The sequence below is a fragment of the Epargyreus clarus genome, unplaced genomic scaffold, assembly GCF_041222505.1.
Source record: "Epargyreus clarus isolate Ecla_fem2 unplaced genomic scaffold, WU_Ecla_fem_2.2 ptg000013l, whole genome shotgun sequence".
Classification (NCBI taxonomy): domain Eukaryota; kingdom Metazoa; phylum Arthropoda; class Insecta; order Lepidoptera; family Hesperiidae; genus Epargyreus; species Epargyreus clarus.
The window spans coordinates 2827955-2900043 of NW_027332221.1; the positions used below are offsets into that span (position 1 = coordinate 2827955).

Sequence of the window (72089 nt, forward strand, 5' to 3'; positions counted from 1 at the left end):
GCGCTCCGCACTCCACGCAGGGCATACCTCCAGCGTATGCTGGGCCGTCTCATCGAGGCAATTGTCGCAGTGATTACACCTGGCCGTCGGCTCCCGCCCGATCCGACACAGATAACTCCCGAAACAACCATGTCCCGAGAGTATCTGAGTCAGACGAAAGGACATGACGCCGAATCGCCTACGCAACCACTGTAGAAAAATCGGACGAATTGCCTCGATTGTCCGCAAGCCGGCACTAGGATCCGCCAGCCTGGACCTCCACGTCTCGATAGCCCGTTGACGCAACTCAGCTCTGTGCCCCTCCAGTTCCTGCTGTGCGGGCGGGCGGCCCCAGGATCGGTGCGCCTCCTCACGCCACTGACGTAGCGACGCGAGGGCTCTCGCTTCCAAATCCCAGGGCAGAGAACCCGCTAGCACGCAGGCTGCCTCACACGAGATCGTGCGATAGCCCCGTATAACCCTGATCGCCATCACTCGCTGTACTCGCATTAACAGAGCGACGTTTCGGCGATTCAGGGCATCGGCCCATATAGGGGCCCCGTACAGGGCCATCGATCTTACGATGCCCGTGTAGAGACGTCGACACGACATCTCTGGTCCACCGAGGTTCGGCAACAGTCTTCCCAAGGCTGCCGCCGTCCTCAGTAGCCGAGGCACCAGGCATTCGAAGTGGGGACCGAAGTTCCACCGGCTATCCAGGACAAGTCCTAGATACCTCATCGACGGCCTCACGTCGATACGAACTCCGGAGACGACGATATGTGTATCCCGGGGTGGCGCTTTCCGTGGGCCGTGAAACATCACAGCCTCGGATTTTTCGAGCGCCACCCGCAAACCCAATTGCCGTATGCGGCCCACAACGAATGCCGTGCCGGCGGTGGCGCGAAGAGAAGCGACCCTGTGGTTTTCGCCACAAGCAGTCACCAGGGTGTCGTCCGCGTAACAAATAACACCGACACCCGGTAGGGTAGCTCCTCGCAGCACCCAGTCGTAGCCGATGTTCCACAGGAGGGGACCCAGCACTGACCCCTGTGGAACTCCGCACGAAATTTCCCGCCGACACCACCGGTCTTGGCCGGGGTATTCCACCGCACGCCCAGACAAGTAGTCCCTGACGATCCGTTGCAGGTAAGGGGGCACACCATGGTAACGGAGTGCCTCCCTGATGCAACTCCAGGGGAGGGTATTAAATGCGTTGGCGATATCAAGAGACACCGCCAACACAACCTCACCCCGGGCAACTGCATCCTGCACAAGGGACTTCACTTGCTGCACCGCGTCTACGGTGGATCTCCCTCTACGAAACCCAAACTGATTGTCAGCCAGATCCGGACCGACCTCCTCGAGGTGCCCGACGATTCGGGACGCCACAATCCTCTCGAAAAGCTTGGCATCCTCGTCAAGCATCACGATAGGCCGGTACGCGGATGGGGATTCCGCTGGCCGCCCTGCTTTTCTGAGGAGGACAAGACGACCTGTCTTCCACCGCTGTGGTATCCTGGACTGTGCCAGACAGGCGTCGAAAAACCTCCTCAGACGAGGCGCAAGAGCTTCCATGGCCAAGACCAATACGCGGCCCGGTATGCCGTCAGGACCGGGGGCGGTGTTTTTGGTACGAAGCCGTGACACCGCAGCTCCCAACTCTCCCAAAGTCACTGGCGGTACATCATCCGGTCCGGGCGCCACGACAGTTGGAGACACCATGGGAGGACACGGGTGTTCCTCCGTCCGCGGAAACAAGGACGTCACGACTCTGTCCAGAAGTTGAGGCCGGAGACTTTGCGTTAGTGGGGGTGCCCAGGGGCGAAGTTTTGACATCGCCAACCTGTACGGCCTGCCCCATGGATCGCAATCTAACGTCCCCAACAACTCCTCCCAGGCCAGAGTCTTAGCCCTGCCGATCACTGCCACCAACTGCAACTTGGCCTCCTTAAAAGAAGCATGCAAGAGTGCAATCTGCCCCTCGTCCCTGATCCGCCGACGCCTGTAATTGGTGTACTGGCGTCTGGCCACAATACAGGCGCTGCGCAATTGCATGAGCTCTGCAGACCACCAGTACACTTGGCACTTGGGAGGACGACGCCTGGAACGGGGCATAGACACGTCACACACTTGTGTGAACGTTCCCCGAAACCATTCGGCTTCGTCCTCAACCGCCACAGGGTCAGCGGGTGACACCCAAGATTGCACGATTGCAGCCTCCTTCGCTAGGTCCCTGTCGAGGTGCCTCAACTGCCACCTCGGGCCGTTGTCAACCGGGGACCGGCGTGTGCTGATCGGAGCGTTCTGGGACGCGGAGAGATCAAACCGAATGTATCGGTGATCGCTAAGAGTCTCCGCATCGACCATGACTTCCCAGCCTCTTACACGGCGCGCGAGGGTGTAGCTTGCGAACGTTAAGTCCACAATAGACTCACCCTGAGGCCGCACGCACGTGCTCACCGATCCCCGATTGAGAAGGGCTAGTCCCTGTCCGAGAACCCATTCCTCCAGTACCTCACCCCGCGCACTCGTGACGCGCGATCCCCAAGCCGTATTCCAGGCATTGAGATCGCCCGCCAGAAGTACGGGGCGAGGGTGGCTCTGAACGATCAGGGCACCCACCTGTTCCAGAAAAACCTCGAACTCGGCGAGTGATCTGTTGGGAGAGAAGTAGGCGCCAATGACCACAACATCTCCCAACAGAGCAGCGATGCATCCCGGGCCCTTTGCTACCTTTTCAAAGGGCGGGGAAGCTATCGCGTCCTGTCGTATGATGGCCACTAAGCCGTCGCGGTCCCCTACCCAATTCGTATTATCGGGAGGAACGAAATACGGCTCAGCAACCACAGCCACGTGAATCGACCACTCCTTAAGGTGTTGGGTCAGGAGATTCTGTGCTCCTGCGCAGTGGCCGATATTAGCCTGGAGGAATCGGAGGTTGTGGTCCATAATTAGGATTCCATGGCCACAACTCCGTTCCCGGACCCTCTAGCTGAGCTGCCGCTAACCGACTGTGTTGAGGGTACAGTCGGCGGTTTTCGCCCTTTAAGCCGAGGAGCAGCACAAGACTTGCCCCCTAGCCTGTGGTCGGCCGGCTTCTTGGCTGCCGCACATACTGTGCAGTGTGCCGCGGCGGCAGTGCAGTCTCGGGCAATGTGGCCCGATTTCCCGCAGCGGTAGCAATCACCACTACGGTCTACCGTGCTACTGCACTGCTCCCGAACATGCCCAATCACCAGGCAGCGGTAGCAGCGCAGCGGTCTCGCTTCAAGCAGAGAGACCTTGGCCGACACCCATCCGACCAGCACTCGCCCGCCATCAGCCACCTTCCTGGCAGCACTCACCGGGCAGCTCAACCAGAGCGTGCCCAGACCCGAGTGGTCGCGGCGGATTTCGCCAGTCTTGACGGACGCTAAAGCACATCCGCCAATTCCGGCAATCGCCGCCGCGACTTCTGCTGCGGAGACGGCGTCATCTAAACCGGACACGCGTAACTCCGCACACTTTACCGGTCTGGACACTACCGCGTCCTCCCCCAGGGCTGCACGCAGCTTGTCTGCCAGTGTGTCCGCCTTGTCGGAGCTGGTAGCACCTGGAATCTCAAGGATTCTAGCCCCTGTGGCTGACACCTTAAATTTAACAGACTCAATTCCGAGGCCTTTAAGATCAATCTTTTCTTTGGCCTCGGATAGAGCTGCGGCGTAAGTAACGCCCTTCTTTAAAGCTTCTGGCTGCAGCTTGATAGCTACAGCAGAAGAGCGGGGGGGACGCAGCTTGCGCGTCTGCCTTTTTCCCTCCTTAGTCTGCGGTCGCTGAGAGCCTGGCACCGCAGACTGGGCCCCCTGTGGTTGCAGTTGGACGGCACTCGATTGTGCAGGCTTGGATCGTCGCCTTGCAACAACATTCCACCCCTCATCCATGGAAGCCGGAGCTGGTGGCAAAGGCCGAGACTCCTTTTGGGCCGGAGTCTGGTCAGTCTTCCCCTTCTTCCCCCTCTGGGACTTCGGGGCTGGACTGTTGGAGGGCACAGCCTGGGAGGTCGGCGCCGCTGTATTCTCTGGCTGTTGGGCATCTTTCGCCCTATCAGCAGCCAGCGGCGGGCGGACGCGCGGTTCCGGTGGCAGCCTCTGCTGCAGGGCCTCAAACCGTGCGTTGACCATCGTACCCACTCGGAGCATGATGGTCCTCTCAATCTCGGCCAATGAATCAGAGGCCGTTGCAGCTACAGTCGGCGGTGCCTTGTCGGCAACTGAGGTCAGATCCTCCACCACCCGGACGTTACTTCGCCGGATATCGACCCTCAGTTCGGCCATTTCCCGGCGGAGTTCTGCAAGCTCCGTTCGCAGCTGGTCATTGTCCGCTTTATATCTGTCATTGACCAGCCGCAAACGGGTGACCTCCTCCGTCTCAGTGCGACGTTGGAGCGCATCTATTGCCTCCGAGATGGCGGCAGCGGCGTCGCGCAAAGCCTTCACTGAGGTCCCCTTGAGGTTCCTCGATTTGCTAGCGACTTTGGAGATAACCTCCACCGAAGCGCGAACGCGGTCTTGGAGCTCTGTTGCCAGAGCCTTCTCTGCCGTGTCATTAGCGTCCGCTGGCGGGGTCTTCATCCCTCGCGCTATTCGCACCTTGCGTGCCGCTTCTTCAACCTCTTTTTCGGCCCGTAGCTGCATTTCCGCACGCTCTGCAGCCACCAGATCCGCCTTTGCCTTAGCTAAGCCAACGTACTGCCCAGTAGTAGGCGGTCGACCTCTGCCTCGGCGTGCAACCGAAACTTTCGGAGCCTTCGCCGGCTCTGAATTTACGCCACCGTCCTCATCAGACACTTCTCCTGCGGCGGCTCGGTTGCGTTTCCGCGACCAGAACCGCCCTTCCACCTCCGAGCCTTCAAAGCTCATAGCCGAACCGGAGCGTGACTCCACGGCTTCCGCTCTTTCTACGCCCTTCTCAGGCACTACGTCTGTTTCACCCATCTCGGGCACACCATCATTTATTTTTACAATTGGATCATTCATGTTGTTCCCACGAGAATGGGGGATATAAAGGTCCACCAAAGGAGAGCCCCCTGTCCTTTGGTAACTCTAATACTGTGCGGGGTCGAGAGGTCCCGCACAGATGGCCGCTAGCAGGCAGACTTGTCCCAGCCTACCACCTCTCATCTGTTGTGAGAGGCGGCCGTACGCCACGTACCTCAGCGTCCAGCCTTTGGGGTTTTTTATAGAGGTTATCTCCTCGCGGTCCGGGCGGTTAAGCCGAGACCCCCGCTTCACCAAAGCCGCGAGACATGACCACGACACTCTGGTGTGTTACGGTTTTGGTGACGGTGGCAGATGAATGCCTACGTGACGGCAGGGTAAGTGCACGCCACGCCCGTCACCCTTGACCCGGGAAAATACCCCGACGGTCAACAACATGCCACTGCCGCCCGATACGGGACAGACGCAGCGCATCACAACCACCACACGTGGTACTACTGCCGCCCGATACGGAACAGACGCAGAGTACCACAGCAACATTACGGGGTAACGCTGCCGCCCGATACGGGACAGACGCAGCGTACCGATGAGATGCAACTGCCGCCCGATACGGGACAGACGCAGTGCATCCCAACCGCCACTGGAGCGCTTTAGCTTCACCCGCTGCTGGATTGCAACGGGTTACTGAGCCCCCCCACCACGACAAGGCGCACTCCAACTTGAGGGGGATTTGTGTTGTAAATGTTCTAAGTTAATTTTACTTAATTATGTGAACAGTCAACTGTTGGGATTGGTGCTGGATTATGAAATTTGTTTTTATTTTTTTTTAATTATTTTTTTATTTTATTATTATAATTTTAAATTGCAGTTTTATTAGTATTTTATATTTTATTTATTTTAAATATATTGTTATTATATAAATTATGTCAGATGATGATTATTGCTCTTATAGCGACTCTTCAGACTCCTTTCGCTCTTGTTGTAGCTCTTCGGACAATAGTTTAAATTGTAATTTGATCAGGGTGTTCTCTTCCTCAAACAATTTTTTAAATATATGCCATATAAATGCTCAGAGTATCCCGAGTCACTATTCTGAAATGGAGGCTGCCTTTAATGTACACAGTTTGCATGCCATTCTAATATCAGAAACTTGGTTAAAGCCCTCACTTCATTCAGCTTTATTTCCTCTTCCTGGCTTTACGTTGATTCGAAATGACCGAACAGAGAAAGGAGGTGGTGGTGTTGCGATCTACCTAAGGAATTCTTTTAAATTCAAAATTATTGTGTCATCACCGTCACGATACACTACTTCCCCTGAGTATCTGTTCCTTGAGTTAGATATCATGGGCACTAGGGCCGTTCTGGGTGTAGTATACTGTCCTCCTTCCGTTGAATTTTCTGACGCTCTAGAGTCAGTTTTTGAGACATTGGGATCTGAATACACGCACTGCATAATAATGGGAGATTTCAATACAGATATGTTAAAATGTACTCCTCGTTCCTTAAAACTTAGATCCATAATTGAGTCGGTTAACTTTACACTTCTTGGTCTATCTGCTACACATCATAATATTACCACCGATGACTCTTGGATCGACCTTATCATTACATCCTCTTCTGAGTGCATTGAGACGTTTGGTCAACTCTCCGCGCCCGGTTTTTCACGACACGATCTTCTCTTCGCAAGCTACAAATTGAAGCCACCTAAACAAAAACCCTCTTTTTTATATATTCGAAATCTTGCAAGAATGAATGTGGCAAACCTTAAAAGAGATGCCTCGCTTGTTAACTTTAAACCTCTAACAGATGCGGCTACAGTGGATGATAAAATTATTTTTCTCAACAAGACTATTCTTTCACTGTATGACGCTCATGCCCCGATGCATAAAGTGAAGTTGAGGCGTCCACCTGCCCCCTGGTTCACAAGCGAAGTTCGCATTGCGATGGCCAGACGGGATCGGGCTTTTCGGAAGTATAAGAAGGAGCGGACTGAAGTCAATTGGGCTGCATTTAAGGCTGTTCGTAATCGATGCAATCAGATGGTACGAATAGCTAAACGCCGATATATCCATTCAAACATCTCCATCTCGTCAGCCGCTGATATGTGGAAATTCCTTAGATCTTTAGGTGTGGGTAAACCATCTGCGATGGATTGTTGTTCTTCTCACTCTCCAGATGACTTGAATCGTCATTTTAAATCCACGTTTTCTTTAAACAATACAATCCGGTCGCACACCATAGCTTCCATTGCTTCAATGCAATCTTCTCTAACTCCTACCTTCGAGCTCTCTCCCGTTAATCAGGATGAGGTAAACATTATTTTACACAGTATCCAATCTAAGGCGGTAGGATGTGATGAAGTGAGTAGAGTAATGCTAGTCAATGTCATTGACAGCTTTCTTCCCGCCATTACTCACATCATTAATTTTTCCCTTTCCTCCGGACAGTATCCCTCTATCTGGAAGAAAGCTTTTGTACGTCCACTTCCCAAAATATCCCATCCATTGCTTCCTAATCACTATCGTCCAATATCTATACTTCCATTCCTTTCTAAAATTCTGGAAGCCTGTGTGCATAAGCAACTCTCCGCTCATGTAACGAAACATAACCTGCTGAATGTTTATCAGTCTGGGTTCCGCTCCGGTCACAGTACCACCACCGCATTAATTAGAGTTTGTGATGATATCCGACACGGGATGGACGACAGACAGCTCACGGTGATGGTGCTTGTTGACTTTTCAAACGCTTTTAACACAGTCGACCACGATATTCTCCTTGCCATCCTTAACCAGTTACAGTTTTCTCGTACCGCCTTGGATTGGTTCTCTTCGTATCTTCGCGGGCGCCAGCAGTCCGTTCGGATTGGAACCACTTCCTCGGATTGGGCTGATTTAGATTCTGGCGTCCCGCAAGGCGGTATTCTCTCTCCATTGTTATTTTCTTTATTTATTGATTCCATCACACATGTTTTCAACTGTTCGTATCATCTGTATGCCGATGATTTACAGCTTTATGCTCAAGCTGACGTGAATGATCTACATAGCGCAATTGATAAGATAAATCATAATTTAAATGCTCTCCTTAACTGGTCTTTGCGCTATGGAGTATCAGTCAACCCCGCCAAATGTCAAGCCATAATTATTGGTAGTTCGAGACTGTTGGCCAAGCTAGATCGTGATTCAGTACCACTTATCGTTTATAATGGTACAAAAATTCCGTTTTCTGAATCCGTGAAGAACCTTGGCCTTCATATCGATAGCTCCTTAAGCTGGAATCCGCATATCACCGAAGTATCCCGGAAGGTCAACGTCACTATGCGATCTTTATACCGTCTCAAGCATTTCCTGCCTGTTAAGACCAAACTTATGCTGGTCAACTCCCTCATCCTTCCCATCATTGATTATGCAGACGTGTGCTACCCAGATCTAACCGAAGCACTTCTGAATAAACTAGAGCGCCTTCTCAACAATTCTATCAGATTCATATTTGGCCTTCGTAAATATGATCACATTTCTCAGTTTCGTAGCCGACTCAACTGGCTTACTATTCGTCAGAGGCGTAACTCTAGGATCCTTTTTCAGCTTTACTCTATCTTGAATGATACTAATACTCCTCCTTACCTCAAGGATTACTTCCAGTATAGGTTCTTAACCCATGACAAAATGCTTCGGTCGTCTCATAACTTAAGAGCAGATATTCCACTGCATACGAGCGGCTTTTTTCATTTCTCATTTACTATTCAGGCAGTACTGCTTTGGAACGCTCTGCCCGTGCATATCAGGAAGGCACCCAGTAAAGCAGTATTTAAAAAACTTGTCCGAGAGCATTTTCTTAACACCTCGTCAATATCTTAATCATCTGTATTGTTATTTTATATAATATGTATGTATTTGTTTATATATTTTGATATATAAATATTTATATATTTTGATATATAAATTTGATATTTTGATATATAAATTATTCCCTTACCTAAAAAGACAAGTCCTGTTTGTTGTTCCGATTTCCGTCCAATATCCATCCTTCCATTTCTATCCAAAGTTTTTGAGCGTCTTATATATAACCAGCTTAGTTCCTTTCTTTCCTCACACAATCTTCTAAATCCTTACCAGTCCGGCTTCAGACCTGGTCATAGTACGACGACTGCTTTACTGAAAGTTACGGACGACATCCGTTTGGGAATGGACCGGAGGGAGGTAACTGTGTTAACATTACTTGATTTTAGCAATGCATTTAATACAGTGGATTTCGACATCTTGCTTGCTACCTTACAGTCTCTTAACATATCTCCGGCTGTGATTGACTGGTTTCAGAGTTACTTGTATGGGCGCAGACAGCGAATAATGGTTAATGACAGCAGTTCAACTTGGTCAACCATTACTGCTGGCGTACCGCAAGGTGGCGTGTTGTCTCCTCTCCTCTTTTCTATTTATATCGATTCAATATCTCATAATTTATCTTCATTCTACCACCTTTATGCCGATGACTTACAGATTTATTATAAATCCCCGATTGATGACTTACCTAAAGCCATCGGTATTATAAATACTAATCTGACTCGTATCTCGAACTGGTGCCAGTTGCATGGATTAAAAGTAAATCCAGAAAAAACCCAAGCTATTGTAATTGGTAGCTCTAGATTATTGCATAAGGTCGATTTTGCTCATCTACCTTTAATTTTCTTTGACGGCATCCACGTACCTCTAAGAGAAAAAGTGAAAAACTTAGGTATCTACATGGATTGCTATCTTTCATGGGTTCCTCAGGTCAACGAGGTGAGCAGGAAAGTGTTTTCGGCCATGGGATCCCTCCGGAGGCTTCGCAATTTCCTACCAATTGCGACGAAAATCTCGCTTTCATTATGTCTACTGCATCCTATCCTTGACTATGCAGATGTTTTCTATCTAGATCTAACCGTGGAGCAATTAAATAAGCTTGAGCGTATCCAAAACTTATTTATCCGATTCATATTTGGAATTCGTAAATATGATCACGTCTCTGAGTATCGTAAAAAACTCAAGTGGCTCCCAATTCGCCTTCGTCGGAATACTCATATACTTTCTGCTTTATACTGCATCCTGTTTAACCCTAACACACCTAATTATTTAAAAGAGCGTTTCCATTACTTGCATCTGTCTCATGATACACATTTACTGCGCTCCAATAAAAACCTTTCCCTATTAACTCCTTCTTCTTCTTCATCATTCTTTAGTAAATCTTTTACTTCAGTGGCTGTGCGCCTATGGAATGCCTTACCAATTACTATCCGACGTGCGCAGTCACTGGATTCTTTTAAAAATCAGGTAAAAGAATTTTATCTATCATCATAATCTGCTTCCTAGTTACTCTGTTATTTTTATACTATTCTATTATTTCCTACTTTATGTATTCTCCTCTTTCTTTCCTTTTCTTCCATTCTTTACTACTCTAGCTGCTGATATATTTAAAATATGACTCTCGCTACATTATACTTATGTACACCCCTACCCTGGATCTCTTTTTATACAGTATTACTTTCTTCCTATTTGTAAACGGTTGCCTGGAAGAGATCGCTATTTAGCGATAAGGCCGCCAGTTGTACCTTTAATTAATTTTTATTGTGTATTTCTGTTTGTTACTATAAATCTGGTGTACAATAAAGAGTATTGTATTGTATTGTATTGTATATCTGAAGTATATGTATTTATTTATGTATTTATAATAAATTACATAATTAATTTCATGTATATATAATTAACACCTGCCTCCATTTTCTCCATTCACCAAGGGTTGACTGGCAGAGAATGCCATCAGGCATTAGGTTTTACCCTATTGTATCTGTTATTTTTATAGAGATGCAATAAATAAATAAAATAAATAACATGCACCCAATGTATTTTATTAGTAGATGAATTAACAAGATGCAGGGCATTGTTTTATTGTTTATCATTTTCTGTAACACTTAACACTGATCGAAGTACCGGCGATGTACTTCGATCTTGCTTTCTTGACCGCGCACAATATTCTAACTTTGCACTCTCACATACACTTTCACTTACACCATATGCACCCCTGCACTTTTGTTTTACACTTAACTTACACTTATCACTATTTACTCCATGTTGCGCTTCCAACGACAAAGACGAAACAGCTAGTTCCATTGGCTCCTGCGGCGCCGTGGCAGAGCCTGAATCCACGTTTGTGTCCGAGGCATGCCGCCTGACACAACGAACATTTCTGCACACATATATTATGGCAACAACTCCCATTATCACCACTGTAGTGTATTAGTAAGTACCCTCATAATTAGACACTAAACATAGATACGAGTACTAGTATGACGTGCGGTAGTGGTGCGCATCTGGCGACATCGAGTTAGCTGTCAGTTGGTCTGGTACGTCACTCTTAGTGTGGACGTCGTGCGAGTAGGACAGTAGTGAACCGATTGGTATTATACTTGTACTAACCGAACCAGTAGAAGTGGCGACCCTGCCAGTGACGAAAAAACAAGAAGGAATGTGCTGAGAGAATCATAAAAACTGATTTTAGGGGTAAGTCAGTAAACATCTTTTTGTTATTATTGCAGAACAGATGGAAAAACTGTTTAAAATACACGTCCATTTATAATGTCATATGATTCTAAAATTTCTGGGTGGAATGTTAACCGCCGAAAAGGTTAAACCTTAAGAAATAGTGCGCTACCTCCACCTTTTGAACACTTGGCACAATAATAAAAGGTCGATTATTATTTAAAATAATAAAAGGTTACATCATAACCTTTTATGTATAGATAGTGCGTATTATAATTACCATATTAACATTAATATGGATACCCAAGAAACTAAATATTTAAAAACGATCGTTTACGTACGTAATAAAATTATAATCCTCATTTGGTTGTCAACGTAGAAGTAAGTTCTATTATAAATTAGCTTGAGGTAATATATTACTAATTGATTTATTTAATAGAATGGTTGTTGGATAAATAAGGTTACTTATGATCTTATAAATCAAAATTAGGCTTATTGGTGCCATTAGACTCATTGGTCAGTCATATTGTGCAGACCCTTAATGAATGTTGTGTACTGTAATATATAAATAAAGGTATTGGGTTAAAGTGCCTGTAGGTGAACTAAGGAAAGCTTGGTTTACATAACATAAATAGTTACGTTACAGTGCTATCAATACACGTTCGTACATTGCTGTGATGGCCCAATTTAGTTGACTGCCTTATCTTTTATATAATCCTCTTGGTATAAAAGAAAAATTAAAAGAAATATGGAGAAACATTGCGTTGACAACAATTGAGTTTTATGATGCTTTTAGTTTAGTTCAGTATTTGTAAGCAAAAGACCTTTCTTACTTAGCCAACCATCGTAATAATGAAAAAATAAAAATAGTGATAGTGATGACGGAATATTGACTCTGTTCAGCGTTGTTGAGTCATCCTGACCACTGATTTATGTGTATGGGTTCGAATCCCAGGCATCAAAAATATTTGTACCCATAGATATGTGTGAGTGTATAGGCGTTTATTTATTTAGAAAGAAAGAAATAACTTTATTACGTAATGCATTTTACACACACATAACAATGGCAAATTATCTTAATTATTTACAAAATAGTGGGATATAGGTAAAACTTAAGATACTCAAAATAGCAACACAAACGTATAAAAAACATAATAGTTAAATAAATACGTTACAGTAGATCCCTATGCTTGTATGTATACATTACATACGGAAAAGGCACTCACTCAGCATTAATGCCAGGGAGTATAGCACCACGGCGCTGGATTTCAGTGAGTGAGGGCTCATGTGGCCCGAATGAGTGACGCACGGATATGCGTACAGCGAAGAGAAGTAAGGGGTAACACGTGAGCCGCTGAATTCCAAAAAAATGTTATGATGCGAGAAGACACATTTTGTTCATATTGCTCAATAATAAGATAAATAAATAATTAAAATAAAATAAATAAATAATATAAATAATAATAATAAGATAAATTATTATTAATAGCATATTAGGAGTGTATGCCTGTAACAATGTGGTGTTTTATGTAGTTATATGAAATTTCCAAGTTGTGAAGGATTTAGTACTTGGGTTACCTAAAAACTTAAGTGTAAGTTCTACAATAATTAGAACAGTACCGTTAAACTTAAAGTGGTATTTCTACAATAATAAGTACAGTATCTATAAAACTTAAGTGACAGTTCTACAATAATTATAACAGTAGATATAAAACTTAAAGTGGTAAGCTACAATAATAAGAATAGTATCTATAAAACTAAAAGTGGTAGTCTACAATATTTATAACAGTACCTGTAAAACGAAAAGTGGTAGTTCTACAATATTTAGAACAGTATCTGTAAAACAAAAAGTGGTAGGTCTACAATGATTAGAACGGTAGCGATAGAACTTAAAGTGGTAGCTCTATAATAATTAGAGCGGTACCAATAGAATTCTAAGTGGCAGTCCTACAATAATTAGGGCGGTGCCGATAAAACTTAAAGTGGTAGTTCTAAAATAATTAGAACGGTACCAATAGAATTCTAAGTGGCAGTCCTACAATAATTAGGGCGGTGCCGATAACACTTAAAGTGGTAGTTCTACAATAATTAGAACGGTACCAATACAATTCTAAGTGGCAGTCCTACAATAATTAGGGCGGTGCCGATAAAACTTAAAGTGGTAGTTCTAAAATAATTAGAACGGTACCAATAGAATTCTAAGTGGCAGTTATACAATAATTAGGGCGGTGCCGATAAAACTTAAAGTGGTAGTTCTAAAATAATTAGAACGGTACCAATAGAATTCTAAGTGGCAGTCCTACAATAATTAGGGCGGTGCCGATAAAACTTAAAGTGGTAGTTCTAAAATAATTAGAACGGTACCAATAGAATTCTAAGTGGCAGTCCTACAATAATAAGGGCGGTGCGATAAAACTTAAAGTGGTAGTTCTGAAATAATTAGAACGGTACCAATAGAATATTAAGTGGCAGTCCTGCAATAATTAGGGCGGTGCCAATAACACTTAAAGTGGTAGTTCTATAATAATTAGAACGGTACTAATAGAATCCTAAGTGGCAGTCCTACAATAATTAGGGGGGTGCCGATAAAACTTAAAGTGGTAGTTCTAAAATAATTAGAACGGTACCAATAGAATTCTAAGTGGCAGTCCTACAATAATTAGGGCGGTGCCGATAAAACTTAAAGTGGTAGTTCTAAAATAATTAGAACGGTACCAATAGAATTCTAAGTGGCAGTCCTACAATAATTAGGGTGTTGCCAATAAAACTTAAAGTGGTAGTTCTAAAATAATTAGAACGGTACCAATAGAATTCTAAGTGGCAGTCCTACAATAATTAGGGCGGTGCCGATAAAACTTAAAGTGGTAGTTCCAAAATAATTAGAACGGTACCAATAGAATATTAAGTGGCAGTCCTACAATAATTAGGGCGGTGCCAATAACACTTAAAGTGGTAGTTCTACAATAATTAGAACGGTACCAATAGAATTCCAAGTGGCAGTCCTACAATAATTAGGGCGGTGCCGATAAAACTTAAAGTGGTAGTTCTACAATAATTAGAACGGTACCAATAGAATCCAAAGTGGCAGTCCTAAAATAATTGGGGCGGTGCCAATGGAATCGAAAGTGAAAAGTCTACAACAATTAGAACAGTACTAATAAAATTGAAAGTGGTAGTTCTACGACAACTACGATACCATTACAATTTAAACAGCGCTATATAAATTTCTATAGAAATTAGAACGGCACCAACAGTCTTAAATGATGGTCCTCTTAACAGAGAACGGTACGAAGAACATTTCGTCATGAAATGAACAGTACTCACCGAAATTCCTATTGCAGGTAGTCATAGAATATGATATCACAAGTATCGAGAATATATTTATGGAAAGTGGAAGCGACGACTATAGCTGTATCTCAATAAAACTAAAGTCATCGCAGTAAAGGTAAAAAGACATCGGTTTTTCCATATGTAAGTATACCAACGGTATTCCAGGATTTCAACAAAGAATCTAATGCTTGTCAATAAGCGAAGGAGATATGTAAAAAGTTTTTATTAAACTTAGACGGAAGATTCTCGGGTTCACCAGCCCTTAAGGCGAAATGATAGCCCAACGTCCTTGAGAATCGAACACGACACTGTAGGCAGTAAGCGGCCAGCGATTACTGCCTCACGCGCACGCGCACTCCCCCGAAAGTCAAAGAGTATTTGAAACCGATGCGTTCGAAGCATTTTTGTCACCTATGGACTTCTATCATCATAAAACGATTGAATGTAAGCAGACTTCAAATATTTGCAGTGCTTATTTCCTGAATAGAATATTGTTTAGTAAGTACAGTTATTGTTGTAAAAGTGAAATTGGAGATTTTTTTTTAATTTTCATTAATTTTCATTACTAACCAACTATTTCTTTAAATAAATACTAAAATTTGGAAAATTTTAATTTATTTTGTCAAAAAAATTATACCGCTTGTCTGTGACGTGACCGGGAGCCGGTTGCACAGTGAGTGAAAGGAACCGGTTCCACAGATGTGCCATATGCGTTTTTTAAAAGGTACACTTTTTTATTGTGCTTATTCTAATAAAAAACTGAAATGTGGAAATAACATCTTTATTGAACGTTTCGTTTAGACCGTTTAAAAACAGTCTTGAAAGTACCATTCTATAGCTATCATTTATTTTAACATTTTTAATTAAAATGGCATTTTCTCCATTTTATAGGGATGATGACAAGGGTTCTAGCTATTCGATGAAACATCACGAAGCTAAAATAAAAATCTTAAATTCACTAAACGAACAGAAAGTCACTAAACGTTCTTGTCTTCATTATGAGTATCAAAAACAACGTGAAAATTACCCGATTTCACGGCTGCGCATAAAAATCACATCAAATCACTATGAATACGATAGTTTTTTTTTTTTGCGGAAACACTGCAGTTTCGTTAAATCAATCAAAACTCGGTAAATTTTAAATCTCTAACCAACGTAGATTCTAAATACATAGATTCATCTGCATTGCTTTGGTTTGAGTTTGACTTCCATAAATCTTTTTTTCTTCAACATTATGATAATAGTTTAATTTACAGGTACTTTTTTTTCCTTCTGTGTTTTTTTTACTGAAGCTTGACTTCCGTATATCTTCTTCGATCATCAGTCGTCTGAGACAGTCGCGGCGCCATCCGCGAAAGAATAATATGGTGTTATTGATTTAATAGCACTTAAGTAGTCATTTTGCAAAACTTTGAACTTAAATTTAATAAAGCAATAAATTGTCTATAATTATGTGAAAAAAACATTTAAATCGCTTCAGTCCTTTGGAAGCAGTAAGCAAATTCCTGCAAATATATAGACGATATAATAGATTTTTTTTCTTAAAAACCACCAAAAATAATGATAAAAATAAACTTAAAATTTAAAGTTTATTATAGTATGCATATTAGGTATATTTTATTTTTTAATTTGATCAATCCGTCTAGTAGTAGTAGGCCTTTAAAGAGAGGTCTATGTCGTAGTTTGGCCTATCCTTTCGCCTTAAGGAGTTTATTTATTAGAAATTTATTAGAAGAATAATGAAAAAAATAATTACTATTGGCGATGACTTCAATTGCTTGTACCTATTGTTGTATTCATGGTCTTCTGGGCTACGCCTTGGTATTTGGAGTGTTTCAATTTATTTTTAAACATGGAGCTACTTCTTGTAACGTCACAAACTATACAAGAAGTACTAAAGAAGGACAGGCGGGTTTTGAGTGGCTTTTATGTTGATGGCTAATGTCGTCATTGACAGTTCTTTCAGGTGATTGTTTCGACTTGATTGATAGTTACAAGTTTATTTCAGTTGCAGTTTTCTGTGAAAAGAAACACAAACAAACATGATTATGATGCAGATGGCTTCGGGTCCTGTGGAAGGCGCCGTGTTGAGTTTGGTCCAGATCCTTCCTTTAAAGAGATGGACACACCTATTTATGGTAACAGACTGGATTTGGTCATTGTCCTTTCAGTTTTGCTGTAGTGTGTTATTAAGTATGGTTCACCACAACACTAAGGTCCTACGGTGTGAGTTTTATTCGTAGTTGGCTCATAACAAATGGTTCGACAGATGTGACCCTGGAATAGGTTATTTTGCGACTATAGAATGACCTAAGAGACCGACGTGTGGTTGAAAACACAACACAAATTAGTTTTTACAGATAATTTATTATTGAAAGAAAAAATATTCTTTAACATTATTCATTAGCCTTGATTCCTTTAAAATTGGCTTAAAAAAAAAAGAAAAACATGTAATCTACATTATAATTTGTAAAATGAAGGCTATGAAAATCTTCCTATTTTGGGTTTCATAGAGGTGGAATGTAATCAAATATCTTTATTGTTTCAATGTGGTTTTTACGTGGTTTTACACTTAGAATATATAAAACCGTTACATTCTACCTAGCAAGGTATGCAAATGTTGGCAGTGTCAATTGAACAAACAATAAAGTATCTGTAAAATACCTTTACAATAACGTTACATGCCACTATTTGGTTTAATTGAAAACAAAAATTACGTATTTCTGAGTCGCTTCTTCATTGCTAAAGATCGTGTCTGCTTTGGTACGAGTACTATAATGTACAATGTGCTGCAAAGTTCGCCAAAGTAATCACATTATAATATAATTATTTCGGGTGTAATAATTTATTTTTTGTAACGAAAAATCCTCGATTGTATAAAAGGCTATCACAATTAAAGATTCCTTTGGTTTTAAAAAAAAAAAACAGTTGCCCAGTTAACGTTTTAATACATTCAGGTAATGAATTGTGGGTCACATACAAAATACAATTTTACGATACAGTCCTAAATTTAGTGGCGTATGTTGTAATGTTATATATTGGTATATATCTTTATTTACCAGCATAGCTATTTCCCGAAGAAATACGGGAAGTGTGCAAAGAATAATATTTGTGTATAATGGGTGTTAACAAATACCTAATTTTATTAAGAGTAATCAAAGCATAAACTCATTGTTTACGTTACTGTTTACGTTACTATATACAGTTGTATATATATATGTAAAAAAAAGAAGAAAGAAAGTTGAATGCAGTTGCATTAATTAAATCAATCTTCAATTGATCTTGCTAAAAATAAAATATAATAATTTATATTGAAATTGAAAACGATTTATGTTATATTTCGTAGAAATGAACTTGTGTTTGAAATTGTGGTCGAATTTTAACGGCAATTTCATCTGTACTGGTTCGGTTAGTACAAATATAATACCAATCGGTTCACTACTGTCCTACCCGCACGGCGTCCACACTAAGAGTGACGTACCAGATCAACTGACAGCTAACTCGATGTCACTAGATGCGTACCAATACCGCACGCCATACCAGTACTCGTCGTATCTATGTTTAGTGTCTAATTATGAGCGTACTTACTAATACACTACACCTGCCTTTTACAAAATAAAATAAAATATTATTTTTATTACAGAAATAATTGAACACAACCAGAATTATACACTGTTTACCATCAACAATGGGACTATAAGTAATATCATATATTAGAATACTTTTCCAAAATAAACTGTAATATTTATCTAACAGAACTCCAACAGAAAGCGTCTCCGTGCAGTGCAGAGCCAGTCCCTACGGACGATCGTGGGGGCGGGCCGCTATGTAAGGAACGACGTGCTGGAGCGCGACCTCAAGGTGCAAACCGTGGACAGGTTTGTGGCCATGTTGGCGCGTCGTATGTGCGCACGCCTAGCGCAGGTCACACAGAGGACCGAACGCTGCACCGCTGCCTCACGGCAGTTTACAACACCGGTGGGCAGTGTACCCACTGAGGAGATTGCCCGGGTAAGGAGGGATCCCTCGAGGCCCGCAAACCCTGCGCCATACGGCGAAGTCACGCCGCGGCATAGGACGACCGCTTTGATTGATGCATCCTTGACAGTGATACTTTGGAATGTTACTCTTTGTGATTCATCTGGAATACGTTTCTGTTACTTTTATGAATATGTTTTTCCATTTATTTATTCAACCTGTTATGTTTTGTTATGTTGTGGTAGTGGATGAAATTGTCGTTAAAATTCTACCACAATTTCAAACACAAGTTCATTTAGAACTCAAATTTATATTCTCCGAAATATAACATAAATCGTTTTCAATTTCAATATAAATTATTATATTTTATTTTTAGCAAGATCAATTGAAGATGGATTTAATCAATGCAACTGCATTCAACTTTCTTTTTCTTTCTTACACATATATACAACTGTATATAGTAACGTAAACAATGACTTTATGTGTCGATTACTCTTAATATAATTAGGTATTTGTTAACATCCAATATACACAAATATTATCTTTTGCACACTTCCCGTATTTCTTCGGGAAATAGCTATGCTGGTAAATAAAGAAATACACAAATATATAACATAACAACACACGCCACTAAATTTAGGACTGTATCGTAAAAGTGTATTTTGTATGTGACCCACAATTCATTACCTGAATGTATTAAAACGTTAACTGGGTAACTGTTTTCTAAAAAACCAAAGGAATCTTTAATTGCGAGAGCGTTTTATACAATCGAGGATTTTTTTTTTTTTTTTTATAATATGAGAGTAGCAGACGAGCATGCAGTCCACCTGATGGTAAGTGGCTACTGCCGCCCATGGACATCTGTAATCAACCCCAGATAGGATTAGATATTCCTACCTGAGGTCGGCCACAGATGCGCCGCTACCCCTGAGGACTAAGCTGGAACGCCTCGGAAAAGTCTATCTCCCTTACCACACCCTTCAAACCGGAACACAGCAGCGCCTAACACTGCTGTTATTAGGTAGAAATAGGTGTGGCGGTGGTGCCGCCGGAGTCGAACCACAAAGGGTTCTACCACCTTCAATTTTTACGAGGATTTTTTGTTACGAAAAATAAATTATTACACACGAAATAATTATATTATAATGTGATTACCTTGGCGAACTTTGCAGCACATTGTACATTATAGTACCAAAGCAGACACGATCTTTAGCAATGAAGAAGCGACTCAGAAATACGTAATTTTTGTTTTCAATAAAACCAAATAGTGGCATGTAACGTTATTGTAAAGGTATTTTAGGTAAGTTTATATTTACTTCAGAATATAATTAAACTTTTAATAGCAGATACTTTATTGTTTGTTCAATTGACACTGTCAACATTTGCATATCTTGCTAGGTAGAATGCAATGGTTTTATATATTCTAAGTGTAAAACCACGTAAAAACCACATTGAAACAATAAAGATATTTGATTACATTCCACCACTATGAAACCCAAAATAGAAAGATTTTCATAGCCTTCATTTTACAAATTATAATGTAGATTACATGTTTTTCTTTTTTTTAAGCCAATTTAAAAGGAATCAAGGCTAATGAATAATGTTAAAGAATATTTTTTCTTTCAATAATAAATTATTTGTAAAAACTAATTTGTGTTGGGAAATGATTGTGTGATTCATTTTCAATCACAAGTCGGCTCCTTAGGTCATTCTATAGTCGCAAAATAACCTATTCCAGGGTCACATCTGTCGAACCATTTGTTATGAGCCAACTACGAATAAAACTCACACCGTAGGACCTTAGTGTTGTGGTGAACCATACTTAATAACACACTACAGCAAAACTGAAAGGACCGTATGACCAAATCCAGTCTGTTACCATAAATACGTATGTCCATCTCTTTAAAGGAAGGATCTGGACAAAACTCAACACGGCGCCTTCCACAGGACCCGAAGCTATCTGCATCATAATCATGTTTGTTTGTGTTTCTTTTCACAGAAAACTGCAACTGAAATAAACGTGTAACTATCAATCAAGTCGAAAAAATCACCTGAAAGAACTGTCAATGACAACATTAGCCATCAATATAAAAGCCACTCAAAACCCGCCTGTCCTTCTTTAGTACTTCTTGTATAGATTGTGACGTTACAAGAAGTAGCTCCATGTTTTTAAAAATAAATTGAAACACTCCAAATACCAAGGCGTAGCCCAGAAGACCATGAATACAACAATAGGTACATGCAATTGAAGTCATCGCCAATAGTAATTATTTTTTTCATTATTCTTCTAATAAATTTCTAATAAATAAACTCCTTAAGGGCTGGTGAACCCGAGAATCTTCCGTCTAAGTTTAATAAAAACTTTTTACATATCTCCTTCGCTTATTGACAAGCATTAGATTCTTTGTTGAAATTTTTTTTTTTTTTTTTTTTTTTTTTTTTATAATATGAGAGTAGCAGACGAGCATGCAGTCCACCTGATGGTAAGTGGCTACTGCCGCCCATGGACATCTGTAATCAACCCCAGATAGGATTAGATATTCCTACCTGAGGTCGGCCACAGATGCGCCGCTACCCCTGAGGACTAAGCTGGAACGCCTCGGAAAAGTCTATCTCCCTTACCACACCCTTCAAACCGGAACACAGCAGCGCCTAACACTGCTGTTATTAGGTAGAAATAGGTGTGGCGGTGGTGCCGCCGGAGTCGAACCACAAAGGGTTCTACCACCTTCAGAAAATCCTGGAATACCGTTGGTACCATACTTACATATGTAAAAACCGATGTCTTTTTACCTTTACTGCGATGACTTTAGTTTTATTGAGATACAGCTATAGTCGTCGCTTCCACTTTCCATAAATATATTCTCGATACTTGTGATATCATATTCTATGACTACCTGCAATAGGAATTTCGGTGGGTACTGTTCATTTCATGACGAAATGTTCTTCGTACCGTTCTCTGTTAAGAGGACCATCATTTAAGACTGTTGGTGCCGTTCTAATTTCTATAGAAATTTATATAGCGCTGTTTAAATTGTGTTGGTATCGTAGTTCTCGTGGAACTACCACTTTCAATTTTATTAGTACTGTTCTAATTATTGTAGACTTTTCACTTTCGATTCCATTGGCACCGCCCCAATTATTTTAGGACTGCCACTTTGAATTCTATTGGTACCGTTCGAATTATTGTAGAACTACCACTTTAAGTTTTATCGGCACCGCCCTAATTATTGTAGGGCTGCCACATAGAATTCTATTAGTACCGTTCTAATTATTTTAGAACTACCACTTTAAGTTTTTTCGGCACCGCCCTAATTATTGTAGGACTGCCACTTAGAATTCTATTGGTACCGTTCTAATTATTTTAGAACTACCACTTTAAGTTTTATCGGCACCGCCCTAATTATTGTAGGACTGCCACTTAGAATTCTATTGGTACCGTTCTAATTATTTTAGAACTACCACTTTAAGTTTCATCGGCACCGCCCTAATTATTGTAGGACTGCCACTTAGAATTCTATTGGTACCATTCTAATTATTTTAGAACTACCACTTTAAGTTTTATCGGCACCGCCCTAATTATTGTAGGACTGCCACTTAGAATTATACTGGTACCATTCTAATTATTGTAGAACTACCTCTTTAAGTGTTATCGGCACCGCCCTAATTATTGTAGGACTGCCACTTAGAATTCTATTGGTACCGTTCTAATTATTGTAGAACTACCACTTTAAGTTTTATCGGCACCGCCCTAATTATTGTAGGACTGCCACTTAGAATTCTATTGGTACCGCTTTAATTATTATAGAGCTACCACTTTAATTTCTATCGCTACCGTTCTAATTATTGTAGACCTACCACTTTTTGTTTTACAGATACTGTTCTCAATATTATAGAACTACCACTTTTCGTTTTACAGGTACTGTTATAAATATTGTAGACTACCACTTTTAGTTTTATCGGTACCGTTCTAATTATTGTAGACTACCACTTTTAGTTTTACAGGTACTGTACTAAATATTGAAGAACTACCAGTTTTAGTTTTATCGATACTATTCTTATTATTGTAGCTTACCACTTTAAGTTTTATATCTACTGTTCTAATTATTGTAGAACTGTCACTTAAGTTTTTAGGTAACCCAACAGTACTAAATCCTTCACACATTGTTACAGGAATACACTCCTAATATGCTATTAATAATAATTTATCTTATTCTTATTATTATTATTATTTTATTATTTATATTATTTATTTATCTTATTATTGAGCAATATGAACAAAATGCGTCTACTCGCATCATAACAATTTTTTGGAACTTAGCGGCTCACGTGTTACCTTACTTCCCTTTGCTGTACGCATATCCGTGCGTCACTCATTCGGGCGACATGAGCACTCACTCACTGAAAACCAGCGCCATGGTGCTATACTCCCTGGCATTAATGCTGAGTGAGTGCCTTTTCCGTATGTAATGTATACATACAAGCATAGGGATCTACTGTAACGTGTTTATTTAACTATTATGTTTTTTATACGTTTGTGTTGCCATTTTGAGTATCTTAAGTTTTACCTATATCCCACTATTTTGTAAATAATTAAGATAATTTGCCATTGTTATGTGTGTGTACAATGCATTGCGTAATAAAGTTATTTCTTTCTTTCTAAATAAATAAACGCCAATACATTCACACATATCTATGGGTACAAATATTTTTGATGCCTGGGATTCGAACCCATACACATAAATCAGTGGTCAGGATGACTCAACAACGCTGAACAGAGTCAACATTCCGTCATCACTATCACTATTTTTATTTTTTCATTATTACGATGGTTGGCTAAGTAAGAAAGGTCTTTTGCTTACAAATGCTAAACTGAACTAAAAGCATCATAAAACTCAATTGTTGTCAACGCATATGTTTCGCCATATTTCTTTAAATTTTTCTTTTATACCAAAAGATAAGGCATTCAACTAAATTGGGCCATCACAGCAATGTACGAATGTATATTGATAGCACTGTAACGTAACTATTTATGTTATGTAAACCAAGCTTTCCTTAGTTCACCTACAGGCACTTTAACCCAATACCTTTATTTATATATTACAGTACACAACATTCATTAAGGGCCTGCACAATATGACTGACCAATGAGTCTAATGGCACCAATAAGCCTCATTTTGATTTATAAGATCATAAGTAACCTTATTTATCCAACAACCATTCTATTAAATAAATCAATTAGTAATATATTACCTCAAGCTAATTTATAATAGAACTTACTTCTACGTTGACAACCAAATGAGGATTATAATTTTATTACGTACGTAAACGATCATTTTTAAATATTTAGTTTCTTGGGTATCCATATTATATACATAACCTTTTATTATTTTAAATAATAATCGACCTTTTATTATTTTGCCAAGTGTTCAAAAGGTGGAGGTAGCGCACTATTTCTTAAGGTTTAACCTTTTCGGCGGTTAACATTCCACCCGGCAATTTTAGAATCATATGACATTATAAATGGACGTGTATTTTAAACAGTTTTTCATCTGTATTGTTTAACCCCGTCTACTGGCCGTGTACTCAATAACATTTTTGATGTAAAATATGTTATTAATTATGCCAAAGAATCTTAACGACATACGCGAGTACATAAGTACAAGCATACTTTTTAGAAATCCAGCAAAAGGGTAAACACATACAGTAAAACAATGTCAGACTTGAAAAGCTAGCAATAATAACAAGAAGATGTTTAATGACTTACCCCTAGAATCAGTTTTTATGATTCTCTCAGCACATTCCTTCTTGTTTTTCGTCACTGGCAGGGTCGCCACTTGTACTGGTTCGGTTAGTACAAATATAATACCAATCGGTTCACTACTGTCCTACCCGCACGGCGTCCACACTAAGAGTGACGCAGGGGGGGCACACTTCCATACAAAATAACTTTTTGTGTAGATACTAGCGCTACTTAACGGGTTGCCCCGGAAGCTTACTGAGTGACAGTTAACTGTCAAAATGATGTGTTAGTTGTCAAGTGTCCGCCATTTCGTTAAATCGTTTACAATTCGAAAATCTCTCTGCGAGTACGCATGTGTTATTTTCGTATTGTGCTTTTCGGGTGTGAATATATTTTCTAGTACGTTGAGTTGAGCCAAGTGCTCCTCCGTCTAGCTCTTACAATCCTCTCCGGAGTTCTTTTTGTGGTGTTTAGCGGTCTTATTGAGTGTAATTGATGAATGCTTGTGAGATTGCTTAGATATTTTCGAGTTTTTGAGTTTGTAAGTAAAAAACTTTTGCGAGCTGCACTGACATCTTTATTGCGTTTTTTGACAAGACATAGACAATAGTTATTATTTTAAATATTAAAATTGTTAAGGTTCACAGTAAGTACAGGAATGACAATAACCATAGACATGCCGCCCACCAAAGGACCGCAGTCCTTTACAAAATAGATATTAAACCTACATTTACAAAATAAGTTTAACAAGTTGTACTGAATTTTGACATTTGAGTACACCACATACTATAAGTTACCACAATTTGAATTACAATGGTTTGGTTACAAACTCTACATACTTTAACAAATATATCACACAATCTTTAAGAACTTTAACAAAGCTTCAACTACACATAAACAAATTTATGAAAACATCTCATAGATGGCAAAATTTAACATTTTTTAAAGTAATATCTTTCGTGGTACTACTAAAAGGTTCTACTAAAAGGAAAAACAACATTATAACATTCAGTGAATGCTGAGTGAAAATAACATAATAGAAAAAGTTACATTAACAATGTTAAGTTATAATTAAAGTAATACTGAAGTTATCAGTCAGATCGCAGTTAAAAATATACCATATTCTTACCGAACCCAAGTACCCCTCCATCGGTACCTAGTATGCACCTATAAAAGCAAGACCGAACTGAGTCTCGTTCTTGCCCGCTCTTACATGAGCCGCCTCAACGCCATGATTGGCAGACACAGCAAGTTGTCAGCCAGGAATAAGCGAACGCTGTATAAGGTTTGCATTCGACCGGTGTTAACATACGCCTCTCCAGTCTTCGCTCACGCGAATCCCACCATCCTAGACAAACTCCAGGTCATACAAAATCTCTTTTGTCGTCGGGCACTTAATGCCCCCTGGTATGTCAGAAACGCTGACCTCCACCGCGACCTGGAGCTCGCTCCAATACAACAAGTCCTCAGACAATTCTCTGAAGCGTTCTTCGACCGCTCAGAAAACCATTCCAACCCCTTAATCAAGGGTGCAGCGGACTATGCTGCCCCTCTTCCTACCCGTTACAATTGCCGTCGGCCAAGAAATATCTTGACCGACGCTCCTAACAAACTCTCCACCGATGTGGAGAATCTTCTGGCCGCCCACAGGGGCGTACAACTCTCCATAGAGAATCGTCTTCCCGACGATTCTAATCTTATTCATGATACGTTGACACCTTCAGTGTCATCTATCCAGCGGTAGCTCTCTAGGGAGCGCCGCTAGCGCCTCTCGCTCCGCAAACGAGAGGTCGCTATCCGATGTCGGCTGTACGGTCCCCTTGGACGAATGCCTTAAAGGAGTTTTTAGTGGGATGGTCCTCCCTTCAGGAGGACCTTTCAGTCAGCCCCACACGACGCAGGCACCGGCCGTCGCGGCCTGTAAGTGCTTGGACGCATTTTTTGCTCCTCCCTCTCCGTAGAGGGTCAGCCCTTTTTCCACCTACATCTGGGCGCCAAAAAAAAAAAAAAAAAAGAGTCTCGTTTTCATTCTGTGCGTGGCGTTCGAGTGTGACGGTTGTCTTAGGGACAGTTATTTCATTTAAGTGTTATATTTAATGATTAGTACAGGTTGATTGTAATTGCTTCAAATTAATTAGTTGTGTTTTATAAATATAAGTCGGGTAGGTTGTTTGTGAATTTTTTTTTTTTTAATAAAATCCTCTTTTGATCTATAAGATCAGAAGTGGGATAGTTCCACGTACCTATAACAAAAATGACGCGACGTCGGTCAAGAAACGATGAACGTGATCGTTCTCGTCAACGTTGTCGTCGTAACCGCTCAAATTCTCGATCTAGGAGTCGGTTGCGTGAATCATCGTCAGCGGTTAGGCACTGCGAACGGTCCTCAAGCGTGAGGGACAGAACACCACCGAGACGCGATAACTTTCGGCACGACTCCCGCGACCGTACTTTGGACACGATACTTGCGAGATTAACGGCCATAGAAGGCACTTTGCCAGGAACCTCTAGTAATGAAACACCGTCACAATCGGGCACCGAACGCCACGTACAGTCAAGCTTACTGCCGGCGGCACCACTTGCCGGGGCTAATGTAAGTGCACCTGAGATCGCCGGAAGTAGGTCGGGCGACCCAGTGGAGGAAGGTAGCAGTACTGTTTGGCAGGACAACGCGACGGACAAGATTGTTGGAGCTTTGCTGGCGCTATCTAAAGTAAGGTCTGAAAATTATTTCATCTCTCCCTTCGACCCAAGTGTGCATGATTTTGATGTATGGAGCGCGGAAGTTGATCACGCTAAAGAAATAAATGGCTGGGATGATCGGGAATGCCTCGGGCGGGTAGGCAGTAGCTTACGTGGGGATTCAAAGTCATGGCTCAATGAGTGGGTAACCAGCGACCGTTCATGGAGCAACTTCAAAATTGAATTTAGATCGTTATGCCCGCGTAATATTGATATGGCTTCCATTTTGTTTGACGTTATGAATACGAACTCTGACAAATTTGCAACATATGCGGAATATGCCCGTAAATCACTTTTACGCTTGAATATTGTCGCGGGATTGTCAGAAGATCTAAAAGTAGCAATAATCGCACGTGGCATTACCGATCCCCATATCAAGGCTGTAACTACCAATGCCAAACCAACATCAAAACAATTGGTCGAATTTCTCTCTGCTTTTGTTAAACCTAAGACCTACACCCACTCCAGCAATGTTGTTCGTCCTGTTAAAAACATCCGCGTGTCCCAGCCGCACAAACGTGAATTTTACAAGAAAAACATGAGTCATATTAAGTGTCGTATTTGTGGCAGTGCTGGTCACTTTAAGCATCAATGCAATTCCAAAACAACTGAGAAACCAGCACAGCCATCAGGCATACCATCAACTTCTGCCACACCTAAGTTGGTGCCCTCTACCTCGGGTGGTAACAGATCGACCATGTATTGTTCTTTCTGCAAGCGTACGGGGCATGTTGTTGACATGTGTTTCCAAAAACAGCGTTCGGACGCTTGCAATAGGGACAATGTTACCGAGGTGAATTTTTGCTCAGGCTCGGACCCGAACGTGCAAACGTGATACCGGCTGTAGTTCAGAAAGTGGCAGTGGACGTTTTAATAGATAGTGGTTCAGACATCTCTCTAATTTCTGAATCGGTTCTAAAACATTTTGACCTTAATAAAAAACCGTGTTATCGACTTATGCGAGGTATAGGTAGCCAGGAAGTTATATCTACCTCTTTTGTTACGACCGTGGTTGAGTTGCCTGAGATCTCATTGGTAGTTGATTTATATGTGGTTCCGGGTAAATGTATTAGTGCGCCTATTTTAATCGGTATTGATGTATTAAATCGCAAAGGACTAATTTACATTAGGACCGGTGAGGAGCAACGTTTGATGAGATCAAATGTGTCACATGTGGAACACGTATGTACTGTGGAAGTTGACCATGTTAAAACACCTTTGGTGGGTGAAGAGAAAAGACAACTTTTAGATCTCATAGCCGAATTTTCCGATTCTTTTATTAGCGGGACAGCAGCAACCACAGTGAATACGGGTTACATGGAAATTAAGTTAAAATCCGATGCACCTATAAATCAACGACCATATAGGCTTTCCATTGACGAAAAGAATAGGGTTCGTGTTATTATTAATGATTTGCTTGCGAAGGGTATCATACGCGAATCGCAATCAGAATACGCGAGTCCTATTATTTTAGTTAAAAAAAAGGATGGAAGTGACAGAATGTGTGTCGATTACCGCGCACTCAATGCTATAACTATAAAAGAAAGATTTCCTTTACCGCGAATTGACGACCACATAGACAAACTCGGCAAGTATACATTCTTCACTAGCCTTGACATGGCAACGGGATTCCATCAATTACCTTTAAAAGATGATGACTCCATTGCAAAGACAGCTTTTGTTACACCAGACGGCCATTTTGAGTACCTTAAGATGCCGTATGGTTTGGCAAACGCGCCAATTGTTTACCAAAGGGTAATATCGAGAACGCTGAAATCCCTTATAGATGCAGGCAAAGTAATGACGTACATCGATGACGTCCTGATCCCGTCCAATACGGTGGCCGAAGGACTTGACACGTTACGTGAAGTTTTACAGGTACTTACCTCCTCTGGTTTTTCAGTTAATTTAAAAAAGTGCACCTTTTTGGCTGTTGAAGTCGAGTACCTAGGCAGACTGATTGGACATGGTCAGGTGAGACCGAGCCCGGGTAAGATCGAGGCTCTTGTTAAATCTCCAAAACCAACGAACGTGAGAGAAGTTCGCCAGTTTTTGGCGGGATATTTTCGGCGATATATAGCCGGGTATTCCTCCAAAACTGCATGTATTGCTAATCTCCTTCGAAAAGGTGTACCGTTTGAATGGGGTACTGAACAAGATGCTTCTCGTGAATATATCTTGCATTGTTTAACTACTGAACCAGTTTTAGCGATTTTTGACCCAGAACTACCTACCGAACTGCATACTGATGCCAGTGCTGTGGGACTTGGTGCGATTCTACTGCAGGAGCACGCTGGTAGGAAAAAGCGGGTGGTTGGTTACTTTAGTAAATCCACTCAGGGCGCTGAGTCGAGGTACCATAGCTACGAATTGGAAACATTGGCGGTAGTTCGAGCACTACAACATTTTCGTCATTATTTAATTGGTATTAACTTCAAAATTGTTACTGACTGTAATTCGTTAAAGCTTACAGAAAGAAAGAAGGATTTGGTGCCTCGAGTCGCGCGATGGTGGGTTTACTTACAGGACTTTCAGTTTACACTTCAGTATAGGAAAGGTATTCTTATGCAACACGCAGATTTCTTGAGCCGCCATCCTCCTGCTATGGTGTCGCATATCCGTAACCCTAATAACTGGGCAAAGATCGCTCAAACTGCTGATGAGGAGACTCAGGATTTAATGAGTAAGTTAGGAGACGGTTTGTTGGATCCTTGTAGATACGAAGTCAAGAATGATTTGTTATACTACAGGTATTCACCAACCGGCGCCGACTCGCGGCTATTATGTTTTGTACCTAAGGGTCATAGACTCAGTTTATTAAGATTGTTTCATGACGAACATAGTCATATAGGCGTTGACAGCACCACTGATTTAATTTTGCGAAATTTCTGGTTTCCGGGCTTACGTCAATTTGTCCGAAAATATATCGGCCATTGTCTTGTTTGTCTGTCACATAAGAAGGTACCTTCTGGTCCTCCACAGCCGATTGAATCTTGGAGTAAGCCTGAGAATCCATTCACAGTTATTCATACTGATGTGCTTGGACCTTTGCCTGAAGCTAATGGTTACAAGTACATTCAAATTGTTGTGGATGCCTTTTCCAAATATTGTTTACTGTATCCGCTTTATAGACAAGACTCTGGTGAGTTAAAACGAGTGTTTTTAAATGTTGTGTCTCTCTTCGGTACTCCAGCCACTATTGTTTGCGATCGTGGTAGAATGTTCGAAAGTACCGCATTTAAAAATTGTGTTAGTGAACTAAGTTCTACCATACACTATATGTATAACACCAGGAATGCATCACGAAAACGGTCAAGTTGAACGCTACTGCAGAACCGTTCTTAACCTTTTGCGCGTTGAGGTCGGTAGCAAAGGCTCTCAATGGTCTGAGGTGCTATGGAAGGTGCAACTTACTCTAAACATCACGAAGCAAGCAACGACACAGACTTCACCGCTTCACCTACTTGTGGGCATAGAGGCTGCCACCCCAGTAATCAGAGCTCTGGTGCGCGATGTAGCACTAAATGATGCTAATCGTAATCGTGAGGCTTTGTTGACCCTCAACCGACAGAATGCGTCAGAGTTACTTGCAGCTAATCAACGACGACAAGACGAGCGTGTCAACGAACATCGGCGTCAGCCTGCAACTTTTGCTGTGGGTGACTTCGCGTTTGTCAACAAGACGGCGCAGTCGACTGGCAAACTTGACTCCGGGATGCGCGGCCCCTACAAGGTCTTGCGCGCGCTTCCACATCACCGCTACGAGCTAGAACTTCTCGCCGGCTCGTACGGCAAGAGGACTCAAGCGGCGGCCCAACACATGGTGCTGTGGCGCGGCGAGTGGACCCCGGACACGTGTAGTGCCTTCTTTGAGACGGGTACGTGTCGGTAGAGGTGGGCACTTCTTTGCTTTACTTCCCATTACAAAGGTTGAGGTGGGCACTTTGTGCTTTACTTCCCATTTCAAAGGTTGAGGTGGGCACTTTGTGCTTTACTTCCCATTACAAAGGTTGAGGTGGGCACTTTGTGCTTTACTTCCCGTTTCAATGGTAGAGGTGGGCATCTTTATGCTTTACTTCCCATTATTTGCGGTAAGGCTGAGGCGGATTCGGCCGGATTTTGCTTCTCTTACCGCATAGGCATTATGTGTTGTTAATGGTCATTGTATCGGTGAGCATTGAGAACACAGCGTGCTTCTATGTTAGAACGTTCTCTGAACGGGCTAGCCAATATAAAAGTGTTGTACTTGTGCCTTGAATTGCGCATTTTGAGGCATATGTGCGACATTCATTTTTTTGTTGTTTTACTGTTTCTCTGTTATTGTCCTGATCTTTGTTTTACCACTTTTTCCAAATTTCATATTGAAGTATTCATTGCTGATGCTTGAGTGCACGCTGGCATCAGTAATGAAAGTTCTCACTTGTAGTTTTAATTAAAAGGATCCGAGGACATTACACATATAATTAAGTATGAAACCTTAAATACGTTTGCTCAATTACAGAAGCTGAACAATCTGAAACCAGCTCTGATGCAGCTGGTCGAGATATGCCGCTGTTGGGTGATGAAGCGGTCGGGGACGCCTCGCCATCAGGAACGGCCGTCTTACCGAACCCAAGTACCCCTCCATCGGTACCTAGTATGCACCTATAAAAGCAAGACCGAACTGAGTCTCGTTTTCATTCTGTGCGTGGCGTTCGAGTGTGACGGTTGTCTTAGGGACAGTTATTTCATTTAAGTGTTATATTTAATGATTAGTACAGGTTGATTGTAATTGCTTCAAATTAATTAGTTGTGTTTTATAAATATAAGTCGGGTAGGTTGTTTGTGAATTTTTTTTTTTTAATAAAATCCTCTTTTGATCTATAAGAATATAATATCTTTATCAACTGATACCTGCGTCATGGCCACTTGCTTTTTCTTCCTCACTTCTTGATTTGTTGTGTATTTATGATTTCCGGTTTCGACGCCCTGTGTGTATGTTTTTAACCAAGATGGCCCTTGCCACCATAAATTATGCTCTTTTAGTTGCGTGGCAGTCAATCCTCGACTAGCACAATCTGCTGGATTTTCCTCCGATTTGATGTAATGCCAGGCTGTTGGTTGTATAGTCTCTGTTATTTGTCTTACTCTATTTGTCACATAAGGCTTCCATCTATTAGCGTCTCCATTGAGCCATGCTAGTACTACCATAGAGTCTACCCAACCGTGAATGTTAATGCTATAGCTAAGATATTTGAATTTAGCGTCATCATGGCTAAGAACGGGGCAGCCTTTGTTCCATACGTCACAGTTGCTAATTTATATTCCCTTATCGGAGTTGACTGATCAGGTCTCCAAATAATTTTTTGGAAGTTCTGATCAGCAGGGTGTACCCATATCTGCCTAAACATTTTCTCTAGATCTGCTGTGTAGGCGAACTTGTATTGTCTCCACTTTATAATGAGACTTTGAAGGTCTTGCTGTAAGTTTGGGCCCCTATGCATAGCATCGTTTAAACTAAAACCACTCGATGTTTTCGAAGATGCATTAAATACTACTCGTAACTTAGTAGTAGTAGTAGAATCGTCACGATAAACGCAATAATGCGGTAAATAACAATGAGGTTTCAAGTTACCGCTCGCTGTTGTCATGTGCCCCAGTGCAATGTACTCGTTAATGAATGACATATATCCTTCTAATATTTCTGTCTGATTACTGATCTTTTTTTCTAATTGATAAAATTGGGCTATTGTTTTTGATTGAAATTCACCTAACTTTTCTGCTCGTTCAGGTTATATCGGTAACCTAGCTTCATATCGTCCGTCTGGTCTCCTTGTTGTTGTATCTTGAAAAAACTTAATACAGTGTTCATCTTCAGATGACAATTCGGACGAATCTGTAACATCTTCTACCTCCCAAAACTTTTGTATGTCGTCTAGGTTACTTATGACAACATTACATTGAAATGTTTTAACATTACCGCTCAATATCCAACCAAGCCGCGTCTGTTGCGCTGTCGGTAAGGTTGAATTTTCTCTGCATAATCCGTCCAATAGAATATTGGAGTAAATATCAGCGCCTAATAGTATATCAACAGGGCTACTGATATAAAATTCTGGATCTGCTAGTTTAATTTGTTCGAGATAGGACCAATTTGGTTTTACAAATGTACAATTTGGTTTTAATGTATTATTAAAATTAAATCAAATATCCGTTCAGAAATTATCGTAAAGTTAATACATTGTTCTTTATTTAAAAACTATAATCTAATTACAATGTTTTGAACAGAAACCCACTTAATATCGAATTATATTCTCAACTGCCTGCGACATATATATATATATGTATATACAGGGTGTTTTTTCAAAGGGTACCCAAATTGACACAGATGGTTCAGAAGCGGTAAAATAATCGATTTTTGAAATAAAAAAAATAAAAAAAATAAAAAATATATTAAGAAATATTGAACCATTTTATCCCCTAAATACAGAACTCGTGGACATGATTTCAACAACGAAAACTATCATTCAAAAGTTCTGCTATTTATTATCACACACTACTCTGAGCGCTCGCACACAAACATAAAAACTATGCAGGAAGATATCGGTAATATTATCGCCTAGCTTCGCACAACCCCTTTCCCCCTCGCTCTCGCAGACCGCCGCCCGCCAGTCGACCGTGACCGATTTTCGAATGCGTTTTTTTTTATGAGTGAAAATGGCGGCACAAAGTCAAATAAGTTATACGAACCGCGAGTATTATGAGATGGTACGGTGCTACATTTTAAGTGGTGAAAGTTTACGTGGCGCGCAAAGACTTTATGAAAGTGACTCTTTACCGCGTTTACAAATACATGGAAATAACTTAAGAGTACCTAATACGAGGACGATTTTAGCAGCTAACCAAAGGTCGTTAGATTTTGGACAGTTCGCTGTGCCGGTCCATGCATCATCTCGAGGAGGTCATGTTGTAATTAGTCCGGCCGTCGAGAATGCTATTCTCGAGTTTTTTGAGCGAGATCCTCGTGCTAGTACCAGCGACGCAGCCCGACGATTCGGCGTAAGCCGTTATTACGTGTGGAAGTTGCTAAATTCTTTAGGATATCATCCGTTTCATTATCAACGTGTTCAAGCACTCCATGACAACGATGGTCCTCCTCGGATACAATTTTGTCAATGGTTATTGTCAAACCTTGACTCTGTAAACATCTTGTGGACTGATGAGGCGTTATTTACGCGGGTAGGACTTTATAATAGTCACAACGAACATTATTGGGCACTGAGCAATCCCCACGTAATTGAAGACAGCCATCATCAAGTGCGATTTAGCGTTAATGTTTGGGCTGGTATAATTAGTAACATAATCGTTGGCCCGTACTTTATCGAGGGACGGTTGTCTGGCGGTAATTATTTAGAAGTGTTACGAAGTGTCATATCGGAATTATTGGAAGATGTACCCTTAGCATTATTAAATAATTTTTATTTCCAACATGACGGTGCACCCATTATTCGACTGCTGTGCGTGATTATTTAAATAATTAATATTGTGATAGATGGATAGGACGCGGGGGACCGATACCGTGGCCACCTAGATCACCGGACCTTATTCCGTTAGACTTTTATTTATGGGGAGAAATTAAAAGGCTTGTTTACGTTGAGGAAGCCCAGAGTTATGAGGACCTACGCAATAAAATAATTACAGCTTTTAGTGAAGTGAAAAGTGTTCAGACACAAATAATGTTAAAAAACAATTTACGAAAGCGTGCTCAGCTTTGTATTGAGAGAAATGGACTCCACTTTGAACAGTTTTTGAAATACCAGTGTTATGTAGACAATGTAAATACCAGTGTGTTTTATAAGGGACTTAAAGAAAGTTGATTAATTATGCAATTAGGTAAGTTAATTTGTTGTAAATAGTTGATTTCAATTTTTTAAATACGCCATAATAAATTAAACATGCACATTCGTTTTAAAACCATAAAGTCGTAATGTAGGTAGTGTGTATTTGTTCATTATGACGGTCCTAAGCCCGTGAAAAGTATGAAGGAAAAATTGGAATCTTTAACCGATCATTTATTTGTGTGCGTGTCAGTCTCAATGAAAAGAACCGCGCGTCGGCATACTTGTATTACGAGTTTGTGTGCGTTAGTGCTTGTACGGTGCAACCGTCCAAAAATATAGTTATAAGCAAAAATATTGTCACGCAACCACGCGGTAATAGACATCAGTTCGCTATAGGCAAGCACAAGTGCTGCGCGTGCTCAATTATCATTATCAATCATTATCATTTTACATAAAGATCCTCAATAAATTCCTCATAAATTCCTATTTCAACAATTATCAGTTTATCATTTCTAAGGGAGTCAGAAACCTTACAAGGTCCTTCGAGCAATTTGATCTGGCGCGCGAGGTGATCAAATAGCAGGACCTCGCGAGTGGTCGGAGAGAGCCCACGTGGCTCTAATCTCTTCTGAGACGGAAGTGAACGAGTGAAGTGCTAACCAGGCAAGCAGCCAGGGGTAAGCAGAGGAGACTGCAGCAGCAGTAAGAACGAGCAAACACATCTAAATTTCGGAGATCTCAAGTAAGAATTTTCCATATTTTACATATAATACATACAACTTATTGGCTACAACATGGAAACTATTTACGAAAATCAACGAGAAATTAGTGAAGCTATAGCTAAATTTATAGTCAATATTAAGAAGACAGCAGGAGAAAGAAGAACGAGTGATTATTTTAGGAGACGTCTAGAATTATTAGAAAACTATTGGGTTGAGTATGAAAGCAATCATAAAAACATATGCGAGTTTGGTAGTGAAGATCATAACTACTTTATGAATTCGGATTACGAGAATACACGTAAGTTATATCAATCAGCCAAAGATCTAATCAGCCAACAGCAAAGTGAGTTAGGCTTAACTGGTCCCGTATTGCCAAAGACGGGAGGAGAGCAAGCACATGAGACATTTGAAATGCCTCTACAAAGAGGACAAACATCAGAGTTGAACGGTGATAATTCTGAATATAAAGAATTGTTCACTAAATATGAAACAACATTTATTAACTTAAAGAGGTCTATCAATCAAAAATTGTGGTCCGTAGCTAATAGGGACAAAGCAGTTCCGCAAATAGATATTCCAGTTTTTCCGGCAGTTATCAACAGTGGACATCCTTCAAGGATCTTTTTAACGAGAGCATTCACAATAATCCCTCGTTATCATTGGCTCAGAAAATGCAGTTTCTGAAGGGGAAATTACGCGGAGAAGCAGAGAGGTTGCTCCAGCATCTACAGATAAGTTCTGCTAATTATAACATCTGTTGGGAAATACTTAACAATCGCTACAATAATAAGAAACTTATTTTTTCATCGCATTTTAACACATTATTAGGATTGTCAAACATGACTCAGCAATCACTAAATCAAATTAAAAGAATGCATGACGTCACATTAGAGTGTCTCCATGCCATTGAAAATTTAGGGGTCGATATCAGTTCAGTGGACCCACTTCTTGTCCACATACTGTCGCAAAAGATGGACACTGAAACATATAATGACTACATGGAATCTGTAAAGCAACCAAGGGAATTGCCAACATTAAAGGAATTCTTGAAATTTTTAGAAACAAAGTTCACAACATTGGAAACGTCGCGTAGAATACAAGAAAATAATTTGCCTAGATCAAGCACTCTCACGCCGATAAATCAAGCCTCATCCTATAAATATCAAAACAATAATTCCCTCCGTAAAACTAATTATTTAAAAAATGCATATTCTTCGAGCACGCAAATGGTTTCATATAATTAAAATAAGTGCTCCATCTGTTATGGATACGACCATGCCATATTTAACTGTCAGAAATTTTTAGCAATTCCTCCATTTCTGAAGAAAAAGACAGTAGCAAAATTAAATATATGTCCTAATTGTTTACACCCTCATCATGGTAAACCTTGTTTTTCCGATAAACGATGTCGCAATTGCAATAAACCTCACAATACAATTTTACATGAAGCATTTGACACCAGATGCCATTTGACACCGGAAGGCACGCGGTCGGTCGCGGGGAGCGCGGCGGGTACGAGTAAGAGTGAACAACCTCAAGCAGTTCAAGGTAATACCCACGTGTCACTTCAGAATGACGTTCCTGAAGTATTATTAGCTACAGCAATCATCAAGGTTCAAGCGGCAGACGGTACTCATTATAAGATGCGCGCTCTTTTGGATCAAGGTTCCCAAACTTCACTCATCACGGAGAATGCAGCCCAAATCTTAGGGTTACCTCGAAAGCGGTGTAAAGGTGTGATATCAGGAATTGGCACTAAAGAAAGTAATTGTAAGGGAATGATGAGTATTAAATGCTTCTCTCTAGTCTCTAATTACAGCTTCGATACAGACGTTTTTATCATGAAGACACTTGTCAAAAATTTACCAACAAGTACATTTGTAAAACCAAATTGGTCCTATCTCGAACAAATTAAACTAGCAGATCCAGAATTTTATATCAGTAGCCCTGTTGATATACTATTAGGCGCTGATATTCACTCCAATATTCTATTGGACGGATTACGCAGAGAAAATTCAACCTTACTGACAGCGCAACAGACGCGGCTTGGTTGGATATTGAGCGGTAATGTTAAAACATTTCAATGTAATGTTGTCATAAGTAACCTAGACGACATACAAAAGTTTTGGGAGGTAGAAGATGTTACAGATTCGTCCGAATTGTCATCTGAAGATGAACACTGTATTAAGTTTTTTCAAGATACAACAACAAGGAGACCAGACGGACGATATGAAGCTAGGTTACCGATATAACCTGAACGAGCAGAAAAGTTAGGTGAATTTCAATCAAAAACAATAGCCCAATTTTATCAATTAGAAAAAAAGATCAGTAATCAGACAGAAATATTAGAAGGATATATGTCATTCATTAACGAGTACATTGCACTGGGGCACATGACAACAGCGAGCGGTAACTTGAAACCTCATTGTTATTTACCGCATTATTGCGTTTATCGTGACGATTCTACTACTACTACTAAGTTACGAGTAGTATTTAATGCATCTTCGAAAACATCGAGTGGTTTTAGTTTAAACGATGCTATGCATAGGGGCCCAAACTTACAGCAAGACCTTCAAAGTCTCATTATAAAGTGGAGACAATACAAGTTCGCCTACACAGCAGATCTAGAGAAAATGTTTAGGCAGATATGGGTACACCCTGCTGATCAGAACTTCCAAAAAATTATTTGGAGACCTGATCAGTCAACTCCGATAAGGGAATATAAATTAGCAACTGTGACGTATGGAACAAAGGCTGCCCCGTTCTTAGCCATGATGACGCTAAATTCAAATATCTTAGCTATAGCATTAACATTCACGGTTGGGTAGACTCTATGGTAGTACTAGCATGGCTGAATGGAGACGCTAATAGATGGAAGCCTTATGTGACAAATAGAGTAAGACAAATAACAGAGACTATACAACCAACAGCCTGGCATTACATCAAATCGGAGGAAAATCCAGCAGATTGTGCTAGTCGAGGATTGACTGCCACGCAACTAAAAGAGCATAATTTATGGTGGCAAGGGCCATCTTGGTTAAAAACATACACACAGGGCGTCGAAACCGGAAATCATAAATACACAACAAATCAAGAAGTGAGGAAGAAAAAGCAAGTGGCCATGACGCAGGTATCAGTTGATAAAGATATTATATGGTATATTTTTCGGAAGAAATAAGCAAGGTAAAAGAAACCAGAATCATAAGCAATAAAAGCAATATTTTATGTTTATCTCCAAAACTTGATGAAAATGATGTACTACGTGTGGATGGTAGATTAAAAAAAATGCAAACATAGACATAGAAATGAAGCACCCCATAATAATTCCAGCAAACACTAGGCTAGCGGATCTTATCATAGATCAGTGTCACGAGTTGACCTATCATGGGGGAGCGCGATTGACTGTTGCCTACATGAGACAAAAGTACTGGATACCGGGTGGCATCAGAGCAACCAAAAAAGGCCTTTTTATCATACCGGGGTTGACTACACCGGTCAGATTTTCATAAAATCAAACAAAGGCCGTGGTATAAAAACCACAAAAGGTTACGTGGCTGTATTCGTATGTATGACCACTAAAGCAGTGCATTTGGAGCTCGTCTCTGATCTGACGACATCTGCCTTTCTGGCGGCCTTACGCAGGATGGCTGCCAGAAGAGGAGTTCCAGGCCATATATACAGTGATCAAGGCACTAATTTCGTAGGAGCTAATAAGATACTACAACAAGAGTATATAGCCTTACAGAACATCATGAATCAAGAATTTATGGCCGAAATTGTACAAATGGGAATCAATTGGCATCATAACGCTCCTTCGTGGCCGTCAGCAGGCGGGCTGTGGGAAGCCACAGTAAGAGCTTAAAATTTCATCTGAAGCGAGTCGTCGGGGAACAACGACTTACATATGAAGAATACAGTACTATACTGGCCCAGCTAGAAGCATGTTTGAACTCAAGACCCCTTTGTCCGCTGACAGAGGACCCCGATGATCTAAATTTTCTCACGCCTTCTCATTTTTTATCAAGTGGTCCAGCGTTAACAATTTATGAGACTGAAAGAGATTTGAGAACAAGATGGCAACTCACCCAAAAAATTTATAATGATATATGGCGAAGATGGCGCAGTGAATATCTTACACAACTATCAACAAGAGGTAAATGGAGACAACCTCAGCCTAATATTAAAATCGATGATGTCGTTATCATACAAGACACTAACCTCCCGCCTGGAAAGTGGGCACTTGGTAGAGTTATTCAACTGCATCCAGGAGAAGACGGCTTCGTAAGGGTTGTTACGCTCAAAACGAAAAATGGTCTTATAAAGCGTCCAGTAGTAAAGCTGTCTGTATTACCTGTCAACGATCTTCATCAAATATTCGGAAAATCAAACCAAAATCTACCAAAAAATATAGTTTTGTGTCTATGAGTATGGCGCTATTATTATTTTTTGTGACTACTATCGTCTAATATCGCCCTCACATGCAGCGTATCATAATATCAAGCCTTTAACAAACAATAGCCTTTATTTTGAAAGCATTACGAACATGCATTTAATACGAGACAATTGGCGACTCGTTGTCTACTAAGACTTACATCCGTATTAGCAGGGAAATACGGCACTATCCTACTATATCAAATATCTAGACAACATATGTTCGCAGATAAGAAGACAATTAAATTGCGACGGGATTATGTTACAACTTCGTCACGAATTCTCGGAGTTAAAACATAACAATGACATTCTGATTCATCAGCAAGGCGGTGGACGAGCCCGACGGAGGCGCGGCCTCATTAATGGTGTCGGGTATCTAGCTAACAATCTGCTTGGTGTATTAGATCAACGTTTTGCCGACAAGTATGAGAAAGATATCAACATTCTTAAAGAAAACCAAAATCACCTGGCCTTATTGTGGAAAAACCAGACGTCGATTATAGAAGCAGAATTTAATCTTCTAAAACGTACTGAAAATATTATGGACAAACACCATAAAATCATTAATCAAAAGTTAAGTAGTATAGAAAACTCTTTAAAAATTTTCAAAGGTGACCTTCAAGACATATCAATGTTTAGCGACTTTTTCGTTTCTGCCATGTTGGCAAATAACCTTTTGTTCAGCCTAAAAACATACAAGAAACATTATTGGATAGTCTTACGAATCTTCATAACGGAAAATTAAGTTTTCATCTTTTAACTTCGGATCAGTTGAGGCATGAATTGAACGTCATAGCCGGCCAACTTCCTAAGGATCTGTCGTCACCTATTGCAAGTTTAAATCTTCCTTCTATATATAACTTGTTGGAAATAAAAGCGAGAATGCTAACTAATTATTTATTATTTGAAATCAAAATACCTCTACTTGGAAGAGATACATATGAAATCCTTCAACTCGTTCCTATACCTCGATCATCCGGAGAGCAAATGATTAAATTAATACCCATTTCTAGTTACGTTGCGATCAATATGCAAAATGATTTGTTAATAACAATTACTGAAGAGGAAATAAAATCGTGTATTTCACAAACTACGGGCATCATATTGTGTCATTTAAATAAACCGGTATACCACTTAAAAGATGATCAAAGTATGTGCGAAACGGAATTAAAATCAAGGACATGTAAAACTATTACCACACCATGTGAGAATCAATGGATGGCACTGCATCATATAAATAAATACTTTTTATATTGTTGTGATCAGTGTCAGCTAAAACTATTGTGCGGTGATCATGTTACCGCAGTGCAATTGACCGGCAGTGGCCTTTTCACTATTGTAGAAGGCTGCATAATAAAATCAGCTGATTTTTTTATGTATTCTCAGAACCAATGTGTATTCTCTAACAAAATTAACGTGAGTTCGAATGCTGAAATACCTGTAATTCCGCCGATCAATCACATCATTAACATAAATATTCCTAGCTTCTCAGAATTAAACGTAAACTCGTTGGATGCTAACGAGCATATAAAAGTAATAAAAGAGTTACAAGAGAAATTAGAGGTTATGAAACAGACCGAACCCTTGATCAATCAAGCCTCCTATCATGATGTTCATCACTATTTTACAATATATATTATTGTGGTGATAATGGGAGTTGTTGCCATAATATACTCGTATGTGTGCAGAAATGTTCGTTGTGTCAGGCGGCATGCCTCGGATACAAACGTGGATTCAGGCTCTGCCACGGCGCCGCAGGAACCAATGGAACTAGCTGTTTCGTCTTTGTCGTTGGAAGCGCAACATGGAGTAAATAGTGATAAGTGTAAGTTAAGTGTAAAACAAAAGTGCAGGGGTGCATATGGTGTAAGTGAAAGTGTATATGAGAGTGCAAAGTTAGAATATTGTGCGCGGCCAAAAAAGGAAGATCGAAGTACATCGCCGGTACTTCGATCAGTGTTAAGTGTTACAGAAAATGATAAACAATGAAACAATGTCCTGCATCTTGTTAATTCATCTACTAATAAAATACATTGGGTGCATGTTAGAGTTAGTAAAATGGTTTCACCTTGTTTAGACATAAGTTCATATGGGTATCTCATACCCATATGAACCCCATTTACCCATACCCATACCCATACTAACCCCATTTATCTCGCTCGGGAGCATGTACGGTGATAACAATCCCCACTGGTAGGGATTTGTCGGTGGGGATTTTCGGAATAAACCGTACGGTGCAACCGTCCAAAAATATAGTTATAAGCAAAAATATTGTCACGCAACCACGCGGTAATAGACATCAGTTGGCTATAGGCAAGCACAAGTGCCGCGCGTGCTCAAATATCATTATCAATCATTATGAATTCAATTATATATATATATATATATATATATATATATATATATATATATATACATGTATTAAAAAAAATGGTCCTGTGGTAGTAGAGTAAGTAAAAGTAAAATTTTGACTTAGAATAAGATGTGACAAAATAAACTTTACATAAAAAAAGGCACGGACGATCAGTCTGTGGAGTGAACTTTATTATATAAAAAAAAAAACCTAACCTAACTAAATAGTCAATGATGAACTGGCTTTGCAATTTCATTAGAACCTACACCAAATATCTTCAAACACAACTCAATTATTCCCATCGATTAAGGAATTACATATTTTGTCTCCGAGCCACATTATCAGACCCTTAAATAGTCAATGATGAACTGACTTTGTAATTTCATTAGAACCTACACCAAATGTCTTCAAACACAACTCAATTATTCCCATCGGTTGAGGAGTTACATATTTTGACTCTGAGCCCCATTATCAGACCCTTAAATAGTCAATGATAAACTGGTTTTGCAATTTCATTAGAACCTACATCAAATATCTTCAAACAAAACTCAATTATACCCATCGGTTGAGGAGTTACATATTTTGTCTCCAGAACCCACTCTGATCCTCATCATATTTAAATGTTGGTCTAACTTGTAGCAATTCTTGTAGTCTAACTTGTAGCCCTTCCTCCCGGACCTCGGTTACGAGTAGACGTCTTGTGAATTATTGTCAAATTAGTTTAAAAATCTAAATTACAATTTGCAAAATTTAATTCGAGCCAAAAAATAGGACCTCATAAATTGTGAGGAGTTACGCTAATACCGTCCAGTGTTCACGTCAACGCAAGTAACAAGCCCCGCCAGCAACCTGTTGAGCGCACTCGAAGAGCGAATCACTACACCTGATATCTGCGTACGCGCCGCCCTGCACGAACAGCAACCAACAGGAGCACGGATCTGCACATCACTTCGTGACCAACCGGTTAGTGCGTAGCGTCTCACGTTTATAAGCGCCTGGTACTCTTATAGTACTATAGTGCGTAGTGCTAAAGTTTGACCTGTGTGGTGTATGCCCAGTATCTATATTATTAAGGGCTAAGACATGCCTCTTCGACGCACGCCTCCCGCTTCACCGCAAGTTCGCATAACGCAAGACCCCATGAGCGTGCTATCAGCACCGAACTCTGCGGTATCACAAACACTACACCACTGCGCTTCTGAGCCAGACTTGAATAAGCCGAAGACAGCTGAAGAATTAGATTGTGGAGCCCATAATGTTACCCAACGTGCTAAACGTAAGCGATCTGTCTGCACTGACACCCAACTTAATGACTTTATGGTGGAAATGAAGTCTATGTTTGAGGAATTTAAAGCCCATCAGCGTTGTCAGGATGAAAAAATGGAAAAAATATCGGCGTCAATTGAAGAGATCAAGGCTCAAAATATAGCTATGCAGAATACTGCCGACTTCCTTGCAAACAAATTCGAGTGCATACAGTCACAAATAGAAAAGTTAGAATCTGATAGATGCAAAGACTTACAACATTTTCGGGAACTCGAAGAAAAGCTGGAGAATCTGGAACGCCACAAACGTGCTTCATGCATTGAAATTAAAAATATCCCTTGGGTTGCCGGTGAAACAAAGGAGGTCCTTCTTAAGCACGTATCATCTATAGCACAAGCCTTAAATACACAAGTTGACCAAAACAACATAAGAGATGTGTTCCGAATAACCAAAAAAGATTCGGAAGAAAAAAACATTATCGTAGACTTCACAAGCGTACTTGTTAAAGAAGTTATTGTACGTAAATACAAGGACTACAATAAGATGAATAAAACGAGCAAGTTTAGCACTGAAACTCTACGCATTAAAGGCACACGCAAACCAGTTTTTATTCCTGAAAACTTAACACCGAAAATGAAGAGACTTCTCTACCTAAGCAAAGAATATGCAAAAACCAATGCCTATGATCACTGTTGGGTTTCAAATGGAAAAATCTTTCTACGGAAAAAAGAAGGCTCTAAAGCTATCCCTATTAGGTGTGAGCAGGACCTAGTCAATTTAAAATCTACTAGTAATTTGTGACTATCTATGAATGGTTCCATAATTATATTAAGCCACATTTTCCTAATTTTACATAGTGCTAATTTTATGTATTTATCTTACAATTGATTGTTTTCATTTCATTTCACATGTACTCAGTACAACCTTTCAGTAACACAGTATAATAACTCACTTACATACTCACCAATACATAATCAGTTCAACCTTCAGACTCTGTATCATTTACATTTATCATGTAACAATAATTCAATTGTCGTTTTGCATTACCCACCCGTAAAATTGCACTTGACTCTCGTTAATTACTCAATTCAGTATGAATAGTACAGTTGAAATAAATAAGGATGTTGAAGAAATATCCGTCTCAAAATCGTTTTTCTGTAGGCCTGAAAATTGTTTGGAATACATTTCAAATATTAATGATTCGTTGTCAATGATGCATCTCAACATAAGAAGTATTGGCTGCAACTTTAGTGAACTACAAGTATTACTAAAATCAATTAATATAATATTCGATGTTCTAGTACTAACAGAATGCTGGCTCAGTAAATGTCATTGTGTGCCCACTCTCCCTGGCTACATTTCCTATAAAAGTGATTTTAGTAACCAAAATGATGGTGTTGTGGCTTACGTTAGGGCTGACTTAGCATGTACGGTAGTTAAACCGATTTTCAATGATGCTAACTGCCTTGTCCTAAAGTTCAGGAATGAATTGGCTATATTGGCTACTTACCGCTCGCCCTCTATTAGGAATGTGTCCGATTTTCTAGCATCTTTAGATAACACACTTAAATCTCTCACAAATTTTAAAACGGTTGCGTTAATCGGAGATATAAATATTAATGTTATATTAATATTTATGAATGGGGACCCGAACGCAGATACTTACCTGAACCTCGCTGCTGTACATGCTATGCTTCCGGCTCATACCTTCCCAACAAGAAATAACAACTGTCTTGATCATGTCCTATTAAAAACAAACTCCCCTGCTGTAACACTTGTAATTGACTCGTCCATTACAGATCATGCCCCCGTCATTTTATGTTGCAATGGTATAAACAAAAAGAGTAAAGCTGCCAGCACTAAAACTCTTACTGACGAAGTTGCATGTGTTGATGAGTTGGAAAAAACAAACTTTACATTTATTATGGCTATGACAGATGCTGAAATAGCAGCCTATACATTAGTTAACACGATCATGAATATTATGAAGAGTCACTCACGCACTGTAAATATCCCGAGTAAACAGCGCATTATTAAACCCTGGATGACACCGGGTCTTTTGCGATGCATTAGAAATCGTGATAGATTGCACAAACTTTGTAAAAGTGATCCTAATAATGAGTTGTCAAAAATAACCTATAAACGCTATAGAAACCACTGTAGACATTTATTGAAAACGGTCAAACAAGCCTATGAACGAGTCGAATTTGAAAAGGTTAAGAATAACCCCAAGGCTACGTGGAAGCTAATTAAAAACCTTACTAATATAAACAACAAGACAACTCCTGCTCAAGCTCTTCTGCAGATACATAATGACCCAGATAAAGCTGTCAATAAAGTCAATGACTATTTCGCCAGTATCGGTAGAGAACTAGCTTCGAAATTCCAGCCCTCTTACCCGAGCGATAATCTCCCAACCCATTCCAGTAACTCAGTAGTTAATTCTATGGCTTTAATCGAAACTGACAATGACGAAGTAGAGCGTTACATCATAGGACTTAAGAACTGCGCCGTTGGTTGGGACAACATCTCGGCGTCTTTATTAAAAGCAAGCCGCCAAAAACTAGTCCCGGTCATAACTCACGTTTTTAACCTTTGTTTTTCCACCGGAATTTTCCCCGCCGTGTTTAAAGAGGCTCTTGTACACCCGATCTATAAGAGTAGAGACAGAGACAGCGTCAATAACTACAGACCAATATCTGTTTTGACAACACTATCCAAATTACTAGAGAAAATTCTCAACAGTAGACTAATAAAATACCTTGATGCGTTTTCTATACTTTCTGAAAATCAATTCGGCTTTCGTCGTGAAAAATCTACAGAGGACGCTGTTTTAAAATTAACAGACACAATTGTGTCAAATCACAACTCCAAGCTCAAGACTATAGGTATCTTTCTAGACCTCTCTAAGGCATTTGACACTGTCTCTGTCCCTATTCTGGTAAATAAACTACAGCACATTGGAATACGAGGCCTTGTACTCAAAATTCTTAAGAGCTACCTGAGCGACCGTAAACAGAGAGTAAAAATTGATCCATATACTAGTCAAGACATAGCAATCACCTCCGGCTTGCCCCAAGGCAGTGTGATCGGACCAACCTTATTTTTAATTTATGTTAACGAGTTATGCAACCTAGAATTAAATCAATGTACGATTTTCTCATACGCAGACGACACCGCTCTTCTCATACAAGCTTCCGATTGGCAAGAAGCATGTTATTATGCGGAGACAGCGATGAGAATTGTAATAAAATGGCTAGACAGAAACCTATTGACTCTCAACCTTGATAAAACGCAGTTCACCACCTTTGCTCTCAATGCTTCATTCTTGCCAAACCAATCATTTTGTGTTCGTGCCCATCGATGCATATCCAATGACACCTGCTGTTCCTGTACCACCATAGCCCGAGCTAACACTGTTAAATATCTTGGTGTGCACATTGATAGTTTGCTTACATGGAAGGATCAGATCGAGGAAACTGTTGCTAGAGTAAGAAAGTTAATATTTATTTTCAAAAACCTGAGAGCTATTGTTGATCAACAAACTCTAAAAACTGTTTATTTTTCTCTGGTACAATCCATCCTGTCGTATTGTTTAACGGCCTGGGGTGGATCTGGGAAAGCTAAATTCCTCCGCCTAGAGAGAGCTCAAAGGGCGGTACTCAAGGTAATGTTCTCCAAACCCATCCTATTCCCTACTTCTGAACTATACAAAATTGCCAAAGTCCTAACAGTAAGACAGCTGTTTATTCGTCAATTAATACTACGAAAACACCGGGGCTTTTGTGGGTTCCACGTCTAACACTCGTCGTTCACGCCCGCGTCCGATATGCGAATTTAAAAGATGTCGGACAGCACTCGCAAGACGTCATTACGAATACCTTGCATCTACTGTTTATAATAAAATTAATAAAATTATTAATATTTATCCGCTCTCACACTGGGAATGCAAAAATAAAATTACAAAATATTTACAAAACCTTTCTTATGATGAGTCTGAGACACTAATTTCTGGCTGACACTCACTCTCTCTCTCTCTCTCTCTCTCTCACACACACACACACACACACACACACACACACACACACACACACACACACACACACACACACACACACACACACACACACAAGCACTTTAAGTTACGTTAAATTAATATTGTAACTATCCTAACAGTATTAGTATAGAATCAATTACGTGAAATGTGTAATATGTGTAATACATGTAATAGAATATTTACCTAGATTATAACCGTATTGTATAGCTTTTGGAACAAACTTCCTTCATGTTCAGAGGGGGCGTAATCAGCTGCGACACAGTTTTTACTATTGCAGTTGTTTACGAATGTACAAATTGTGAAAATGTTTCCTGTTTCAATAAATCTTTTAAATCTTTAATTGTACACACACGAAATTAAAAGCATTAAAATAGGTTCATAAACGGCGAAGTTATGGCTGTTATATTTACATGGGTGGAGGAGTTCCCCTCATTTTGTCCAGAACCCATCGATGGATCCTAACCATATTTAAATGGGACCAATTTCCAGCTCGTTTCTATACAATAAAAAAATAATTATTAAAATCGGTCCACTAACGGCGGAGTAACTCGTGTACATACATACAAAAGATACCTGCCGAATTGATAACCACCTCCTTTTTGAAGCCGGTTAAAAACACAGCTTTCGCTAGGGTATGTTTCATATGCACCCGCAGAGTGCACTTCACTTACGAACAAAGTCCTACACTTATTAATTTGTGTAGTTGAGTACACTAACTAATACGTTTACCATTATTTTTCTTATTATTTCCAACTGTACACAGTCTGTTACACTTTGTTACATGTTCAATAGAACCGCGGTAAATGTGCTAAATACTAAAAATATCTTATTACAAGCTCAGCTTATATCGTCACGCTGCCGTCACTATTATAGCCCTAACACTCGGTACCCAGGCATTACACGTACTAAGTCAACAGAGGCCGCAGCGGGTCTTACACTGTATCCTTCCAAGTACCATAACCCGTCCCGGACAGTACCCAGGCATTACATGGTCTTAGTCAACAGAGGCCGCAGCGAGTCTCACACTGTATCATTCCAAGTACCAAAATCCGTCCTGCAACATAGTACCCAGGCATTACATGATCTCGGTCAACAGAGGCCACGGCGAGACTTACACTGTAACTTCCAAGTACCAAAACCCGTCTTGTAACAGTACCCAGGCATTATATGGTCTTGGTCAACAGAGGCCACGGCGGGTCTTACACTGTGTCTTCCAAGAACCATAACCAGTCTTGTGATTGAAGTGACAGTACCCAGGCATTATGTGGGATATAGTCACCTCGAAAGCATAAAAATCTTTCGAATCCAATCCGCAACACGTTGTTGACCTCCAGGCATTACATGAATGATCTTGGTCATCTCTAAGTCGTGCTAGGCCTTACACGCTCGAGCGGGGCATAGTCGCGGTGGAGTGGGGTCCCCTCGCGGTTTTGGGGTGTTATGTTGCCCCCAATTCTAGTCTGGCGACATACGAGGAATTCCTCGACCGTTTGGCAAGCTGTGTACGCACCTGTCTTCCCCGCCCAGTGATCGTACTTGGCGATTTTAACGCGCATTCGAGGGCCTGGGGAAACAGGCGCGACAGCATCAGGGGTTGAGCAACACTCGAGTGGGCGGCCGGGCTGGACCTGCGTCTGCTTAATCGTAGCTCGGTCAGCACGTGCGTGCGTTAGCAGGGAGAGTCGATTGTTGATCTTTCGTGGGCGACTGTCTCTGCCGAGCGCTTGGTCACGGATTGGAGGGTGGCCGAAGACATCGTCACGTTGTCTGACCACCGCCACATACTGCTAGACGTAGTTTTGCAGTTCCCGGCTGCCGACACACGCCGCCAGGCTAACGACCATCCGCGTCGGTGGGCACGAAAGCGTCTCAACCAGGACTTGCTCGTCGCTGCTGCCCATGTCGTGGACTGGTCCAATGCCGCTGAAGGGGATGCCAGGTCGATTCCGAAGAGGAGGCGATCCGGCTCAGGGATGACATGACGGCAATCTGTGAATCCGCGATGCCGCGTGTCAGACCTGGCTGGAGACGCCCTGTGTACTGGTGGTCGGAGCGCATCGCACGTCTGCGCGCAGCCTGCTTGCGAGCTCGACGCCAGTACACTCGGGCTCGACGACGCCGATCGGCTGGCGCCGCGGAACGGCAGGAGAAGTACGTGGAGTACCGGGCCGCAACAACATTGCTTCAGGGCGCTATCGCCGATAGCAAGGCCCGGAACTGGAGCGCACTCGTGGAGGGGCTGGACCGAGACCCATGGGGCGTCCTTACAAGATGGTACTCGGTAAGCTACGTCCATAGGTGCCTCCACTGACGGAAACCCTCGACCCGATTTTCGTCGACACAGTTCACACACACAGTCGGTTGACAGCTTGTTCCCGCTTGGAACCGCTGACGAATCGGGTTTTTCCGCGGCGCTGCCGGATCTCCCCGTCTGGTCGGAGGAGCTGACAGTGACGGAGAGCGAGCTCGACGGTGCCGTTAAGCGCATGTCGAAGCGGAATACTGCGCCGGGACCGGATGGAATTCCAGGGCAGGCTTGGGTCTTAGCGCTGACAGTGCTGGGGGGGAGGCTTCGAAGACTGTTTACGACTTGCTTCCGGTGCGGAAGTTTCCCTTCTGAGTGGAGGCGGGCGAGGCTCGTATTATTGCACAAGCGGGACAGGCCTCGAGATTCTCCATCAGCGTACAGACCCATCTGCCTGTTGGACGAGGCGGGCAAGCTATTCGAGCGGATCATCTCCGTTCGGATTAGCCAGCATCTTGCATGCCACGGCCCGGACTTGTCTGAAAACCAATTCGGCTTCCGGCAGCAGCGCTCAACTGTCGACGCGATCCTCCGTGTCCGCACGCTCTCAGAGCAGACCATCTCCCAGGGTAGAGTAGTCCTGGCGGTTAGCCTTTACATAGTCAACGCTTTTAACTCTCTACCCTGGAGTGCGATTATAGACGGACTTTCTGTCCATCAGGTACCTTCCTATTTGCGGAATGTCCTGAAGGCGTATCTGTCGGACGGACGCATTAGCTTCCCAGGCCGTTATGGGAGCGTTCGCGAGAGGAGCGTCGTGCGTGGGGTACCGCAGGGTTCGGTACTGGGTCCATTGCTGTAGAATATCGCTTATGACGCGGTGCTGAGAACGGTGCTCCCGGATAGAGTGAGCATCGTCTGCTATGCCGATGACACCCTCGTCCTCACCGAAGGGGAGTGTTTCAGTAGGACGGTTCGGCTAGCAGAGCTCAGAGTTGCACGCGTCATTGAGAATATCCACAGGTTTGGCCTCCAGATAGCGTTCCATAAAACCGAGGCGATGTGGTTCCACGGCCGCAGGCCGAGTGTCGTACCAGTTGAGACCTCAGTGCGTGTCGGTGATACGGACGTCCGGATAGGCGGGTACATGAAGTACCTTGGCCTAACACTGGACATTCCGCCCCTAGACATTCTGGCGGATATGGATGCACGGGTCTGTAATAAGATCCGCGTCCTCCGTCAGAGGACTGAACCCTTCACTGAAGAAACGGTCGAAGTGCTTCGGAGGAGAGCCAGGTGGCGCGCTCTGAGGTGCTGGCGAGATCGGCTATTGGAACCACGTAACATACGCCCACGGGTGGTCGATGCTATCGTACCGAACTTTCGGGCTTGGCACATTGCCAAAGGTCGTGTCACCTTCCGGTTGACCCAGATACTCATCGGACATGGCTGTTTCGGTGAGTATCTGAATAGGATACATAGGGAAGAGACGGCCCAGTGCCATCATTGCGGGCACCACGAGGATTTCACACAGCACACGCTGCAGTACTGCCCAGCGTGGGAGTCTCAGCGGCGGATCCTCGTGTCAAAAGTGGGACCGGACCTGTCTCCAGCAGCCATTGTTGGGGCGATGGTTCAGCGCAGTGAAGCCTGGGAGGGCATGATCACCTTTTGCGACATAGTCATGTCCGCGAAGGAAGACGCCGAGCGAGCTAGGGAGCGCGCTGAGTCCGCTCGGAGGAGGAGTCACCGCGGGCGTACATAACGCCTACCGGCGCGGAGTCCCTGTAGTTCCGGGATCAGAATAGGGCTACGGTACCTTCTGCCTGTCGTAAGAGGCGACTAAAAGGGGCTTCCGGGGTTGCGGGTCGTAAGAGTGGGAGCTCGAACCGCCCGGACAGCGACCCCGGGAGGGACGGCGGTATGTGTGGTCGCATACCGTTGTGCACACCAGACGGTGTGGCGAGCGCCACGCTCACCTGGGCGGAGCCCGATGGGGCAACGCGCTAAGAGGACTCCGGTTGCGTTCCTCTGGAGATCCCGGAGTCCTCTGCGCAGCGCCGAGGACGGCCACCGGGGGGTTTTTAGTGCGGTAAGAATCCCACATAACCCCGTGCCGCTCCCACGGCACAGGGTACCTTTTGAAAGTTTCCCCCTCGTAAACAAAAAAAAAAACGCCTTACACGCTCCGTCCTCCCAAGTCATTACATAACCCGTATATATTGAGCTGATAGCAAATATGGTAACGAGTACGCAAAATACTGATAGAACAGCAACCTATTTGCACATTGTAACAGGACTGTAACAATAATATTTTTTTTAATTTAAGTAATAGAACTTGTAGTGTATTACTAAGTACGCTCATAATTAGACACTAAACATAGATTACGAGTACTGGTGTGGTGTGCGGTAGTGGTGCGCATCTGGCGACATCGAGTCAGCTGTCAGTTGATCTGGCACGTTACTCTTAGTGTGGACGCCGTACGGGTAGGACAGTAGTGAACCGATTTGTATTATATTTGTACTAACCGAACCAGTACAAGTGGCGACCCTGCCAGTGACAAAAAATCAAATTCAAATTCAAATTCAAATTCAATTCATTTATTTTTATTTATTTATTGTAACACTAACAGAAAATTAAGCTACAAAAGGGCAAAACATAATGCCTGATGGCATTTTCTACCAGTCAACCCTTGGTGAATGCAGAAAGTTTGCGGCAGGTGTTAAATAACATAAAACATTATAATACTTAGTCTAAATATAAATATATTATTTAGATTTAATGTTCGTATCTTCCCCTGAGAGTGTTGGGAAACATGGCCAATTTTCTGCTGACGCTTTCTCGTACCATGACCTGATTTATTTATCTTATAAATTGTCACCTCCTAAGGCAAAGTCGAGAGTACTTCTTAAACGCAATTTTAGTGGCATTGATCTGGAACAGTTTCGCCGCGATGCTGCGGCAGTTGACTGGAGTGCGGTACGCTCTGCTAGCAGTGTGGACGAACAGGTGGCACTTTTTACATCACTACTTATTCAATTATTGGATAAGCATGCGCCTGCTCGTCCAGTTCGCGTTAAACACCTTCCTGCTCCTTGGCTTACGGAAAAGATCAAATTGCTTATTGCCAAAAAAAACAACGCCAAGTCAAAGTATAAGCTGAAAGGAACTGATGAAAATCTTGACAAATATAAAGCTGCCCGAAATCTCTGCAATAAGGTGTGTAGAGATGCACAACGACGCCATATCTACAACTCAGTTCACAACCAAGACTCAGCTAAAGTCTGGCAATTTTTAAGATCTTTAGGAGTGGGAAAGTCACGCCAAGAGTGTCCATCAAATCTAGATCTAAATCTGCTAAATCAGCATTTTTCCACTACTTCCTGCTTTGATAATGCAAAAAAACAACAGACATTGAATAATCTTTCTAACTTTGCCCCTCCTGGACATCCGGCATTTGAATTTCGCGCCTTCACTGATCGTGATGTTGAACAGAGCCTTCTTACTATCCACTCGGACTCCGTAGGTTCTGACGGCATTAGTCGTAAGATGATCATTCCTATCATTGACATCATAGCTCCTATTTTGACCTACATCCTCAATTACTCCATCTCGACATGCAGTTTTCCTCTTATCTGGAAAGAAGCTCAAATTATCCCCATCCCAAAGAAATCCAATCCCGCTAAGTTATCTGATTACCGTCCTATATCCATCCTACTTTTTCTATCCAAAGTCCTTGAGCGTCTCGTACACCAACAACTTAGTTGCTTCGTATCCAAGCATAACCTTTTAAATCCCTTCCAATCTGGTTTCCGTCCTGGTCATAGTACGACTACTGCCCTGTTGCATATCACGGATGACATCCGCCGAGGCATGGATAATCAACGGCTTACAGGGTTAGTGCTTTTGGATTTTAGCAGTGCTTTCAACACTGTGGACCATGATGTCCTTTTGTCCATTCTCCGCTCGTTCAACATATCTCCGACAGCGATAGGCTGGTTTCAAAGTTACTTGCAGGGACGCCGGCAGCGTATTCAGGTACAGGATGCTCAATCTGCTTGGTCTGATATACTTGCCGGGGTACCGCAAGGTGGCGTGTTGTCCCCTCTTCTTTTTTCGCTCTTTATTAACTCCGTAAGTCTCAATTTAACTTCTCTCTACCATCTTTATGCAGATGATCTTCAAATATATCAGCAAACTACATTAGGAGATCTACCTAACACCATCCACTCGATAAATGATGATCTTGCTCGTATTTTAGCTTGGAGTGATGCGCGTGGCCTTAAAGTTAATCCTAGCAAAACTCAGGTTATTATAATAGGTAGTTCTCGCCTATTATCTAGAGTTGATCTCAATGTGTTACCTGATGTAAGTTTTGATGGGTTACGTATACCATATAGTGATAAAGTCAAGAACCTCGGCTTATACTTTGACAAACACTTATCATGGGCACCTCAAATTGATGAGGTAAGTAAGAAAATGTTTTCCGTGGTGGGCTAGCTCAGAAGGCTTCGTAATTTTCTCCCAACGGCGACTAAAATTGCGTTAACAAAATCCTTACTCTTTCCCATTCTCGACTATGCCGATGTTTGCTATCTTGGTTTAACTGAAGAGCAACTTAATAAACTTAAGCGTCTTCAAAACTTGTGCATTCGTTTCATATTTGGGATTCGCAAATATGAACACATATCCGATTATCGATCTAAACTCAAGTGGCTTCCAATCCGTCTTCGCCGGAATATGCATATACTTTCTGCACTATACAGCGTGTTGTTTAGCCCCAATGCTCCTTCCTCAATTTAAAAGATCGTTTTCAGTACCTCCACCTTACTCATGATCACTGTCTTCGCTCCTCCATTAATCTCTCTCTCCAAACTCCCTCTCACACTACATCCTTCTTCAAAAAATCCTTTTGTACTATTGCTGTTTCCTTGTGGAATAAACTGCCCCTCTCCATACGCCGTGCTAAGTCGCTTGACACATTTAAAAAGGAAGTTATGAAATTATATTCATATCCATGACCTTCGTTCTCGCTGTCGTCATCTGCATGTATGTCAAATATACTATGATCGCTCTCACTCAATATTTATTATCTTATGTGCTTTATGCGTTTGTGTTTGTTTCTATGTTTTTTCTCTTTTTCTTTTTTCTGTTGGTGTACTATATTAACTATATTTTGTTTCCTATACCTTCTCTAACTTCACACACACTTCCCACTTTCCTTACTATCCTCCTTACCTTTTCCATGCATAGATTGTCTGGAAGAGATCGCTGCTTAGCGATAAGGCCGCCTATTGCATACGACTAACCTACATAATTGTGTATTATTGTAATGATCTACTGAAGTGTGCAATAAAGAATATATCTATCTATCTATCTATCTATTATATATCATATATATTATACATACATATATATATCTAAAATATAGCAATACATAAAAAATATATAACTATATATTATATAGGTGGTAATAAAAATGTCATTTTTATTGTCATTTATCTGTCAGACGAGGTGCTCAGATGCTCTCGGACAAGTTTTTTAAATACGGCTTTGCTTGGAGCTTTCCTGATGTGCACGGGCAGGGCGTTCCAGAGCAGAACTGCCTGAACAGTAAAAGAGAAATGGAAGAAGCCACTGTTATGTGATGGAATATCTGCTTTTAAATTATGAGATGACTGAAGCGTTTTATCGTGTGTTAAGTACCGGTACTGGAAAGAATCCTTCAGATAAGAAGGAGTATTAGTATCATGTAAGATAGAATAAAGAAGGAAGAGAACCCTAGAGTTACGCCTCTGACGAATAGTTAGCCATTTAAGTTGGCGACGGAATAGAGAGACGTGATCATATTTTCGGAGACCAAATATGAATCGAATAGAATTATTGAGAAGGCGCTCTAGTTTATTAAGAAGAGCTTCGGTCAGATCTGGGTAGCACACATCTGCATAATCAATAGTAGGCAGAATAAGACTGTTAACAAGCATAAGCTTGGTCTTAGTCGGAAGATAGTGTTTTAGACGATACAGTGATCTCAGAGTGGCGTTGACCTTACGGCATACCTCCACAACTTGCGGATGCCAAGTCAAGGAGCTGTCAATATAAAGACCAAGATTCTTAACTGTTTGAGCTATCTGAATTTGAGTACAGTTATATAAAAATGGTGGTAGAGAGCTATAATCGACCTTTGCTAACAGTTTTGAGCTACCCATGATAATCGCTTGGCATTTGGCAGGGTTAACTGAAATCCCATGGCGCAATGACCAGTTATAAATGGCACTTAAGTTGAGATTAATTGTATCAATTGCGCTACGGAGACTATCCACATCTGCTTGAGCGTAAAGTTGCAGGTCATCTGCGTACAGATGATACGAACAGTTCATAACAGAAGTTATGGAGTCAATAAATAGAGAAAATAGTAATGGTGAGAGAATACCGCCTTGCAGCACGCCAGCCTCTAAATGAGCCCAATCTGCTTTGCAATGGACGGATTGCTGGCGTCCGCGAAGATAAGAAGAGAACCAATCCAAGACAGAGGTGGAGAGTTGGAGATGGGAAAGGTAGGCTAGTAGAATATCGTGGTCGACCGTGTTAAAAGCATTAGAAAAGTCAACAAGCACCATCACTGTGAGCCTTCTGTCATCCATTCCTTGTCTGACATCATCACATACCCTTATTAGAGCAGTGGTGGTGCTGTGACCGGAGCGGAACCCGGACTGATATGCACTCAGTAGGTTATGTTTAGATATATGAGAGGAGACTTGCTTATGAACACAGGCTTCCAGAATCTTAGAGAGGAACGGAAGAATAGAAATGGGCCGATATTGGTTAGCGAGCACAGGATGGGGCACTTTGGGAAGTGGACAAACAAAAGCATTCTTCCAAATAGTAGGGTACTGTCCAGAACTAAGGGAATAGTTAATGATATGTGTAATAACTGGAAGAATGCTGTCTATGACGTTAAAAATCATGACCCTGCTCACTTCATCACATCCTACAGCCTTGGATTGGATACTAATAATAATCTTTTTGACCTCTTCCTGACTAACAGAGGAGAAGTCGAATGTTGGGCACAAAGAAGGTTGCATTGCAGCAATGGAAGCAATAGTGAGAGAACGGATTGTATTGCTCATGGGTGACGTGGAAATAAAATGACGATTTAAGTCATTCAAAGATAGAGAAGAACAACAATCCAGCGAAGAAGGTTTGCCCACACCGAGAGACCTAAAAAATTTCCACATATCAGCGGCAGATGAAAGAGAAATAATAGAATGGATATATCGGCGTTTAGCTATTCGTACCATCTGATTGCATCGATTTCGCGCAGCTTTGAATGCGGACCAGTTAAATTCAGTACGTTCTTTTTTAAATTTCCGAAAGGCACGATCCCGTCTGGCCATCGCCACTCGAATATCGTCGTTAAACCATGGGGCAGGAGGACGCTTCAACTTCACCTTGTGCACCGGAGCATGAGCATCATAAAGGGATAAAACAGATTTGTTGAGAAGTAGGATTTTGTCATCCACAGTTGACGCGTCAATTAACGGAGCAAAGTCTTTAAGGGAAGCATCTCTCTTAAGTTTGTTTAAGTCCATCTTAGCAAAGTTTCGTAGGTCTAAAACAACAGGGTTATGTTTTGGAGGCTTGATCTTATATGACGTATAAATAAGATCATGCCGCGAAAACCCGGGAGCGGAAAGTTGTCCATATGTCTCAATGCACTCAGAAGAAGCTGCAATAATAAGATCAATCCATGAGTCATCGGTGTCGATATTATGATGAGTGGCCGATAAGGCAAGAAGTGAGAAATTTACCGACTCGATTAAGGATTTGAGTTTCAGAGATCGTGGAGTGCATTTTAACATATCAGTATTAAAGTCTCCCATAATTAAGCAGTGTGTGTACTCAGACCCTAAAGTCTCAAAAACTGATTCTAAAGAATCAGAAATATCGATGGAGGGAGGACAATATACTACACCCAGAGCCGCCCTAGTGCCCATGAAATCAATTTCAATGCACAGAAACTCGGGGGATGCACTGTAACATGAAGGCGAAGCAGAAATTACTTTATACTTGACCGAAGCACGCAAGTAAATCGCTACACCGCCACCACCCTTACCCGTTCTGTCATTACGTATCAGGACAAAGCCGGGAAGCGGAAATAAAGACGAGGGTAACGACGGTTTCAGCCAGGATTCTGATACTAAAATGGCTTGCAAGCTAGGTACATTGAAAGTAGCCTCGAGTTCAGCATAGTGACTTGGGATACTCTGCGCATTTATATGACATACATTGAAGTAGTTCTTTGAGGAACGGAATACCTCCCCAAGTTTATAGTCTAAATTAACATCCGAGGAGCTAGAGCAAGATTCAAAAATGTCTGAAGAATCACTAAGAGAGATATAAGCATCATCATCTAACATAGTAAATAAAATTAAAATAAATAATATATAATATAAACAATAAATAAAATACAATATAAGAAAACAAAAGTACCTAATAATAATTTACTAACAGAAATAACACAAAAAATAATTAAAACTTAAATTTCATACTCCAGCACCAACCCAAAAGTTGACTGTTCACAATTTTAAGTAAATTAAAATTAAAGCAGACATATAACTTAAATTAAGTGTAAATACAAAACATATAAAATGGCAAATAATATTTTTAAATAACAGTAATAACAAATCCTTACTACTATATAATAAAGTTATAATACCAGAATGCTAATGTCAGATTAAAATACTCGCAATAAGTTTGCCAAGTAACTCGCTGAACAGTGTAGTATACTCATATTCGTGACCTTCATCTGTATTCAACGGGTATGTAAAAGAGGACTGAAGATAATAATATTAAAAAGATGTAGGTAAAAACAGAAATAAAAAGGTTGTCTATGATAGCAGAAAGATCGAAATACAAGGTGCAAAACGAATTAAAGTTACCTTTGTTCACATATGTTATAAAATGGTATACCAATAAAAAATAATCCATTAAAATTAGAGCTAAATTATACATGAACAAAAATCTTATTTTATCAAGGTACACAACATGAAACGGAACGTTAGATAATTTTACATAGCAAAAGACAAATGTCATTATTGACGTAACAATTGACATTGACAAATTGACAATGAAGTATTAAGAATAAGATAAGTGTAATAAGTGCTATAATTGAATAAAAACACTGTGTCCAAAGCCGCGAGTGATAATCCGCAACAAAATATGGCCACACAATGAACAGAAATTTTGCAGTACCGCCACAAAAGAAAAATAAAAATAAAAAGTTGTTTACATACTGTAAGACACATTCACTTCTTGACCACACCACGTCTATTTCGCTTAAGGTCGTCCCCAGATGAACCAGCTAGCGGCAATTTCCTTCTGGCGTCTTGATGGCGATTGGAAGGCTGCAAAGGGGCCCGACCACCTCTATTTTCACTCCCGGAGCTCACAGACTTGTCATCAGACGTAGAGGGAGAGTTAGCCTCCGGGAACTTAGACAGAAGCGACTCGAACTCCTCTTCAGAAACGACCCGCTCCCGGCTGCCACCAGGGACTTTGACATGGATCGTCCCATCAAGAATCCAAACATTTTTGATACCAAAGTGTTTCCGGGCTCTTGCATGAATTGAGGCTATTACTCGGGTTAGGAACTCAGACAGTGTAAAACTGGAACCCTTGAGCTTACTTTTGGATTTCCAGACCTCTGATTTGGCACGATGGTCACGAAAATGCACCAAAACAGCACGCACCCGGTTACAACCTTGAATCCCCAGCCGATGACAGCGCTTAAAAGACATCTCAGTGATATGCGGAAGACCTAATTTGTCACGAATGAGCTTCAGTACTTCACGCTGTACGTCAATCTCAGGATCTTCTGGAATACCTTTGAAAAGTAGGAATTTTTGACGCTGCCTCATGTCCATGGCATCAACCGTTCTGATGCAATCCGAAACTTGCCGACGTAGCAAATTGAGCATGTTTCCCACAAGTTCTTTGAAAGTCTGGAAGTCTTGTGCAAGTTGGATCACCGTGGGGTTTGTTGCAACACTTGCTGCCTTAAGCCGGTCTTCGAAGTCAGCCATTCTCTTGTTCCAGTTCATCTCCAGCTCAGTGACATTAGCCATGTTTAGTGAAGTTTGTTTGATTAGTAGAAATGTATTTAAAAGTGAATGTTGTAATAACTGTGACACTACACAAATTAGTACTAGTGATGCTGAGGGTTGGTGCAGGTAAAATTATATTAATACTTTATTAAATTTGGCATTTAATATATCAAAATATCCGCATTAAAACTATTAATCAAAATACTATTTTAAAGAATGTTTATATTAATGTAAATATATTAATTTGACTCAGAAATAGGAGCATCAAAATCAGCTGTTTACAGTTTAACACCTACCCTCAAAAAAAACCTTTATTGCAGGATAAGGTGGTATACATGCGTGAAATACATAAGTTTTGTGCTCCTATCCTAACCCAAAGGGTATGCAAATATGTCATAAGTATATAAATTACATAAATTCTAATTAAAATTAACCTAAATTATTTAAATTAAAACAGGACAAAACATACAATAATAACATTAAATCTTCATATTAAACTAATAATTATACAATAAAATTGCATGTCAGAACTAATAAAAAATATTTTCTTGTAATGGCCTATACTCAAAACAGACAAGATAATAGAAATAATCGCTTTAGTCAATGTCATTAAAAAAATCATTAATGTGGTAGTAGGTCTTGTCAACGAGATACTCATGTAATTTATTTTTAAAATTTTGGTTGTCACTTATATGCCGTATAGTTTTTGGTATTTTATTGAATATCACTGGAGCTTTGCAAAATAAACTTTGTTTAAATATATGAGTGTTACATTTCACAGTTTGTAACTTATCCTTAAGACGGGCTCTTGAATGAAATTTAAATAACTCTGGATTACGTTTTACAAATAAAGCGCATTCAAAAATATACATACAAGTTATACATACAGTTAATAACTTTAGTTTTTTGAAATAAGGTTTGCATGATTCTCTCTGGTTCAGATTGCAAATTGCTCTAATGCACTTTTTTGCGCCTTCAAAACTTTTTCTTTATCTGTAGAGTTACCCCAGAACATAATACCGTATCTGAGAATAGCTGCTACATGAAGAAAACAAGAAGGAATGTGCTAAGAGAATCATAAAAAACTGATTTTAGGGGTAAGCCAGTAAACATCTTCTTGTTTTTATTTCTGGCTTTTCATATCTGACATTGTTTTACTTGATGTGTTCACCCTTTTGCTGAATTTATAAAAAGTATGCTTGTACTTATGTACTCGCGTGAGTCGTTAAGATTGTCTGGCATAATAAATAACATATTTTACATCAAAAATGTTTATTGAGTATATTATTATTGAGTAGTCGGGGTTAAACACAACAGATGAAAAACTGTTTAAAATACAAGTCCATTTATAATGTCATACGATTCTAAAATTGCCGGGTGGAAAGTTAGCCGCCGAAAAGGTTAAACCTTAAGAAATAGTGCGCTACCTCCACCTTTTGAACACTTGTCAAAATAATAAAAGGTCGATTATTATTTAAAATAATAAAATGTTTCATCATAACCTGTTAAGTATAGATAGTGCGTATTATAATTACCATATTAACATTAACATGGATACCCAAGAAACTAAATAATTAAAAAAAACGATCGTTTTGTTACGCCCGGCCTATGTAGCCTGAAGTGCAATGCCTAGTGCTGCACATACATTATCTAATATAATAAAAGGGCAGGTGCGCTCTCACTCGGAGAGTCAGATCTAATCTTTCATTTCGGCCACACGTCTTTTAATTTCCGTATTTTCACTTCATTGTTATATTTCAATTAATTAAATAAACTAATTCTCTTTGTGTTACGAAATTTCCTTTTTTTAAAATCCTCGTGAAGGGACCCGCGTAACATTGGTGGCAGCGTAAAGGGATATCAAATCTATCCCCGGTTTCGTCTCCTCTCGAAAGTGAAAGTGTGAAAGTGAACAAAAGTGAAGTGGAAACAAAGTGACGTTCTATATCGTTGTGGCCACGAGTATCCTCTCTCTGTATCTTCTGACTCCATTGTTCTCCGCTGAATCTCTACAACATCATGTCTCCGCTGTTCTCTGCTGTTCTCTACTGTTCTCTGCTGTTCTCTGCTGTTCTCCGTCGTTCTCCGCTGTTCCGTGCTGTTCTTCGCCGTTCTCTGCTGTTCTCCGTCGTTCTCTGCTGTTACGTGCTGTTCTACGCCGTTCTCTGCTATACTTACCTGCAAGAAGTCGTCGCCGCTGTTCCTGAAAATAAAATCGTAATACCACATACTAAATCGTTTTTTTTTCGTGGGTAGGTGTGAAAAAGTAAACAGCTGTTTTTGATCTCCTTAGTATAAAATATATTTAAAATTATTTTGAACCTAGTTTACAACAGTTTTACTTTTAAAATTAATAGTTAACATTTCTTAAATTGTGTTACCTATTGATTATGTGCTTTTAAACTGCCTTAAGTACTTACATTGCACCACCCATCAGCATAACCTAAATTTCAAGTCACAGACATTCTGCGTTAACAAACACTGTGTTCACTGAGTCACAAACTGAATCTCACTGCACTGTACACAAGATGGCACTTTTACCTGATGTTGAGAAGACCCAAAAGGAGTTGGAATCATGCTGGATGCAAAGGATGGCCGAGTTTGAGAGCCGATTAAATGCTGCTACAAGTCCAAATAACCCAACTTTGCTTCAGCTTCATGAAGAGTTTAGAGCTTTTAAGGACTTGGTAACTAAAATGCTCCATCTTCTTGGGCAACAGATCCGTGAGAATGCTAAGGCCATTGACACAATGGATATGCGAAGCCGGAAAAAAGTCCTGTTGATGAATGGTGTCCCAGAAGATCCTGATACTGACACTGAGCAGAAGGTTTTGAATCTCCTTCATAATACCCCGGGTCTCACACATATTAGCAGTTCTTCTTTAAAACGTTGTCACCGCCTGGGGGTTAAGGGTAAAGAGAATACGCGTTCTATTCTTATCCACTTCAGTGATCACCGGTGTAAATCCGAAGTGTGGAAACTGAAGTCCAAATTTAAAAGAACCCCTGTGACGTTGGCCGAGTTCCTCACCAGGTCCCGTCAAATGGTGCACTAGAGAGCCCGGAATCACTTCGGTATGCGCAATGTGTGGACCCTTGATGGCACAATTTACAAAAAACTCCCAGGAGGTGGCCGCGCTAAAATCTTCACTGAAGAAGAACTCGACTTGCTGGTAGAAAAATACCCTGAGCAGCCGATGGGGTCCTCGGGAACACTTGGTGACAGTGCTGAGTGTAGTGGTACTGGTGTTGGGGCCAATGCAAATCGCCAATTAGAAGTGCGTCGAAAACAGAATCCCTCGGCGGCGCAGGTCGAGGACAATAAGCGCATCAGACGTGCGGCACCAAGGAAATAGCAAGTTTTTCTTTTTATTTTACTTTATTTGTGTTGTTCAATCAGCTTTTCTTTTCTTCACTTTACTTCCTTGATTTGTTTTGTGTGTTGATTAATTGCTATTGATGATTAGTACTTTCTTGTGTTATTTTATTTCTGGTCAATGTTTATTTTGATATGATTTTGTAAGTTGTCAATGTCAAATTGTTGCTTGTCTAGTTTGTGACGTTTAGTGTGACGTTTTAATGTTTGGGTGCGTTCAGATTCCTACAATTTTACTTATTTATTAAACTACCAGTTAGTCGTTATTGATTACATAAATACATTATTTTATTTTATTTGCATGCAAGTAAATAGGAATTTTAAACGACATTACAAAAACAATGTGATTTTTAATTATATGCGATTTAAATACAATTTTACTGATTGTTGGTATTGACCGCACCCGTTTAAATCGTTTACAATTTACTTATTTTATCAATCAACTGTTTGATTATTTTAATCATGTTTGTTAATCGCTTTCACCTTTTCTTTTCTTCTTTTTTTTTGTTTATTTTTTTGTATTGATAGTTTTTAACTGTTTATGTGTGTTTATGCAGAGTTCTGAGTTAAGTATAGACTTTTTTAACCTTTTAATTATCTTACTGATTCTGTTCTTGTTTTGCTTATAAGTAGTTTGTTTTTTGGCAGATTTGTTTATGTATACGTGCTTGGATAATTATTATTGTAACAGTCAGCTGATGGCTTGGTGCTTAAATGTGTTAGTACATATATATATATCTTTTTTATATATTTTTTTTACAGGAAAACATTATTATTTTGTTTTACTTTTAATATAGTTATATTGTTTATATATACTTAGTAAGTATCGCGTGGGTGCGCGAGCTGCTGAAGCAGCTCGCGGGGAAATGTCTTGTTTAGTTTTGCGTGCAAGATTTTTTACATTTTTTTGTTTCTATATATTTATTGAAAGTTTGTTAATTTTTGGGGCCGTTTGGAAAAGATATGAGTTAATACTCGTATTTGCAGAATACCAAGAATTTGGGTCGTGAATTTCTTGTCTCTAAGCCATACATTTTAAAAACATAATAAGGAGACAACAGCTTGAAATATTACATACAAAAATACCTATTTATAAAAATTGTTATTTTTTGTATGGCAACACTAAAATATTTTTTTACCAAAATGTGTTGTCTTTTAATGCATACAAACGCGTCATACATTATAAGGTGTTCAAAAATAGACAACATGAAATATTACATAGAATAGTGCATATCGACGCAGGAATGCATAATTGCTGTAACTCTAAAAAATCCGAAAATACGTTATACAGTCGTACATATTTGGAATCAGATTTTTTTTCTGCGTTGAATTATCCAATTCTCGTAGCTCTAAGAGCATTTTTAATTAATTTACAGCTAAAATTTCGATGAAAAATTAATGTTTTTTTTCGACCTTAAATTGCAGTAACCCTGTAAAAGTCCTTCGTTTTATTGTACTGCGCCTGTTACACTAATTTCACTATCAAAACATTTAAACACGACACTGGTTACAGCGTTTTCGCGGTATGAGAATTTTAGTCCCAGCTCAGTTACAGTATTTACGCGGTATGAGATCTAAAGGCGAATTATAGTTACAGCGTTTATATGGTATAAGAAATACAAATATGTCATATTTAAATCCTTAATTATGTAAAACAAATCACTAAACTTTTAATCTTATAATAGACACACACATATAAATATGGACATAAAAACTAAACCTAATCACTTGTAATGGACACAAAAACATATCTTACAACATTTTAAAGGCATCCAATATTTAAGTTTCAAAATATTTACGATATTTTTAAATGTTACTACGTGTGCTCGCGCCCTTTTGACGGAGGCGACGAAAATGTTCCATTTGCCGAGCGGTAGGCGAAGTGGCAGGACGTGTAAGGTGTTAATTAAAGTACATTTAATTATTAAAAATAAGAAGCATTTTAGGTATAAATTGAATATTATAATTACAGTCTTTGTTTAGTAAAAAATTGTAAAAAATTAAGCTATTAATGGGAAAAAGTGCTAGGTAGGTATATTTAAAATTATTGCTTCTACCCATTTTTTTATCGCGGAGAAATCCAGAAGAGCATCCATGAGCATTCATGCATATCAGATCAGAAGATCGGGGGAACAGTGGTATGTCAGACTCTTACCAACTAAAACTCCGCGGCGTTCCTCTGGACGTTCAGAGACGGTTCAAGAGAAAGCATTACGTTCACGACCCGGCAACCAGACACTTCCATCCATAGCGCGAACCACCAGCACTACCTCTAGCGTGTGCTGGGCCATCTCTTCGAGGTAATCGTCACAGTGATGGCATCTGGCCGTTGACACCCGCCCGATCCAGCACAAATAATTCCAGAAACAACCATATACCTAGAGTACGTGTGTCCGACGGAAAGACAGGACGCCCTTGCGCTTACATAACCACTTCTCAATAACGCACGAATTGCCTCAATAGTCCTCAGGACGGCTCTAGGATGCACCAACCTTGAGTTCCACGTCTCGGTAACCCATTGGCGCAGCTCAGTTCTGTGTCTGTCCAGTTCCTGTCGCACGGGCGGGCGGCTCCAGGATTGGTGTGTTTCCTCGTGCCAATAACGTAGCGACGAAAAGGTCATCGCTCCCAAATCCTAGAGCAAACTTCCCGCCAACACGTAGACTGCCTCACATGAGATAAGGCAGAAAATCTACCCAAGGTCGCCGCCGACCTCAGGCGCTGAGGGGTCCATCCAAAGCTGGGTCCGACATTTTACCGGCTTTCCAGGATGAATCCCAGATACGTTCGCAACGGCCTCACGTCGATACGAACTCCGGAGACGACGATTTAAGCATCCTGGGGCGGCGCCTTCCGAGGGCCATGAAGCATCGCCATGATTGCCATGTAGCACAGTTTCGGATTTTTTAAGATTTTCAAACACAACCGCCGTATGCGGCCCACTATGAATACCGTGTAAGCGGTGACGCGCAGGAAAGCATTCCTATGGTTTCCGCTACAGACAGTCATCAGGGTGTCGTCTACATAACGAACTATGCTGACACCCGGAAGGGGAGCTCCTCGCAGCACTCAGTTTTAGCCGATATTCCACAAGAGAGGACCTAGCATCAAACCTTGTGGAACTCCGCACCATATTTCCCGCCGACACCACCGGTCTTGGCCAGGGTATTCCACCATACGCCTAGATAAGTAGTCCCCGACAATCTTCTCCGGGAGAACCTCCGTGGTAATGGGACGCTACCCTCTTGCAATTCCAGGGGCGGGTGTCAAACACGTTGGCCATATCAAGTGATACAGCCAACATTACCTCACCCCGGGTAACTCTATTCTTCGCCAGGGACTTCGCCTACTGTACCACGTCTGCGGTGGATTTCCCTCTGTGAAATCTCAACTGGTTGCCAGACAGATCCAGACCGACATCCTCGAGGTGCCCGTCCTCGTCAAGCAACACGACGGAACGGTACGCGGATGGGGTTGCGCTGGACGCCCTGCTTTTCAGGAGGACCAGACGATCTGTCTTCCACTGTTGTAGTATTCTGGACTGATACCCATCTATAAATCAAGGTTTAATGCGACTGTTGTGAACGCCTTTGTCCAGTGGACGTCTAGACTAAAGTATAGAGATTTTTTTGTGAGCTTTTATATATATATATATATATATATATATATATATATATATATATATATATATATAGGTGTATCTAGAGGTTGTTAGCATGATCGGCTATTGAAACCACGTAACATACGCCAACGGTTGGTCAATGCTATCGTACCGAACTTTCGGGCTTTGCTCTTCGCGAAAGGTCATGCAACATACCGGTTGACCCAGATACTCACCGGACATTGCCGTTTCGGTGAGTATTTAAAAAGGATAGAGGGAGATGACGGCATAGCACACGCTGCAGTACTGCCCAGCATGGGAGTCTCAGCGGCGGTTCCTCTTGACAAAAGTGGGACCGGATCTGTCTCCAGCACCATTATTGGAGCTATAGTTAAGCGTAGCAAAGCCTGGGACGACATGATCACGTGCGACATTGTCATGTCCACGAAGGAAGACGCCGAGCGAGCTAGCGCACAGCTTGGAGGAGGAGTCGCCGCGGGCATACATAACTCCCATCTGTCCCTGTAGTTCCGGGACCAGAATAGGGTTACGGTATCCTCTGCCTGTCTTAAGAGGCGACTAAAAGGACTTCCAGGGTTGCGGGCGGCAAAAGTGAGAACTCGAACCGCACGGGCAACGATTCCGGGAAGGACGGCAGTACGTGTGCTCACCTGGACGGAGCCCGACAAGGCAACGCGCTAAAAAGACTTCGGTTGCATTCTTTTGAAGATTTAAATTTCATGAGTTAAGGTATCATTATATTCGTCTCAATGACCCGAGTGTCCTTAGATAGGTGTTAGAAAAAATAAATCACAATGGCGGATTTTTTGCGCGAAATAGTAACACATTTAAAAAATAAAGTTAACCGAACCTATCGAGCAGGGTATCAAATGAAAGGAAATTAACCGGAGATTATAAAAACATATTTGTATATATATAAAACAGCAAGGTGACTGACTAACTAAATGACTAATTCATTTTTCGGAAATCAACGTACAGTCGAAACCACGGACCATAGAGTTCTGAAATTTTGCACATAGGTTCTCTATGTAGCGTTAATAAGTACTAAGGAAGGCCTTTTGAAAATTCTACCCCTAAGAGGGTAAGATAGGCAGTCATGTCAGTTTTTTTTTAATCCTTTAATTTTGAAGCAACTACTATAAAATTTAGTATTTGGCTTCCTGGATAGGAACAAGGACATACATCCCCTTCCTAAAAATCAACCCCGTAGAGGATAAAATTTTGTATCTGGTTTGCTGGAAAAAAAATAATGAAATTCTACCCCTAAACGAAGTAAAATAATGTTTGGAACTTTAAATTACTGAAGTTATATATTTTATGGAGCATAAATTGTGATTTTTTTTTTCGCGAAATAGTAACACGTTTTAAAAAAGTTCTACTTCAGCCTTTTTTGTGCATTCGTATTTTTGATTTTTTAATTAAATGACATGTTTTATATTTTCTTTCATGTTCTAACCTAACCTAACCTAACAAATTCTACATACCTACTTTCTTTTTCTGTACTAATGGTACAAAAGTAAAAGATTATTTTTTATCATGATTCAAATATATATAGTGATTGAAGGTGGTAGAGCATTTTGTGGTTAAACCTCATAACAGCAGTGTTAAGCGCTGCTGTGTTCTGGTTTGAAGGGTGTAGGTAAGGGAGACATACGTTTCCGAGACGTTCCAGCTTAGTCCTCAGGGGTAGCGGCGCATCTGTGACCGATTCCAGGTAGGAATATATAATCCTATCTGAGGTTGATTACAGACGTCCATAGGTAATAGCCACCCACCATCAGGTGGACTGCATGCTCGTCTGTTACTCCCATATTGTGAAGTGTAAAAAAGTGAGCGCTAAATGGCCGAATAGACAGGTGGTATTTATTTATTTATTTTTGTACACCTTAAACTAAGGGTTACAAAGGGTAAACTTAACGCCTAATGGCATTCTCTGCCAGTCGACCCTGGGTGATGGCGATAGCATGTGGTAGGCATAAACATAAGCAGTAATGATAAAATATCAAGAAAGTTGTAACTATGGGAAAAAAAAATACAATATCTACATATAATAATTATAAATAATATATAATAAAAATATAATATATACAAATAAATATATACAACACAGTGAATTAAGGAAAGTTGAAAGACTCAAGTATTGGAGGACATGCGTAAGTAATGCTCCCGAACCAATCTCTTGAAGGTGTTCCTACAAGTGGCTTTCCTAATGTTTTCGGGCAGGGCGTTCCAAAGTAGTATCGCCTGTACTGTGAAGGAATACTGGAAAAAACCACTATTATGCGGTGGAATATTGACTTTAAGGATTCTGGACGAACGTAGTCCACTGCCGTGAAACGAACAGTGAAACTGAAAATTTTCCTTTAGATACGGAGGAGAAGCTGGATCATGTAAAATAGAATACAGAACCAGGAGAATTCTAGAGTTACGCCTCTGACGAATAGTTAGCCATTTAAGTTGACGTCTATATTTAGAGATATGATCATACTTACGTAGGTTGAAAATAAATCGGATACAATTATTAAGAAGGCGCTCTAGCTTGTCAAGAAGTTCATCCGTCAGGTCTGGATAACACACATCCGCGTAATCAATAACAGGCAGAACGAGACTGTGAATTAGCGCGACTTTAGTTCTGTGCGGCAGAAAATTTTTAAGCCGATATAGGCATTGTAGCGTGGCATTTACTTTTCGGCTCAGCTCGGTGACTTGCATTCGCCAGCTCAAACTACTATCAATGACAATGATAAGGTTTTTCACGGCATTGCACAGAGGAATAGTGATATTGTCATATGTAATAGCGGGTAAATTCGCAAAGTCGACTTTAGACAGCAGTCTCGAACTACCTACTATAATGGCCTGACACTTCAAAGGATTGACAGAAACGCCATACTGACTAGACCAATCTTTCACAGCCTGTAAGTTACTGTTGATAGCCTGAATAGCTTTGTCAACTTCACCGATACTTGTCTGCACATATAATTGTAAATCATCAGCATATAGATGATACGAACAGTTAATAAGTGAAGTGATGGAGTTAATGAATAACGAAAATAATAAAGGAGAAAGTATACCGCCTTGCGGAACCCCAGCAGTAAGGTCAGCCCACTTAGAGCTCTTGCGCTCTAGACGAACTGCCTGCTGACGGTCGCGAAGATACGATGCAAACCACTTAAGGGTACATGGGGCGAAATTTAAGTGCGAAAGGATGGAAAGGAGAATATCGTGGTCGACTGTGTTAAAAGCGTTTGAAAAGTCGATTAGCACCATTACTGTGACCATTCTGTTATCCATGGCCCGTCTTAGATCATCAGTGATTTTGATCAATGCAGAAGTGGTGCTATGACCAGGACGGAACCCAGACTGATATACGCTCAGTAGGTTATGGTTACACACAAAAGAGGAAAGTTGCTTGTGAACACAGACTTCCAAAACTTTAGAAAGGAATGGAAGTATAGAGATTGGGCGATAGTGATTTGGTAGGGAAGGAGTTGAGACTTTAGGAAGAGGTCGCACAAAGGCTTTCTTCCAAATAGAAGGATAGTGGCCCGATAGTAAAGAAAAATTTATAATGTGCGTAATTGTTGGTAAAAGATTTTTTACTATCGGACAAATCATGGTCCTAATGTCATCACACCCCATGGCCCTTGATTTAATTGACGTAATGGCTGTCATCACTTCCTTCCGGGTCACAGGAGACAGCTGAAAACTGGGCAGGGTGATTGCATGGCTGCAATTGAAATCTGAGTTTTACGTCTGATTGCAGGGTCCAATATCGTAGTAGTGACAAAATAATCATTAATTGCATCAAGAGTGAGAAACGGACCGCAATCATAGGTTTGTGGTTTACAAAATCCAAGAGAGCGAAGAAATTTCCACACTTCAGCGGGAGAAGAATTAAAGATGTTATCGTGAAAATAGCGGCGTTTGGCTGTTCGTACCATATGGTTGCAACGATTTCTCGCTGCTTTAAAAGTTGACCAATTGGAATCGGTGCGGTCCCTTTTGAAGACACGGAAGGCCCGATCCCGCCTTCTCATCGCCATTTGAATCCCCTTGGACATCCAGGGAGCCGGAGCACGCTTCAACCTCACGCTGTGAATAGGAGCATGGACGTCATACAAATTAATGACTGAAGTGTTGAAGTAAGAGATTTTATCATTAATTGTTGACGCCTCAGTCACCGGTTGGAGGTCTATACCAGAAGCATCACTCAGCAGCTTCCCAGTGTCCATCCTTCTGAAATTTCTCAAATTAACGATTGTAGGTTCATATCTTGGAGGTCTACACTTATAGGAGACGTAAATGAGGTCATGGCGAGAGAAACCGGGAGCAGAGAGCTGGCCGTGCCTCAAAACCCGATCAGGAGACGCGGTTAAAATAAGGTCAATCCAGGTAGGATCAGTGTCAAAATTATGGTGAGTAGCTGACAACGGAACGATTGAAAAATTGACTGAATCCACTATGGCTTTCAATTTCTGCTTACGGGTCGAATCCTTTAGTAAATCAGTATTAAAGTCACCCATTATAATATAATGAGCGTACGCAGACCCAATAGAATCGAAAATGCTTTCCAGACAGGAGAAGTAGTCAATGGAAGGAGGACAGTACACTACCCCAAGCAACACCCTGGTGCCCTTTACATCGAGTTCTAAGAATAGGTATTCAGCGGAAGCGGAATAACTGGATGGGGAAGCTAATACAATTTCATACGCAATTGAAGTTCGCAAATAAATAGCTACGCCACCACCGCCTTTACCTATTCGGTCATTACGAATAAGAATAAAACCAGGTAATGGATATAAAGAAGAATGAAGCGAGGGTTTTAACCAA

At 40.9% G+C, this 72089-nt stretch overlaps 3 protein-coding genes and 1 pseudogene across 3 annotated transcripts; 3 read left to right on the plus strand and 1 right to left on the minus strand.

Moving 5' to 3' along the window:
* Window positions 1-2933: 2933 nt before the first annotated feature.
* On the minus strand, window positions 2934-4997 carry LOC140746630 (uncharacterized). Its single transcript, XM_073078754.1, has one exon. The coding sequence runs from the start codon at window positions 4995-4997 to the stop codon at window positions 2934-2936; it is 2064 nt and encodes a 687-aa protein (XP_072934855.1).
* Window positions 4998-26538: 21541 nt separating this feature from the next.
* LOC140746662 (uncharacterized) lies at window positions 26539-29309 on the plus strand. The gene has a single exon (XM_073078772.1). It carries the CDS (start codon window positions 26773-26775, stop codon window positions 28093-28095), a length of 1323 nt encoding a protein of 440 aa, XP_072934873.1. The 5' UTR covers window positions 26539-26772; the 3' UTR covers window positions 28096-29309.
* Window positions 29310-29958: 649 nt separating this feature from the next.
* On the plus strand, window positions 29959-32130 carry LOC140746663 (uncharacterized; annotated as a pseudogene).
* An 11539-nt stretch (window positions 32131-43669) lies between these two features.
* Window positions 43670-44653, plus strand: LOC140746707 (uncharacterized). Its single transcript, XM_073078805.1, has one exon. The coding sequence runs from the start codon at window positions 43670-43672 to the stop codon at window positions 44651-44653; it is 984 nt and encodes a 327-aa protein (XP_072934906.1).
* Window positions 44654-72089: the final 27436 nt, after the last annotated feature.

Coding starts and splice junctions, on each gene's coding strand:
- LOC140746630 (XM_073078754.1), bottom strand. CDS start 4,997: ATGAATGATCCAATTGTAAAAATAAATGATGGTGTGCCCGAGATGGGT.
- LOC140746662 (XM_073078772.1), top strand. CDS start 26,773: ATGACGCGACGTCGGTCAAGAAACGATGAACGTGATCGTTCTCGTCAA.
- LOC140746707 (XM_073078805.1), top strand. CDS start 43,670: ATGCCTCTTCGACGCACGCCTCCCGCTTCACCGCAAGTTCGCATAACG.